At 32.4% G+C, this 70235-nt stretch overlaps 3 protein-coding genes across 10 annotated transcripts; 2 read left to right on the top strand and 1 right to left on the bottom strand.

Moving 5' to 3' along the window:
- Positions 1–27922: 27922 nt before the first annotated feature.
- LOC129942871 (ecdysone 20-monooxygenase) lies at positions 27923–38254 on the top strand. 4 transcript variants are annotated; one of them, XM_056051985.1, is made up of 8 exons: positions 27923–28123; positions 35595–36112; positions 36173–36371; positions 36435–36830; positions 36884–37055; positions 37115–37354; positions 37414–37623; positions 37757–38254. In XM_056051985.1, exons 2-8 carry the CDS (start codon positions 35878–35880, stop codon positions 37865–37867), a joined length of 1563 nt encoding a protein of 520 aa, XP_055907960.1. In that variant the 5' UTR covers positions 27923–28123; positions 35595–35877; the 3' UTR covers positions 37868–38254. The 4 variants fall into 4 exon arrangements, with proteins under 4 accessions (XP_055907960.1, XP_055907958.1, XP_055907959.1 ...); XM_056051983.1 differs by having other exon boundaries at positions 27923–28247; XM_056051984.1 differs by lacking the exon at positions 27923–28123 and adding an exon at positions 28877–29003.
- Positions 38255–38413: 159 nt separating this feature from the next.
- On the bottom strand, positions 38414–66748 carry LOC129942870 (kinesin-like protein KIF3A). Of its 3 annotated transcripts, XM_056051980.1 has the most exons (9): positions 66612–66748; positions 66341–66559; positions 44575–44780; positions 43988–44513; positions 43547–43926; positions 43302–43482; positions 38867–39103; positions 38674–38796; positions 38414–38608 (listed from the first exon to the last, which is right to left on the bottom strand). In XM_056051980.1, exons 1-9 carry the CDS (start codon positions 66615–66617, stop codon positions 38477–38479), a joined length of 2010 nt encoding a protein of 669 aa, XP_055907955.1. In that variant the 5' UTR covers positions 66618–66748; the 3' UTR covers positions 38414–38476. The 3 variants fall into 3 exon arrangements, with proteins under 3 accessions (XP_055907955.1, XP_055907957.1, XP_055907956.1); XM_056051982.1 differs by lacking the exons at positions 66341–66559; positions 66612–66748 and adding an exon at positions 45121–45400; XM_056051981.1 differs by lacking the exons at positions 66341–66559; positions 66612–66748 and adding an exon at positions 44871–45064.
- On the top strand, positions 50636–57749 carry LOC129942872 (uncharacterized). Of its 3 annotated transcripts, XM_056051987.1 has the most exons (5): positions 50636–51008; positions 54933–55019; positions 56731–56834; positions 56935–57095; positions 57168–57749. In XM_056051987.1, exons 2-5 carry the CDS (start codon positions 54998–55000, stop codon positions 57403–57405), a joined length of 525 nt encoding a protein of 174 aa, XP_055907962.1. In that variant the 5' UTR covers positions 50636–51008; positions 54933–54997; the 3' UTR covers positions 57406–57749. The 3 variants fall into 3 exon arrangements, with proteins under 3 accessions (XP_055907962.1, XP_055907964.1, XP_055907963.1); XM_056051989.1 differs by lacking the exon at positions 54933–55019 and having other exon boundaries at positions 50643–51003; XM_056051988.1 differs by lacking the exon at positions 54933–55019 and having other exon boundaries at positions 50646–51008.
- Positions 66749–70235: the final 3487 nt, after the last annotated feature.

Below are 70235 nucleotides of genomic sequence, written 5' to 3'. Positions count from 1 at the left end.
ATTGTTGCCGTATAATAGATCTCGGTTAGCTAGGTTTCTATTTGATTATATGTAAAGATAGGTTAGGCACCTACTAATACCTGAGTATTGTTATGTTTGATGAAGGGGAAAATATTTAAAATAATTTTTACTTGGACATTTGCGTTGCCTCTGGTGTCCGCAGCCACATTGACACTTTTTTATTGGGTATATTTAGATTGGTCTTTTAAAACATGTACCGATTTGTTCTCTACGTTATTATAGGAACCAGGCGTATAATAACAAATTTTAACTATTGAATTTAATTTGAAACTGAGACTTCAAAATTTGTAATTAGCAATTATTTTACATCGAAAAGTTTGCAATCCTTTAACTGCAATCATTTGAGGCTGCATGAATTCATTTTAAGTATTTGCATTCTTTGCACTCGTTTGTATTTTGTTACGTTAAACCATTTTGTTTCTTTTCAATTATTTTATTGATGAACAAGGATTTCAAAAGGTTTGAAAGATTAGATTGAATGGCTACTCATTAATGGTTCATTTAATTTATACTTGTAAGAACTTTCTTTGTGTTTGGGGCTCTAGTTTTTACCTTTTTTTTTTTTTTTGTAAATTTTTCATTTTCAATTTTTAATATCCAAAACGTCCCCCATACCTATGGGCCCGCAGTTCATGGCGGAATAAAAAAATGGTGATCTTAGAAATGTTATGAGAGAAATCATTTTTATTGCGGATATCGAAACTTAGTAGCCCCTATGGTTTTTGAGTACTTAAATGCATAGTCTTCGTTTAAATTATTTTGAAGTAACCCTAATAAGAACAAATATACAAAACTAAGCTTGGTTACAAAAACGTAGTTTTGAATTACAATTCCAAAATAATTTTGAATATTGAGCTACGAGATTAATTTATGCCCAAAAAATAAAGTTTTTCTAACTAAAAAGAGCAAACAAAAAGCTACTCATTTAATAATCATTTAAAATTGACGAAAAATTTAATTACTTATTTAGAGAATTTTTGGTTTTCACAAGAATTAGTATTTAAGCTTCAATTTCAGAGAAAAATTGTTTGTAATTCTTCCACATGAGCTTATTTCATTTTTCAGAGGCTACGGCCTCAACCTTGTTTTCGAAGGTTGATTTAAAAACCTATGGGTATCAAAAAACTCGTGTTTTGTTGGAAAATGTATCAATATCATAGTAGGATTTTACACTATTAACAAAAACAATATCTGCAGTATGAATACTACCGATAAAAGTAAAAGTAGATTCTTACTACGGATGGGTTTTTGACATTTATACGATTCTCGAATGGCTCTTAAGTGATTTCGTTCTCAAATGTTGGTACAATTGATATTTCATTTGTATCTCGATGGCTGTGTTCGTTGAGTAGTTGTGCATTTGGAATCATGTGTTTTCCATTACTGTTACTGTGGATACGATCGTATTATTTATTTTTGTTAATTAAAATAGACTAAATGGGCTAATTTTGCAAGAGAAAGCAATAGAGAAGATAGTTTAGTTTTGCTATGTTTCTACTAAAGGTTTATCTCAGATTAGATTTTGTATGGTGTTTCCACCACAAAAGAACATTTAAAAATGGTTAAGTTTCACAATGAAGACCTGAATAGTTCAGCACCATACATATGTATATGCTACCTACTCCATGTGCAATTTTTTTTTAATTTAATTAAAACAAAACAATATTTTTGCATATGCATTATCTGTAAAACCGAATCTTCCACACAGGTTTTTCTTCGCAAATTTTGAATCGATTCTGGTCGGGGAATCAAGCTCATTTCAACTCGATTCAAGTTTATAAACAGCTTGAACCTCGCCACAACACCACTTGTTAATGTAGTAGTACTGCGAACAAATCCGCTTCTTGAAGTTTTTATTTTATTTTAAATTGTTTGGTTAAAACTCTGAAATCGATCACCTTACATACAGACGTATTCTCTTGATATTGATAGTCAACTTTGAAAAATTAGCTTATACAATTTCACCCCAGGTCTGAATTTCGATATTTTTTTTGGAATTTTTTGATAAATTATTCTGGCAAATATTCAATTGTATCAACTTTTAAATATAAAAATTGGACTACTGCGTATCGTTTTTTTGGCAGTTTCCCACTGTTCTATTTATGGAATACCAAAAAAACATGGTTAATGTAAACAAAATACGTTTTATTACATATTCCTATAAGCCAAGTTACCTATGTGAACGGGTCGAAATAATATTTCTCAGATTTCTAAATGATCAAAGTTCTGTATGATACTGTTAGACAGTATGCTGTACAAGTTCTCAATTCTGCTATACTTTAAAACACTGTAAATTAAAAGTATTGTACACCAAACTGCTGTATCTTAAAAGTAATATTTTTGGTAGTTTTGTTTTTAAGAACCTGTTAGAAACTTACCCAGTACTTGGTCTAATCTCTTATTTTTTTGGGAAATCTGAACAAACATTAAACCAGAATTCAAGAGAAAGTCATATACAAGATGACATTAAAATCTTGTAACTTTATTTTTTACAAAAACACTTTTATTATTACTATGGTAGAAAATTGTTGTGGTATCTGATTCTCAAAAATATTTTGTTTTTCAAACTATGTTCACGCTTTTTGTGCAGCTTATTTATATCAGCATTTTGAAATACAGAATTTTGTTCTACAATATTATTAAACATGAAGTATTTTGATCTCCACCCGTTTATATTACTTTCCACTATAGAACTTTTATTTGTATACCTACCTGCCTAATGATTTCTTGAAAGTAAATTGGAAGACATTTTTGTTTTTAAAGCAGCTCGTTAATGGCTATTAGATTTTATACGACTATATCCTAAGCACCTAATGCAGGTTCTATGTAAGTAAATTATGTATTTATACTATATAAACCTCCATAAAACAGGAACTGTCTGCATTTAGAAGATCTGTTCGTCAATTCTTGTTTTTCAATTTAAATTATTCTCCGCTTCCAGATAGGGCAACACCGACATCCGTCACATCAGTCAAAAAAATAACTTCAAATCATTCAAAGATTTGTCATTAATTTATGGCATTTTTAATCGGCCATCATATACGAGAATATACCTAAACAGGATCGTTTATTGCCGGAGCCTTTTTTGAACAAATAAAAAACAAAACAAATGCATTGTAAATATATTTTTAAAAAGGTTTCCAAAAAAATTATTTGATATTATATGCAGATAAGATTGCTCATCACATCACATATTGGCTTTGGCTATAAAAAAATGTAAAAAATTAAAGGTTTAAAAAAATACATCCATTCCATCTCAAAGGGATATGGTTTTAGAATCCAGATATCCAGAATTACCAATACCAAAAGCATCTATAGTACAATAAAATGTTTTTTTTATATCCGAATAAACCTCTTGATTGGCTTGAATTGTATTTCCCCCAAATGATTTATTAATTTATTGTGGGGCTTAAAAATAAAGTTGATCCAAAAGACATGCCTATATATCCATACAAAAGCCAAACCTTTTTGAATATACTTAAATAAAATGGATATAATAAGGTCAGAAAGCAGATTAAACGATTTAGAGAACAGAGTGCAAGTTTGTTCCTAATTTTTACTTTCCGACGGAGATAAGAGCTAAATTATATATATAGTAACTTATTTATGAGCGTTTAACAAAATTTATTTTTATTGAATTTTAAGTGCATTTCTAAACTATAGCACTTCTAAACTTGTGTGTTTCTTTTATTTCATATGCTTTGAAGCTTGCCAAGTTAAGTTGCTTTTCCATTTGGTTTCCTTCTTTTATTTTTCAAAAACTAAAAAGGACACAAAAAATAAAGCAAAAGGCCCTGTTTCAGTTCGCCGGAATAGAAGTCTATATATTGCCACATGTATCTAAAGGTATTCCTTTATAGATATTATATCTAAATATAGTCATGTGGATATATGCCATGAGCCAAAACATTTCAAAACATTCTGCAGGCAATTTTAATTGCTCCCTTGTTGAAGATATTATTAAAAGAGTATATGGGTATTAAATACAGTTATTGTTATATCCTTTTTCTTATATTTGCACATAATTTTTCGCCCCGGGAGGTGATATATCCGCGTATAATGTTTCCTCTTTTTTTTATTTCTTTGTTTTGCTGCTGCAGGAGAATGGGCGACGAGGATGATGTTAAAAGACTTTTATTGCTTGATTTATTGTTATTGTATTTATACATTTGACTAGTTGTGCTAAATAAAGGCACACATATAGGTAGTTACATATTCATGTGTATAAACATAGATATCGATAAATTGAGAAAGGAAATTATAGGTTTGAAAGTTTGTTTTTAGAGATTCAAGTTTATAATTTTAAATTCATTGGTTAAACGCTTATATACCAAAATGTTTCATGACCTTCTTGTTTTGTTTTTCAATTTTTTTTTTATTTTACTTGGTTAACAAATATAAAAAGACCAATAATAATTGTTAAGCCTCTTCTACACCTATTCCTAGTAAAGGATTATTCACTTGGAACAGAAATAACTCGATGGCGGCCGCGTCGCGCCGCCGCCGTGGTGGCCATTTTGTTTTGGTGGCATCTGTCAAATCACTTGTTTGTTATTCACTTATAAAGGATGTGTTTTAAGACGTAGGTTATCTATATATTAATTTGAAATGGAAGGAAATAAAGACGATGGATCATATGCAAATAATGAGTTTAAGCTCTTTACTCACTTTTCTATTCAAAAAAATACAGAGACCGAGATCGATCTCAAGCTGTGAGTTCGAACTCAAAGTGTTGAGGTCGATCTCTCGAAGAGAGTTCTGTCTGAGAAAGTTCTAGTATTGATATGCAAAAATATAAGCAAGCGCTTGATTGCATGAGATCGATCTTACAAATTGTTGAGGGTGTGTTTTCTCTTACTCAGTTGATAAACAACTATCAAAATGGACGAGTTTCTGAAACAGTGAAACAAGTGTTTTTGATAAATGAGCTTTTGGGTCCAACCCTAGAAACACACGGTGGTGCTTTGACTTATCAAGAAAAAATAAGGATTTTTCTGCGTTATCTAGGAGACACAGGATCCTCAATAAATGTACAGGCTACGTGCAACGCGGATGAACAATTTAGAATCATCAAAATAAGCAATTCTTTTTCCCAGTCCTTAAGAATTATTTTCTTGTTTCCAGTTTTTTAAAAATCTATTTTGATTTTGCATACAAAGAGCTTTGAGATCGTTTTCATATCACTGATTCAGAACTGTAGAGAGTGAACTCGTTTTTTTTTTGCATATGAAACTGAGTCCAAGTCCCAGTCTGCTCGATCGATCTCACATGCGAGTTCAAGTTCGTCAACTCTGACTCTGTACACCCCAAAAATGTTTACAAAAATTATTATAGCATGGCAACTGCCGTCTGCCAGATTGACAACAAAACACAATTAAAAGCCTTCAATATAATTACTTTTAAATATTGAAAAAGGTATTGATGATTTTTAACTATAAACAGTTCATGAAAGGTTACAAATAATTTAAAAAACAGTGAATCACAATCAAAAATTTTCGTTAATTATAGCACTTCTATATCTAAGCGCAGTTTTGCAAAATTCGTAAAGATTGACAAAATTCATTTCATTCAATAAACTCATCACTTCATCTTCCGATAGAAAGTCTTTTCTGAATGCATTCCTTCTGATTTCTCTAAGAATGGGGCATTTCCCCAAGAAGCGGACAATATCCTCTCTTTTTGATGATAGGTTGCACATATTACACTATAGGGGTAAATCAGGTCTGTGTGGAATGAAATTTAAATCTATTAGTTCACTACGTAGTCTGACCATAATAGAAATCACACGGACATTATTGAAATCCTTAAAATAGTTGTTCTCTGCAAGGTTATGATTTAATCTGCTGTAAGTTGTTGTGTACAAGGAATTATACGCTTTAGCAATATATTCAGCTCTACATTTCTCATCAACCTTTAAAATGACTTCATACAAGATGTTTTAAACTATAGTTAAATCCTCGATGTTTAAATTAAAATAAATTTGACATTCCTTAGCAAGATCTTGCCACTCTCGATACCACTGTTTTGATCTTGTATGGCTTTTATGGCCACTTTTTGCACGACTCGTGAATCATTCATTTTAAAAACGTTAAGCAAGAAGTCCGCTTGCAACTTCTCATCTACTGCTTCATATACTTTAAACTTGCTACTATTTGCTATACACTAATTAATGAAGCATTGTTTCCAGGTCGTATGCATTACGTCCACCTTTTAACAAACTTTAGATTTATCTATATTTACTATTAAATTCCTTATCTGGCAATACTGGTAAACCCTATTAATCATGAGCTGTAGAGTTTCAGGTGATTGCGCAAACATGTTTCAAACCAGTCTGAGGGTTCTTCACTTATCCATACAGCCGCCCTTGCTGCTCAAGAACGTGACCAAACTTCAATGATATCCCAAGACTAAACAGCTTAGAATAGTGCACCCATATCAATTGTATCAAAAGCTGCTTTAAAATCGATAAAAAATACATACAGCTTTTTCCTTTGTTTCAAGAAATTCTCTGCCAAGCTTCTGAATATAAAAATATTATCTATTGCTGAATATCCTGCCTGGAACTCTCTCAGCAAGTTTCCAGTCTCAATCCAACTAACAAGACGCTTATGAATCATCGTTGTAAATATCTAGTAAGATGCAATTAAAAAATAATATCCCTCTGTAGTTAGCTGCATCAAATAACGATCCTTTTTTGTGGATTGGAAATATAATAGAATCTTGAAATTCATCTGGCGTCAATTCTCCCTCCAAAACTGTATTGAAAATTGTATAAGGTGCTCTTTGTGCATGACAGTCCCATATACCATTCGATCCGGCTGTTTTCCATCTTTAAGCGCCTTCAGCGTTTCTTCCAACTCGCTAAATGTAAATGCACAGTCCAAAAAGTCGACTCAGAATCCAGGTGCTGCGAATTTCCACTTTGTCGGCGTTATTACAGGATTTAAAAGATCCTTGAAAAAGGGAAAGCATTACATTTTGAAGACAGTTTTGTGGGGATAGTAAACCGTTTTCCATTCAGCTCCCTAGACAGTTTCCAAAAATCAGCGGAGTTTTTACAAGACGCTAATTGCCTTGCTTGGTTTTCAGCGTATAACTTTTTTAGTCTTACAAAGCTCTTTAAACTTCTTATTGGCCTCTATATAAAAACCCTTAAATAATCCTTGTTCAACCACGCAAATGATGTTTTACGAGCTTTTAGACATTCTTGGTCCAACCAGGGTTTATTTTTGTATTTTTTTTTTGCCTTTCACAATCTTTTCTAAGAGCGAAAAGTCCTCGATTTGAAGTAATTGGAGTTACAAGTCTAGAGATCGTCGATACCCCTGAGCCTAACAATTTCAGTATATATATCCTGAATTATAACAATTTCAGTATATTGTTTAAAACATGTATCGCAATATTTTTAGGAATGGCGTTTCTAGTCAAATGGCAAAAGATGACTGATTCGAAAGTAACAGTTGTCACAATTATGGCCAGGCTATTTAAAATAAAATGTCTTTCTGGGAAAACCCTTTTACATAAATGCAATGCCGTGGCACAGTGAATTTAAGATTAAAAAATCTAGCTTAATCTTGGAGATCTGCCAAATTTAACAAAGTACCTATATCCAAAACTTAACACCCTAATTTTATCAATCAGAAATCAATTGAATCGAATCTAACGAAGTGGCAGCACATGCATGTTTGTTCTTATTCTCATTGAGTATAACAAAACATGATGCCAAAATCATATTCCATAAAATAATATTATTAAAAAAATAACCTTTCCCCGTTCCACTATATCCACCACACAAATTCAATAAAAAAAGGGTGCAAATACTTTCCAACTGACATGCCGAGGCCTTAAAACTTGACCACAAAACGATTTGATTTAGACTTATTGGCTTGAACCCTTTTTTCAACTTTAAATCCTTTTACTTTGTGTACACTTAAACTCACCCTTTCAAAAGTGTATATACGGATACCTATACGTACCAGCGCCAGCAGCGCAGTGGTTTACGGCACTCAATATGACAACATTTGTTCCTGGCAGAAGCGGGAGGAGGCATAGAAAACAAATGGGTAAACAAAGGGTTTCAGCAAGGATTTTCTCTGGTCCATTTATAGATATTAAATTACGGATTTTCCTTGCACCATAGCTAAACGGAAATCGAAATAGCGAGGGCTATATACAGTTTACAAAGGCACTAGCTAGGAGTGGGGGTTGGTATTTGATTGTCTTACAAGCCAGAAAGGCACGGCACATCAATTCAATGGCTATTTAACCTGTTCTCCAATAGCTATGTATACCTACAGCTACGTATAGATAAGGTCCCTAGATTATGCTGTCCGAATTTCACCATCATTATGGAATCCTTTTTTATGTTGTTTTTTTCTTCTGTCATAGGTAGATGGCGGGCGTATGCTTAATACTGGCATCAACTTTTCCACCCCAGCATCACGTCGACGACGGAACGCAAAAGGAAGGCTTGTTGGGTTGGAAATGGGAATGCTGAAAATTTAAATTGAATAAATGCAAAGTTATTGGCAGATTAGGCTTCCAAAAGGGGTTCAGTTCAGCATATGAATGGACATGTTATGGCCATATAGACATTTGCTGTATCGACACATATTGATGAGATTTTATGTGGCGTCATCATTGTCATAATATCTGGGTTTTTGTTTCTTTGGGTTTCCTTGCAAGGAAGTGTGAACTATAGTGGCAGCGGGTCTCAGGTGCTCTGTATTGGGATTGTGTGGATGGAATATATAAGTTCTTATTTTGAAACATGTCTTCGGCTATTTATTTTGTAAATATTTTCAAGCTTAATCCCGAATATGATTGAATCAAATATCGGAAGTTTTTTCAGTAAAGGTAATAGATCTTGTTTGGTTTGTGGAATAATTTGGGGAATTAGCTTCAGTGAATTCCGAAATATGAAATGAATTCTTTATGAAACCGTTTGGTGAACATCTATCGGTTCATTTTTGAAAACATTCAAATATTCGATTTTTAACCAAAATCTTAAAAAGCGCCTAACGATAATCAGTTTAAAACCTTATTTTTCAATCGACACACTGGTTTCGATTGTAGAACCAGGACAGACAGACGGACGGACGAAGCGGGAGGCCAACTTTTTTCCACTTTTCTACCACCGTACCTATGTTTGATCAAAAGCTCGAGTTCGAATTCAAGTATGAAAGCAATACTTGCCATATAGTTTCTATAGGAACCTGAATATTTAGTCTTTTTCTTATAAACAAATTTTATGAAAATAATTTAAAGGATTACTAAAGTTTTTCCAAATTCTTGATTGCGTGAAAACAAAAATTTTGTTGCTTTTGACAACAAACTACTTTTTGGTAAACGTCGTTAAATTACTAACAAATCTTTATTCTTATACAACTTAACTGTATTAACTTTATGGCTCTATATGACCCCCCCCCCCTTTGTCAAAAGTTGATGAATTTGAGCTGCATTTGTCATAGGGCTTAATTTCCGATTCATATTATGTTCTTGATCCAGTCCTCATATAGTTAAAAGTAGTACTTTAGAAACAGCGTTTAGGGAAGTATAATACAAATTTTGTCTTCATATACATAAAAATAATTCAAAATATAATGGGGTTCATCTCCATTAACGCAAAAAAATTATCTCCCAGAGGGGGTCATGACGAACCTCTATACAATTGCAAGATTTCACTTGTTTTCCTCAGTATTAAGTTCGAATAGATTTTGTAAACTTCGAAAGAAAGCCGCAAGATAGATATATAATTATGATTTTTCCAACAATTCTTCTTAAAAACAAAACGATGACTATACATTTCCTCACATTAACGTTTATTAATAATTTATCAACTCAAAAAACTACTCCGGACACTTTAAGAAACGCGAATAAAATGAATTAAAGGTTGTTACTCATTAAGTTTAGTTTTTCAGATAAGTAAATTCAATTATGTCAATCAGAAACTGTCATAATATATTATTTAGTACTTTGTAGGCCAAGCTTTAAATACTAATTATTCCAAAACTTGTTTGAAAACCTCTTAAGACGAGTCAGGTTCCCGAAAGAAATCTAAATATAAATTGAGAATGGATTGAAATTGTTTCCAATGTTTTATGCTCCGATCGATTTCTAACTTTGAAAACGTTTTAAATAACTTCAAGGGAAATGGAAGTGACAATTTTTGAAATGAGTCACTAAATAATTTTGTTGATTGTCATAACTTGTATTGTTTATTATTGTTTGATTTGTTCTGTCTTTACAATAAAATAAATTTAAAATTATAGAGTTTTTAATTGCGATTGTTCCTTGCTTCTACGCAGAAAAAAGTTTTCAAATTTTTTAAAGAACATTGTCTTAGGGAAACATTTGGCAGGCTACAGAAATTGTATACATATACATATTTTGCAAAATGTTTATATTTGTTTTCCTGTTACAAAAATAAATTATTTATAAACATTAAAAACCAGTCCTAAATATTTATTTTTGATAAGATATGTATTTGTTTTTCCACCGTCACTGAAAGAATAGGTCAATTTCTGACATTATTGTTTTCTTTAATTACTGCCAATTTATGTTTGCATTTATGGACACTCATTATGGATACTTAAGCATTCAATAGACATTGAGGGCATGACATGTGCAAAAATGTTGCAATTCTAAAAGTCCAGGTTTAATACAAAAATAAGTAAAGCTTCATTTCATATAATTAAAATTAGTTCTGTTTGAAACAATTTACTCTTGTCGAACTCAAATCATTTGAAAATAACAAAAATCGAAAAGTTGAACACAGAAATTAGCTTTATTTTATTTCCGAAAGAAAATAAATGTGAATTATAGAACTCCAATTTTTATTTTAAAAATATTTTAATTTCATTTTGAATGAAAGTAAAATGCAGAATCAAACTACATAAAATAATAAAATCTTTGTGAAAACTTAAATTAAATTTGTTTGTTAGTATACTTTGCTTCAGCGTTCGAAAATTGACCTGTTGGTTCTCAGAATGATTCATTATAGAAGCTGCTAAAAAACTAAGCAAATCATTATACATAAGTATGTACAAAATTTTACACTTCATTTATTAAAAACCAACTTTGTCAAATGGTAAACTTATTTAATGTTTAACGACGTGACATAAAAAGCTTTATTACATGAATTCATAGATAAAGTGTGTAACCATGGGCCATGGTGGTGAGAAAGATTTTATTTATTTAAAGTCGGAGGTGTAACATACATTTTTCTTCGTTTTCAATTCCTCCTTAAACTTCTAGATAATGTTTTTTTAATAGTTCTAGAACCTAAAAAAGACATGTACATATAAACATTCAACAAATGTGGCTGTTTTTAAGAATCCGAAAGAAAACAAAAGAAGACACATTTCATTACAAATTAATGCAGATGGTTAATACGAAAGCGTCAACTCTAAAAACATAAAAATCTCAAAAGTGTAACAAATACATGGATATAAATAAATTTACAAACGGCTGCATAATATATCCTTAAATAAACATCCCTCCCCTAAAAATCCAACGTCCCACCAATAAATGTATAAAATTGTAAAAATCACAAACAATTTTCATTAATTTTATTGCTTTCATAATTTGTTACCGCGCATTTTATATCACTCCATTTTGTAGGCTTATAAAAATCCCTGCTTAACAAAATTATTATCGTTTGCTGCCGCTTCCTTCCTGTGCACCCCTCTTTATGGTCCTGTACATTTGAGTATAGTGTAGGTACATATCCTAGATTGAAAGTATTTTTGCGTCGGAAACAACATATCTGCCACCTCAAAATGCGTGTTTATTAATTAAGAGCATTTATTTTCATTAAAACAGCTTAATGGTGAGAGATAGATGTGATGCGGGAGTTTTTGGGATGGGGGAGGAATTGTTTGGCGCCAATTCGTTGCCAAAAGGGTATAAACGCGCCACTCGCTCTGGCACTCGCTCTCGCAACGCTTACATCAGAATCTATACCGTCCCGTGTATATAATTATTTAGCTTCATCAACAAGCGGCAATTCTGAGAGTGCATAAAAGTGGGTTGTATTCCTGTCGTACATAACTGTATACAAGTTTTAAAACATGGCAAATAATGTTTTAGCAAAACTTGGTTCGGCAGCAATACAACCCTTCCGTCGCCGTCGCATCGCGTGGTTAAGTCGTGCTTTTTCGTTATTATTAATAGCCCAGCGTTTTGTATAAATAGTAATTAATTTTCCGAGTCCCCCGTTCTGTAACTGTTGTATACCCTCCTCTGCACTTCCGCCCTCTCTTGCTCTGCGCCACTCATCATGATGAATATTACCGAATTAATGGAATTTGTTATTATGGCTGACACGTCATTATGAATAAAATAGAAACAATGAATCCCAACAAGGATACTAAATTTAGCAGTGAATTCACTTGTTGTATCTTTTAAAAGTATATTCCAAACTGTCTCACAGGAACGAACCCCAAAAGCCCAAACCCAACCCTACAAGAGAAAGTTTTATATCGAATTCAAATTCAAATTTAAATCATTTTTCACTATGAATTAAAGCACGACGACGACGGGGATGGGGGTTTTTGAACAGGACTAGGAGAATGTTTTGTATAACTTTTAAATATCGTGTATTTTTAATCTATATTATGGTTGTTTAGAGATTGTTTATGAAAAGATAGCTTGGAAAATAAACAACTATGCAGAGCACTTCCATTATTTTTATAATGGTGGATAATTTGAATTTCTTATAATAAAATATAGATTTTTTTCGAATAATGTACTTGTTTTTTGAATGTTTTCTTTAAAAATATGTCAGAAACTATTAAAACGACAGACATGGTAAATTGTTTGAACTGTAAATGAATCGCTTGAAAAAATATTCCACGTTTTGTTGTTAATAAATGCAAATATTGAACATGAACTTGAACTTGCCATTGTCATTCTTACCTTTGTATGCATCAATTCTTCTTAAAGAAGCATAGACAATTCCAGCAATACATGACAAATTTGCGCAACTCCTGAAACATTGTGGTCCAAAAATTATATATTCTGGCCAGCGAATTTCTTCTTCCAAAAGTTATTCTACCATTAAATTACAAACACTTCTGAGACACTGATGAATTGATGATTTTGATACACCCTGTTCATCGAAAATTACATTGTACTGAGTTCCACTTCAAAGCCAATGTAATTCACATAGTAGTTGCGTTTTAGCATCCAAAGATTAATTTGGGAATTCTGTTAATGTGAACTTATTCTCCAAAAAAATAAATTCCGCTATTGTTTTTCCGAAACAAAATATTTCTTTAAATTGTAAGCCATTTAAGGATTAAAAATCATTATTTATTCTTTGTCTAAAATTCTGAGAGCACCGGCGACGTTTTACACAGCGATACAACTGAGAATCGTTATCATTTTCACTTGAAAATATCTCGTGTATCATTTTAAGTCTTTTCACTGCCAACCGCAACTTAGTTTTAAGTCGCAATTGTCAATTAAATACTGACAAATATGTATATTGCATTTTTTTTTCATTTCATAAAAGAATTGGCGTTACACATTTGTTGGAAAACTCCTAAAAATTGTCAATTCATTGTCATGACAATTTCTTTATGAAACGAAAACATCACAGCTGTCGAGTATTTTCCTTCAATTCTACAAAATTGTCAGATTTTGACAATTGTCAAGTTGTACAAGTGGTCACTAAGCTAATTTCCAGAAGTTTCCTTGTTATCTGGCCCCTTCGTTCGTGCTACTTAACCTCTCTCTACAACAGTTATGGAACTTTATTAAGTCATTAGCTTATGCGAACAAATATGCAACTCTTGAAGCATTTAAAGCCAATATTCAAGCTAACATTAACACCAACTGCTAAATTTATTGGAAAAATAATCCTTAATTGGACAAATGTGTAGCATGAAATTGTCTGATCATATTAATAAAAAATTCATTCATTGCTATCTTGTATTATTAACTTCTCATAGAAAGTTATTGTAATGGGTCCGATTTGTCAAATTGAAAATATTGACATTTCTCGACGTTTCAAGGTCCCTAGAGTCGGAATAAAAGATTTTTAGAAAGATGTCTGTGCGTGCGTGTGTACGTACGTTCGTACGTCCGTAGGTTCGTACGTCCGTAGGTTCGCGAAGTTTTTTTTGTCGTCCATAGCTCAAGAACCAGAAGAGATATCGACTTCAAATAAATTTTGTTATAATGATAATAAGGCAGAAAAATGCAGAAAGAGCTCTCAAGAAAATTGCGTTTGTGGTTGGCAACAGACTTGAATTAAATTTTATATAATATATTGTTACGTGATACCAACCAAGTATATTTTTTGAAAATAATCCAATTAACGTTTTTCTTATAAATCAAAAAAACTGAAAAAAAAAATTGTCACCTCGAAAATTTTACGAAAAATAACGTTTTTAGCATCTGGTAAGATTTTGAGAAAAATCGAATTGACAGTTTTTTTATAAAAAATAAAAACCTGAACAAAAAAATTAATAAAAGTTGGGAAACATTGATTTTCGATTTAAAGCTTTGAGATATTAGCTTTAAACTACTTTTATCTTTTAAAAATTATTGTTGTCAACATTAATTATATTTTTGAGAAAAATCGAATTGAGTGTTTTTCCTACAAAAAACAAAAACCTAATAAAAAACAATTTTAAAACTTGGTAAAAATTTGCTTTCGACTTCTAGGTTATAGTGGCAGTCCAAGATGGAAACGAACACACTTAGGCCAGTTTAATGTACTTCTAGCTTTTCAAAAAATAAAAATATTGTCTTCAAACTTTTTCTTTCACAGAAAATGTTATTTTCGATATTTAGTAGTTTTTTTATAAAAATCCAACAGTCCGTTTTATCAACAAAAAAAATAAAATCTACAAAAAATAGTACGGAAATTTGATAAAAATTGATGTTCGGTTCTTGATATCTCTCAAATTAATTTCATTCATCCAATTTGTAAAAATTTAAGAAATGCTACTGAAATTGGTTAAAATTTGTTTTCAACTAAGAATCTATTTAACAAAACTAGATTTTTAAACTTAACTATTTCTTTATATTAAAAATTTTGTTAGTAATTTAAAAATTTTTAAGAATAATTCAACTCACAACTTTCTCAACCCAACACGAAAACCTCCAAACTTTTAAGCAAGACGAGTCGACAGATGGGATGGGAAGTTGTCAGTGTGGGTCGCACCCCAGCCTCTTTTTATTTTAATTATTCGAGATATTTATGTATTATGAAAAGCGGATGAAACACTTGTCTCAAAGCGTTTAAGATGAGTGAATATCGTTCAAATAGAGCAACTTCTCTTTTTCCTATACTAATGTTTCTATATCGTCCTTTCGTTCTTCAATCTGATGACATCTAATATAAATATCTTCGTTTTTCTGTCATGTTTTGCTCTTGATAATGGTTTTAGGACTTTCTGAAACTTCCTTAGACTCCTCAAAAGTTGAATACCCAAAAGTTGTTAGAGAACCAAGGCCCAGTGACTTACAACTCTCAACCATTCCTAAGTGGGAGTCATTTAAGGGATAGAGGGTCCTACAGTTGTATGCCGAATCCGCGAGAATTACTCTTGGACAATTTTTCAATTCATCGCAAACGACAATACCATTGAAAATTGGATTGAACACATGACCCTTTGCATGATAGTCCTACGCACTAACCATCACGCCACGGGTACTACTGTTTAAAAATCTACTTCTTAATAAATTAGAGAAGGGAATGGCGAAAGTTTATTGAAAGTTGGGGAAAATAAATATAGTTAATGAACTTATTTTTTGCATTAGAAGAACCTGTCAATATATGTATGTATGTAATTTTAAATTTTCAATAAAAGATCCTAAAAATATGCAATGAAATCAGTGATTTAGAATTCGAGGTGGATTCTGCTGAAAAATCATTTCGTGGTGAATTATATTCAACATCTTTTAAAAATTATTGTTGCCTAAATTAAAAACACAACCCAGACTGCATTACAATTTGAACATTTTACTTCACGTTTTGATGTTTTCACTTAAAGTTTAATACGTCTGCACTTCCTTAGGGTGATCATAACAGTAAATAAAATTGGTGGAAACTGTTGATTGAAATTTGACCATTTTTGCTTGCTCTTTTTTTTTAAATAAAAGGTTTAAAAAATAAGTAATGCAAATTAGGTATGGAAATTGTTTTGAAATAGCATTAAGTAAATGTATTCCCAAGTGTAATGAGTACCTTAATGCACAGTCTACACGGAACAACTCCAAAATTCAATATTCTAATGGCTTTAGCTTTAATTAATCAAAAAGAAAATCATGTACACAAGTAAGCAACAATAAAAAAAAATATATGTACTCAAACATGGTTAAAAAAGTTATCCGCACCAAGCAAACCTCAGCAGCTTCCAATATTGTCATAAAAGTATGCGGCATTTCTTCTTTATGAGACATTTTAAAAGTTTGCTTATTGCATTGCTTTCAAGAAACAATGATTCCAAATTTGCGTGTGAATTCACTTGTTGTATCTTTTAAAAGTATATTCCAAACTGTCTCACAGGAACGAACCCCAAAAGCCCAAACCCAACCCTACAAGAGAAAGTTTTATATCGAATTCAAATTCAAATTTAAATCATTTTTCACTATGAATTAAAGCACGACGACGACGGGGATGGGGGTTTTTGAACAGGACTAGGAGAATGTTTTGTATAACTTTTAAATATCGTGTATTTTTAATCTATATTATGGTTGTTTAGAGATTGTTTATGAAAAGATAGCTTGGAAAATAAACAACTATGCAGAGCACTTCCATTATTTTTATAATGGTGGATAATTTGAATTTCTTATAATAAAATATAGATTTTTTTCGAATAATGTACTTGTTTTTTGAATGTTTTCTTTAAAAATATGTCAGAAACTATTAAAACGACAGACATGGTAAATTGTTTGAACTGTAAATGAATCGCTTGAAAAAATATACCACGTTTTGTTGTTAATAAATGCAAATATTGAACATGAACTTGAACTTGCCATTGTCATTCTTACCTTTGTATGCATCAATTCTTCTTAAAGAAGCATAGACAATTCCAGCAATACATGACAAATTTGCGCAACTCCTGAAACATTGTGGTCCAAAAATTATATATTCTGGCCAGCGAATTTCTTCTTCCAAAAGTTATTCTACCATTAAATTACAAACACTTCTGAGACACTGATGAATTGATGATTTTGATACACCCTGTTCATCGAAAATTACATTGTACTGAGTTCCACTTCAAAGCCAATGTAATTCACATAGTAGTTGCGTTTTAGCATCCAAAGATTAATTTGGGAATTCTGTTAATGTGAACTTATTCTCCAAAAAAATAAATTCCGCTATTGTTTTTCCGAAACAAAATATTTCTTTAAATTGTAAGCCATTTAAGGATTAAAAATCATTATTTATTCTTTGTCTAAAATTCTGAGAGCACCGGCGACGTTTTACACAGCGATACAACTGAGAATCGTTATCATTTTCACTTGAAAATATCTCGTGTATCATTTTAAGTCTTTTCACTGCCAACCGCAACTTAGTTTTAAGTCGCAATTGTCAATTAAATACTGACAAATATGTATATTGCATTTTTTTTTCATTTCATAAAAGAATTGGCGTTACACATTTGTTGGAAAACTCCTAAAAATTGTCAATTCATTGTCATGACAATTTCTTTATGAAACGAAAACATCACAGCTGTCGAGTATTTTCCTTCAATTCTACAAAATTGTCAGATTTTGACAATTGTCAAGTTGTACAAGTGGTCACTAAGCTAATTTCCAGAAGTTTCCTTGTTATCTGGCCCCTTCGTTCGTGCTACTTAACCTCTCTCTACAACAGTTATGGAACTTTATTAAGTCATTAGCTTATGCGAACAAATATGCAACTCTTGAAGCATTTAAAGCCAATATTCAAGCTAACATTAACACCAACTGCTAAATTTATTGGAAAAATAATCCTTAATTGGACAAATGTGTAGCATGAAATTGTCTGATCATATTAATAAAAAATTCATTCATTGCTATCTTGTATTATTAACTTCTCATAGAAAGTTATTGTAATGGGTCCGATTTGTCAAATTGAAAATATTGACATTTCTCGACGTTTCAAGGTCCCTAGAGTCGGAATAAAAGATTTTTAGAAAGATGTCTGTGCGTGCGTGTGTACGTACGTTCGTACGTCCGTAGGTTCGTACGTCCGTAGGTTCGCGAAGTTTTTTTTGTCGTCCATAGCTCAAGAACCAGAAGAGATATCGACTTCAAATAAATTTTGTTATAATGATAATAAGGCAGAAAAATGCAGAAAGAGCTCTCAAGAAAATTGCGTTTGTGGTTGGCAACAGACTTGAATTAAATTTTATATAATATATTGTTACGTGATACCAACCAAGTATATTTTTTGAAAATAATCCAATTAACGTTTTTCTTATAAATCAAAAAAACTGAAAAAAAAAATTGTCACCTCGAAAATTTTACGAAAAATAACGTTTTTAGCATCTGGTAAGATTTTGAGAAAAATCGAATTGACAGTTTTTTTATAAAAAATAAAAACCTGAACAAAAAAATTAATAAAAGTTGGGAAACATTGATTTTCGATTTAAAGCTTTGAGATATTGGCTTTAAACTACTTTTATCTTTTAAAAATTATTGTTGTCAACATTAATTATATTTTTGAGAAAAATCGAATTGAGTGTTTTTCCTACAAAAAACAAAAACCTAATAAAAAACAATTTTAAAACTTGGTAAAAATTTGCTTTCGACTTCTAGGTTATAGTGGCAGTCCAAGATGGAAACGAACACACTTAGGCCAGTTTAATGTACTTCTAGCTTTTCAAAAAATAAAAATATTGTCTTCAAACTTTTTCTTTCACAGAAAATGTTATTTTCGATATTTAGTAGTTTTTTTATAAAAATCCAACAGTCCGTTTTATCAACAAAAAAAATAAAATCTACAAAAAATAGTACGGAAATTTGATAAAAATTGATGTTCGGTTCTTGATATCTCTCAAATTAATTTCATTCATCCAATTTGTAAAAATTTAAGAAATGCTACTGAAATTGGTTAAAATTTGTTTTCAACTAAGAATCTATTTAACAAAACTAGATTTTTAAACTTAACTATTTCTTTATATTAAAAATTTTGTTAGTAATTTAAAAATTTTTAAGAATAATTCAACTCACAACTTTCTCAACCCAACACGAAAACCTCCAAACTTTTAAGCAAGACGAGTCGACAGATGGGATGGGAAGTTGTCAGTGTGGGTCGCACCCCAGCCTCTTTTTATTTTAATTATTCGAGATATTTATGTATTATGAAAAGCGGATGAAACACTTGTCTCAAAGCGTTTAAGATGAGTGAATATCGTTCAAATAGAGCAACTTCTCTTTTTCCTATACTAATGTTTCTATATCGTCCTTTCGTTCTTCAATCTGATGACATCTAATATAAATATCTTCGTTTTTCTGTCATGTTTTGCTCTTGATAATGGTTTTAGGACTTTCTGAAACTTCCTTAGACTCCTCAAAAGTTGAATACCCAAAAGTTGTTAGAGAACCAAGGCCCAGTGACTTACAACTCTCAACCATTCCTAAGTGGGAGTCATTTAAGGGATAGAGGGTCCTACAGTTGTATGCCGAATCCGCGAGAATTACTCTTGGACAATTTTTCAATTCATCGCAAACGACAATACCATTGAAAATTGGATTGAACACATGACCCTTTGCATGATAGTCCTACGCACTAACCATCACGCCACGGGTACTACTGTTTAAAAATCTACTTCTTAATAAATTAGAGAAGGGAATGGCGAAAGTTTATTGAAAGTTGGGGAAAATAAATATAGTTAATGAACTTATTTTTTGCATTAGAAGAACCTGTCAATATATGTATGTATGTAATTTTAAATTTTCAATAAAAGATCCTAAAAATATGCAATGAAATCAGTGATTTAGAATTCGAGGTGGATTCTGCTGAAAAATCATTTCGTGGTGAATTATATTCAACATCTTTTAAAAATTATTGTTGCCTAAATTAAAAACACAAACCAGACTGCATTACAATTTGAACATTTTACTTCACGTTTTGATGTTTTCACTTAAAGTTTAATACGTCTGCACTTCCTTAGGGTGATCATAACAGTAAATAAAATTGGTGGAAACTGTTGATTGAAATTTGACCATTTTTGCTTGCTCTTTTTTTTTAAATAAAAGGTTTAAAAAATAAGTAATGCAAATTAGGTATGGAAATTGTTTTGAAATAGCATTAAGTAAATGTATTCCCAAGTGTAATGAGTACCTTAATGCACAGTCTACACGGAACAACTCCAAAATTCAATATTCTAATGGCTTTAGCTTTAATTAATCAAAAAGAAAATCATGTACACAAGTAAGCAACAATAAAAAAAAATATATGTACTCAAACATGGTTAAAAAAGTTATCCGCACCAAGCAAACCTCAGCAGCTTCCAATATTGTCATAAAAGTATGCGGCATTTCTTCTTTATGAGACATTTTAAAAGTTTGCTTATTGCATTGCTTTCAAGAAACAATGATTCCAAATTTGCGTCAACAAAAAATGCAGTAACCAATTTGGGCGGCTATATATATATAGAAGCTATTTACCTAACGCTCGCAGAAATCAAAAAGGCCACCATCATGAGGCTGAGGAAGAAGGCAAAGTCAAGTCCTGTCGGCTATATCAAACCCCAATAGAACGGGCGGAAATGTATTTTGGATTATAAACGATTATAGGGTTCCCCATATTTGAACCACCCTTCAGACGAAGTGGGGTGCTCGCCAAGAATCGAGAACGAACACGGATTGCTTAATTCAAAGGGAAACCAAAATAAATAAACCAAGTCGCGAAGCAAGAAAGAAACATTCTTGCTAATAATTCCCCCTGCCATAACATTCTTCGTCTTCCAGAAAAATCCAACTGCAGCCACCTCGTGATGTAAACTGGCTATTGAAGAAAAATGCCAATATCGCCAATATGCTGAAGGGGACAAAATATTTTACAGGATTGTTTTATACTTTGTGCCAGTCCACTGGCACGCGGAATCGACACCAACATCGACATCGACACGTCCTCCTGATGCCAAGTGAAGGGTCGAAGTCACACAATTTTATAATTTTTATATTTCCTTATTTTTTTCTTAAAGATTTTATTTTACTTGTTTTATATTAATATTTCCTATGAGAGAGTCTTTGATACGCGCAAGGTGGATAAAGTTTTTCAAATCGATTTATTAACGTCTTCAATAAAATTTATGACTATGAAGACTTTTTTCGATTCTTTTTTTTATTTCTTTTTGCTCCAGAATTTGATTCTTTTTGTTTTCCAATTCGATTTCATTTTAACATTTAATTAAATTGTAATTCGTGAAATATTGCCCTGCAATAAACGTTATAGCTAATTTCCTTTAATTTAAAAGTTGCGCTAAGAGTTTTTTTTCTGTCGCATTCGATTGTGTCAGGTTATGACAATTCATTTGGATTTGAGAAAATGTTATTAATTTTACTTTGTCATTAGTTATTTAGATTTAAGGGCTCTATTACATAACGAAATGTCTTTCTTTATGTTGACTGCTGTAATCATTTTCTGAAAAGTTTTTATAATACATATTTTGTAATTTTATGCAGACTTGCCTGTTTGCTTAAAAACATGTGTTTGTTAAAATAAAAGAAACAAAATTCGGCTCGGGATAATGTTGTTTCCTATTGCTTAAATGAAACTTAAATACTGGGATATTGGTAAGATGTTTTATTGCTACGCACGAGTTTACATTTGATTAAAAATGGGATCGAATTCAAGTGTTTGAAGCTTAGGAATCATATGGAGTAATATAGTTCATTCTCACAGAAGTTCGTTTAATTTGTACAGCTAGTGTCACAAATGTAAAGCTATTTTATTCACCACGTTTGTGTTCAAAAACAAAATGGCAAAATATAAGCAAAATAGTAATTTTATTGTTAAGTTGAAACAAATTGTCATTTTAGTTAAGGTTAAGCAGGGCAATTCCAGCTTCTACAACTGCAAAGCTCCAAAAAACAAACATTTTAAGGCTTATAAAAATTTGGAAGTGCCTGAAGAAAAGTTTTAAACATTAAATTTGACCACTTTAGTTTAAGATCCAGTGGATACTTGCGATGTTTTAACGTTGCAGCGCTGCAAATGTCCAAAGATCACATTAGGGTTTCACTTTCAGGATACAGGAATTAAATGATGCAGTTCAAGGTTTATATAAACAAATTGGTATTTTTGCACGTACCTTGTGTATTAAAGATTTGTTCTTAAAAATAAACAACACAATTAACAAACTAATTAATTTAATTTATTTTATTGAAGTATTAAACACTTTATTTTTGCTATTTAGCAATTTTAGAAGTGCTCCATTTTTAATTTACTTTTGATAACTATTCATGGAATAAACAAACCTAAATCCGGGAAAATAACCCATTAGTTTAAAATTTAAAATCATAAGTCATTATCGATTTAGAAAATGCCTAAAATCTAAAGTAGCTATTTTTCAGCTTAATTAAAACGTTAGCTTCCGCTGCTTCTTTGCACTCAGACGGAAACTGAAATTTGTAATTGTAAACTACAATTACAAATTTGTAAACTGATTTTCAGTGACACAAACTACAAAATTTAATCCAACAAATTTGTAAGAAAAGAGACACAAAATAGGGAAAATTGTAATTTCTAATTACAAAAAAAAAACCGTTTCACCGTTTGATTTCCAGACTTGTAAACTACAATTTGTTTTCACAAATTTGTAAGTCGGCGGACGGAGAAGTTAGCTATGAAGAAACAACATAAAATTTTTCTTGGAAGCTTAATACGTGAGAAAAAAGATGTGTTATTCGGTAAATCTTGAAACGTTTGACACACAATGCCAAGATTATGTAGTGGCAAACATTTTTTTTTTTTGAAAATATAAGATCCCATGTCTTATTATTTGCTCCGAATTAACACGTTTGAAGCGAAACTTTTCATTGAATGTAAAAGTATCAGAAATTTCATAATTTATACGCGGTCGATAAATTTTTCTTCGTCCACGTATATGTTCCACGAAATGGTCACTTAAATCACTACTGCTACTATGCCTGCGAAGACGTAACGACATTCTTAAATTGGAGACAATGTTCTTATTGCAAATTACAAATTGTAATGAAATCTACACATCATCTTCCTATTTTAAGAAATTTTTAATAAATTCAGCAAAATTGTAAATATATTTGATTTGATGGAACACAAACTTACAGAAAAAAATTTATTTTACAAATTTGTATTAGTAAACTACAATAAAAAAAACGTTTTGGTGAAACGCAAATAATGAAATTTCTACAAATTTCCCTTTGTAATCTACAACTACAATTTTGTAACACAATTATCTCGTGAAACACTTGTAATTTACAATTTTTAATTTGGTGAAATAGACCACAGGTTGATGCTATTTATACAAATTTCATCACGATATACAGCTAAGGAAACTGAAATGCTTAGGTTTTCACTCCAACCTTCGTAAGTGGTTCAAAAATTACTTGACTATTCGTAAGCAAATTGTAAAAATTGCAACATTTGTATCAAAGGAGATTCTTAATCATTCTGGTGTTTCTCAGGGCAGCCATTTTGGACCTCTCCTCTTCATACTTTTATTAATGATCTACCACCTAGATCAATTCTGACTGTTTGCTTTTTGCAGATGATCTGAATGAATAAGATTGTTATAGACTTTAGTATGATTTAGATTCAGTGTCAGCTTGGTGTTGTGGAAATCGCTTGTTTTCAAATACAACTTAATGTAAAAGCATTACTTTTAAGAAGTCACCAAATGCTATTAATCGTTTATACGTCATTTGCGATTTACCGCTTGAATCTGTGATCAGCCAAAGAACCTGGGTGTTATTTTTTATTTAAAGTTAACTTTTGATTTGCAATATGTAATTTGTAAAGCTAATAAATTATAATTCGAAACTAGAAACAATTTTCCGATCCCTACACTATCAAATCTTTGTATATTTCACTTATAAGATCAATCCTAGAGTATGCATGTTGTATGTGGAGTCCATTTTAAAAAATTGCTATTAATCGTATTGGAATCAGTTCAGAAAAAACTATCGAGGTATGCGTTGAGAAAACTCAGGTTGACAAAATCTTACCTAGGTATAGTGATATATGCCTCTTAATAGACTTGAAGTCTCATGAAGTTAGAAGGAGGTATGATTTAATTATGCTTGCTAGAGGTACTTTCTGCAATCGTATTGATGGCCCAAAACTTCTTTCTCTTTTAATAATAATAAAATATTATCCCAGTTCTTACTTATGCTATGAAAAAAAGTTTTATAGGAAAATTATCTGAGAAATTTTTGGTCGCATCTTTGTATATAAAAACAGTTTTCATATACAAAGGTCCCATCCTCATAGAGTTAAGAAAAAGATATAACCACGTAATTTATAGGCTTTATAGCGATACTGACTTGGTAATAAGAGTCAAAAACCAAAGAGATTCTACGAATCTACCCCTAGAGACAGTGACTTAGGCGCTTAGGTGGCGTACGTAACTATAGGAAATGACTGGAGACGCATGATTGATTAGACCCAGATCCGTCCTGCTATAGCACCAGCTTAACCCTAGAATCCTACCCATATTTGGGTGGACATTTCCTACCATGGCCCATGGTTGCCACGGCACCCTGATTTTTATTTCAAGGTATTTTGTTAAGTAAAAGTTCTTTTACATTTTTAATATTTTTTTTTTTAATATTTAAATAGAATATCAGAAAACTTCTATTAAAACTTCTGTTTAACACATTTAGTACACATTTTAATTTGATGGCCTCCACAAATATTATATCAATCAAATAAGGTACAGGGTGATGCAGCACCTCGAGGATTTAAGGAAGTACGTAGGTAAAATTTTAAGCCATAGTTGTAGGTGTCAAATTGTTTGAACTTGAAAAATTTTCATTTTTTTTTATAAAATAATTGGGGCCTGTCGTTAATCTCCACGAAATTTTGTTTCCCTTGAAATGTTTTTCTCAATTGTGTGTGAATTCCGTCAAATAAGTTTCAATCAAGCATTGACAACTCAATTTCCCTGCCAATTTTGTTCCCGATAGCAAATAACTCTTCGAGGGAATCTTTTGACCATCATTAAAGTTTCCGATGTTTAAGAGGGGGAAACATTTTGGTTAAAATTTATGCACGATAGGTCCCATTTAAATTTTGTGCAAATACTTATATTATGAAACAAAAAGAATTCCCATTTTCAAAGCTATGTCAAGTTTTTAAATTTATCCCCATTGAACAACAAAGTTCCTTTTATTTTAAGACTTTCGATTAATATCAAGAAAACTTGTTTAAAATATAACATATGATTGCCTTATATTCATCTAGTTAACTTCTTTCCCCTTCCCCCCCCCCCCCTATTCTTACAATCTTTTCCCATCCATATTTCCACAAATAACTCCAAAGATTAAAATATTTTCATAAAAAATCACAACAAAACAAAATGCAATTATTATGTATTATTGTGCCAGAAATAGCACAGTCAGCGTCAGCATCGTAAAAGGAAGCAACAAGAAGTAATTTTATAAAATGTAATCTTATACCCGTCCCCTCTTTATACAAAATTTACTCGTAACTTTAGTACACAATTCACGCGTTGATAAAAACCAATCTAAGCGCGTACGCTAGTTAATGTCAGTTATTGTTGTTGTTGCTGTTGTAAATATTATTAGTGCGATCGCCGCACCGCACCGCCCAGCCACTGCGTTGTTGCTTAAAGCCAAAGCCAACTATCATCTTACAGCTTTAGCTCTTGATCTTCTTTCATACCGTCCATCCTTCCGTTCCGTCATTCATTACCCCATCATGGTCTGGGACGGGAGTCATTATCAACTCAAGCTAAATTATGAAGTGTGAATTTGTAATCATATTTTCATACATAAATGAATTTTGCAAGCCAAGTGCAGCAACAACTGCAGCTCCAGTGGCAGCAGGGGCAATAACAGCAGCGCAGCGTGTCAAACAAAGTGAAGAAAACATCTTAAAAAAACAGATTGGATTAATGAACGTAATTCAATCAAATCAAATTGATACTGAAGGGCGACGCAACCGTATACAACGTCGACGACTACGACGAAGACGGCTTTTGTGGTCCTGAGCTGAGATGACTGCTGATGCAAGTATAATAAAAGCCAACTTCTCACTTCTCACGACATTAACACTGAACTTCATTCGAAGATCAAAGAATAAAGAAAAGTCAAGTAAGGAAGAAGAAAATGTTACATAACCGAGAATCTATCGAACGTCGTTGTCGTCGTAGTCTTCGTCTATTAGTTTAGAACCTGTTTTCCAATCTTAGATGCTCTGAGCTCTTATGTTGCTAACTTATACCTTTCTGGCTTAGCCTTTGTTGCCTTTGCCTTTTACTTACCTCCCAAGAGCGTCTAATTTTAAGAATAACCTATGCACCACACGTTAGATCGGATACACAAACCAGAACCAGATTTATCTTCATCCATCCTCGCCCGCATATCTATCAATAGGTATCTTTCTTCCGCACTCTCACTGTCCATTTACCATGGTGATCGTCGTTTCGTTTTGTGGTTGCCAACATTGTTTTACTTTTTTAATGTCTTTTTTTCAAAACACACCTATGCATTCGTATATTCAGCGACCTTAGGAATATTTCAGGCTATTTCCGAATTCCTTAGCTTTGAGATTAATCATTACTTGAATACTACATTTATGTTAAGTATCTATTACTGTACAAGGGCAGGTCTGTAAACTGCCAGCTGTCAAATCTTCTAGCTGTCAAATGTGATGTTGCTAGAAACTTAAGAACTGCTTTGGGATGCAATGGCTTGAGAGAACCATTGTGTTTAATGTCAACTGTCAGCTGTTAAAATTACTGCCGCTTGAAGTATGATATTTGCTTTGGGTTGCAATTGTTTGTGAAAAATATTGCATTAACTGCTTTGACACCAGTCAATTCAATTTTACTGTCGCTGGAAACCACGTTTACTCCTTTATCAACTCCTAGCTGTTGAAAATGTTTTAGCTGTCAAATTGGATGCAGCTAAAAACTTGAGAATTGCTTTGGTATGAAATAGTTTGAATATAATATTGTATTTACTGCTCTGTCAACTGTCAATTTTCAAAATTACTGACGCTAGAACTTTAGAAATCACTTTGGGTAACAATCGCTTGAGAAATACTGTAATAACTATAATTTGATTCCTGCTTAGGTTCAGTTTTTCAGTACGGGCTAACAACATATTTGAGGTAAGACCGCATTGTTCATCTACTCAAATCAGAAAATTTGGAAGACTGTAACCATATTTTTTCTGATGAACACGACCCTTAAAATATTCCAACACAATTTGTAGGCATTTATTGTAAATAGTGATTGAATGACCAGGCTCCAGAGAGCGAGGGCCTATCCTAATCTCTCCTTGTAACGCGATCGTAAATTCGCTTTTTAACATCAAAGAAAGCTGATAAAAAATTGACAGAATACAAAAACAAATTCTGCACAATCATTAAAGTCGTTAGTGCCGATGTTGACTCTAAGTATTGTGTATCGTCGTCGCCGTTTTTGTTGTTGTTGTCGTAGTCTTTCTACAACTAAACACAATAATTAAGCGGATAGTTGGTGTCCATTCGGCACGCCAATAGAGGCGGAAAAGCCTACGTTACGATTACTATGATTATTCCTCGTAGTCGTACTCGTAATCTGTTGTTTCTTTCGAATATTTTGTTTGTTGAATCGAAGGCTCTACTTTCGGTCGCTTCTGGTATTGCCTGGCTCTGAGCTGCGCTGGGTAGGTGACGTCTGGGATGACGATGACGACGACGAACGCGAGAAATAACAATTGCGAGTTGTGGACTTGTAGGGTGGCGGCAGCGGCGGCGCTCGCATCGCTATTGACATTCAACTTGAAAAGTGATCGCAGTTTGGTTGGGTTTGTTTGTTCATCAAATTTTTATTGTTGTTCGTTTGTCCGGCGCAACGCAGCGGCATCGGTGGCGGCGTTCTATTATACCGAGTGCCGAAGGCAATTTTTAGCAACAAAAAAATGTGACAAAAGTGCAACGGTTCGTGTTTGACATGTGTCTATTATTTGTTTACACTACGATTATTTTAGGGATTAACTTTTTGAAGTGATAGAAGGTGTGCTTTAGACTTTGAAGAATTGCGTGGTGTAGATCGTTTAAAGAGGTTGGTTACCTACTTCTTTTTTTTTGTGAATTCCCAACTGTGAATCTTTTAGTGATGACTCTTGATTTAAATATGCTTCTTATTATTGTTATTAAAAAATTTATATCGCTCGAGGTCTTTCGAGATGTTGTCATTTTGAATACAAAAAAGAAGCAAGTTCAACGCACCTACCTAATTAATAATAATAATATAGAATCGTTAGAGAAGAGATGTTTGCTAAGTTAGGCTCCTAACTCAGACGAATGGTGGTACTTATCTATAAAGAATAAAGACCAAGCAGGTTTGTATCTGGACGGTTTTTGCACAGTTCTTCTCATTCAAAGTTGTTATATTGTTGAATAGATCTGATTTTAGTTTTGCTTAAGGAAGAGCAATAGAAAGGCACAAGTTTGAAGAATAACTCGATTTATCATTTTCATTTTCTCTTGGTTGGGTTTTAATTAGATTTTTATATTAAAGTGTTCGCTGTATGTTCTAAACCTTCGGTTGAAAAGGTTCTTTTTTTAGCAGCTTCTCGTACATTTTTTGAAATTATAATTTTAATTATTTCGTTTTTTAAAAAATAATTTTTTGTTCCATTTGTGTGTGTTATTAAAAGAGTGAATTTTAATATGAATTTCTTAACTGATCAGTTAATTTTTAGACAAAGTGGTCATAAACTAGACGTTTAATTTTTTAACAAATGAGACTTAAATGTTGTGCAATACCGGAAAGAGAATATTTAACCATTTTTAATTAGGACATAAAGACTAAAACGTATGTTTGTTTTAATTTAGTTCCATAATCATAAGAATTCAACTTTAGTGCTTAAGTTTCCGTTTAGGTACAATAAGAATATGCTAAGGAGTTTAAAATAAAATTAGCTGTATGGTAAAGAACCGAGAATTCTAATAATATATTTAATTTAATTGTTGTTTAATAAAAAAATATACCCAGTGTGTACCTTACTCAATAATAACCCTTGTGGTTTTTAAATTATCAACATTTAATTGACCTGACTAACTAGATTTAAAAAAAAAACTAGTCCGCGATCATTATTCTGTTTTGTATTTTAATTTTTGGTCAAGAAAAATATAATCGATTAGATTTACCGGTAGATATTGTAGTGCAATTTCCGATAAGTGGTGAGTTTACTGAGAGTGGTTCGAAATGCTATATTTTAAAATACTGTATGGTCAAAATGTATACTGTATGATATTGTATGGTCATAATACTGTATGGTTAATAATCTGTATTTAAAAATATTGTACATTTAAAGAACTTTCTCGCAAAATGCTGTATTTCATAATACTGTGTAATACTGGAAGTTTTGACGAATCAATTAGTTTTGTGCAATTGCTTATGCAGTTTTTTATTATGATAGGAAAAATCCATGTACATATGTTAGAGAGGTATAAAACAATTAAGAAGAAGAAAATAAGAAAGAAAAAATAAGAAGAAGCTACCATTTTTTAACTTCCCATAGGAAGTTATTATAATGGGTCCGATTTGTCAAATTGAAAATTTTGACAACTCTCCACGTTTCAAGGTCCCTAGAGTCCGTACGTCCGTACGTCTGTACGTTCGCAACGTTTTTTTCGTTGTCCATAGCTCAAGAAATAGAATAGATATCGACTTCAAATAAATTTTGTTATACAGATAATAAGGCAGAAAGATGCAGAAAGGACTCTCAAGAAAATCGCTTGGCTGGTTTTTTTGCCATAGCATTTTAAAAAAAGGTGAACATTTTGGTTAACCCTAAATATCTTACAAACCAATAACGCTAAAGACTTGAATTAAATTTTATATAATATATTGTAACGTGATACTAATCAAATATATTTTTTGAAAAAAAAATCCAATTAACGGTTTCTTTATAAATCAAAAAAAAAATGTGTCAGCTCGAAAACTTTACGAATACAAAATTATTTTATCACGAAAATAATTTTGTGCAACGAAGAATAACCTTTTCAAAATTTGGTAAAACTTTGAGAAAAATCGAATTGACAATTTTTTTATAAAAAAATAAAAATCTAAAAAAAAACATTACTCAAAGTTGGTAAAAACTGAATTTCGGCTCAAATATCTTTTCAAAAACTTAAGATTATGGCTTCAAACTTATTTTATCTTATAAGAAATATTGTTTTCAACACTAGCAAAAAATTTGAGCAAAATCGAATTGACAGTTTTTTTCCAAAAATTAAAACCTAAACAAAAAAATTAATAAAGGTTGGTCAAAATTGATTTTCGACTCAAATATCTTTTCAAAACTTTGAGATATTCGCTTTAAACTACTTTTATCTTTTAAAAAATATTGTTTTCAACATTCAATCAAATTTTGCGAAAATCAAATTGACAGTTTAAAAACAAAAATAAAAACTTAAAAGAAAATTTAACAGAAGTTGGTGAAAATTGATTTTCGACCCAAATATATTTTAAAAAATTTGAGATATGGCTTCCAACTAATTTTCGCCTATAAGAAATATTGTTTTCAATATTCGGAAAAAATTTGAGAAAAATCGAATTAACAAAAAAAAAAAAAAACTTGGTAAAAATTTACTTTCGACTCAAATACTTTTTAAAAATTGAAAATATTTTCTTCAAACGTTACTTATTTCACAGAAAGCATTATTTCCGATATTCATTAGTTTTTTTTTATAAAAATCCAACATTACTTTTTTTCATACAAAAAATAAAATCTTCCAGATATAGTACGCAAATTCGAAAAAATTGATGTTCGGTTCTTAATATTTATCAAATTAATTTCATTCATCCATTTTGTAAAAAAATTTGCTTTCGACTAAAAATCTACTTAACAGAACTAGATTCTAAAACTGAAGTAGCTCTTTATATGAAAATTATTGTTGGTAATTTTTAAGTTTTAAAGAATAAACTCACAACTTTTTTAACTCAACAAGAAAACCTACAAACTTTTAAGTAAGACAAATCGACAGAAGGGATGGAAAGTTATCAGTGTGGGTCGCATCCCAGCCTCTTTTTTTGTTTTAGTTATTATAAACTCATAGACTTATGAATTATCATAAGGAAATATGTTATTGCCCATTAGAACATTATGCTAATAAACAATTTATTATTATGATGTTGAAAACGTGTGCACGTCTTTACATTATGAAATTTGAAATACAGAATTTTGATGCACAGAATTTTGCAATACAGAATTTTGTGATACAGTATTTTGATCATATAGCATTTTTTATATGCAATATTTTGAAATAAAGTATTTTGAGATACAGTTTTTTAATTATAGAATTATGATCCATAGAATCTTTTGACCAAAACCCTAGTCAAAAATCTGTATTTTAAATACAGAATAACTTTGAAATACTGAAAAGCTGTTGTTTTTTTTTGTGTAAAGTGACTTTTTTATGAAAGTATCGATATTGTAACGTTTTGTATTGTTTTATAGTGTTTTGGTATTTGATAAAAGATAAGCTACATGCGTTAAGTAGTGCTATTATAATCTGGCACAACATTTGTTCTAGTTTTCAAAAAAAAAAATGAAGACTGTAAGTTTGCAGCGTCTACAAACATTAAATATAATATACCGTTATGACAAACAATATCCTTTTGAATTATTCATATCATACAGATTTTTGGAAAACAGAATTTCAACTTGCTCTCAAATTTATGACGAAAAATTATATTTTGCTGAATAAAGCAAATATATTGTTCCAAATGATAACTTCGGAAAGGAAGTTGTTTTCTATTGGTATTTGAGACATTAAACCAATTCAATAGTTTTCATACAAAATATGATTTGGATTTTTCAAAAAAAAAATCCAAAGGATCAGTTATTTAATTATTCTTCAGGTAATATAATTTTTTTGTGAAACATTCGAGCTGATCATTTTTTGTAGGCTTTTTTGATTATTTTTCATATTTGAATTCATTTTTAGTTCATAACAAATGCATACCTTGTAAAAAATGTAATCGATTGAAAACATAGTTGGTTAATAAGGTTGGTATTTTGGGCCCATCTTAAATATCACTTTTTTTTAATAAATTTGGAAAAAAACTTACTTTTCAGAGCATCTTGAACGTTTTATCTATGATTTCAAGTCGATATGTCTTTAAAAAAAAGTGTTAAAAATGACTACAATAAACAAATAGTGAGATCTAATATCAATTTATTTTTGGAAGTGTAATATTGAACCAATTCTTTAATAATCGATAATTCTTTCAAGATTCCTTTCTTGTACTTATGTATCTGATATTTAATTTATTTAGCGTAAGAATAATAATTAAATTAAGGTTTCTGAGTAAAATATATAAATTATAGCAAATATATAAAAAGTGGGTAGATACTACGCCCACTGAGTGCATAGTTTCAGATTTTCATTTTTGTCTCTATCTATACCTATCAAAACCTTTCACTATGCCAAATCTCATTATTCGACAAGCATCAAAAATATTTAATACACACCATTTAAAATTCATTAAAAGTAGGTGTACATATATCACGCCTCTTATGAGTGCACAATTTTAGTGCCTAGATTTGTGTTGTTGTGAACAAATATAAGCCTACCACTCTACTAAATTTCATTATTCTGCAAAACTGTGAAGTGGTAATTTAGTATTAATTTTAATTTATACCTATGTTTAAGGAAGCAGATGGATACGCCCGCCGCCACCGCGCCTTCTAAATCAAGACCCACATTTTAATTTTTTTCCTTAAATTGCACGAACAGACATATCTTATTTTGAAATACAAATTTTTAGCTACTTTGAAGTGCTGGTTACTAGAAACTCTTTTAAGTTTCTAACTTTATAGCTCAATAAGCAGAAGCGGTATCGAAAATCGGCTAAGTCTATTTCTGTAAAAAAAGTAATGCCAAAACTTTCTAGGCACTACCCTTAGATGTTTAATCCGGAACACATACTCGTAGAAAATTCTCTAAAATGAGGATTCTAGGGATGTTTAAGTGTCGACCCGCTGTTTTCGAAAGTGGTATATGAGTAAGTCTTTTTTTTACACATTTCGAGACATTTAACTGTTTGTATAAGTGCTCAAAAATATACGTACATATTTACCCAATTCAACTGATGAATTTCACATTATTAACATGTTATGTTTGTTTATTAAAAATTTAAAAGAATGTTAAGAGTTTTTTAGCCCAAAAAGAATATAAAAATTAAATACCGAGAAAAAATAAGACCATATTTTTATATAGATACCTGCTGTACATAAGCTAGATTTTTTGTGTGTAAAATGAAAAAATAAACTTATTACAAGTTATAACAAATATCACCCAAGTTAAAATAGCTACAATATCTTTTCATTGCAATTGACACCCTAAAAATATCTTTATCTTATCTATGATGTTCTAAAAAATACCAACTGATGCCTATATTTCCTTATATATTGCTAAAAAGAAAGCTGGACTTAATTTTATGCTCTGGCCACACTGTCAGATCTTTGCGCATATCTCACGACCACTAAACAACATTACAAATATTTTCTTCAAAAAGTGGACTTATACTACTTTTTTAAAAAATGATCTATCAAAACTTTTATTTCAACAAATTGGTCATATTACAACAACTACCAATTCTAAGGTAAAACACAAATTAGTTTTATTCCAATAATTACTCCTTTAAGTCGAAACAGTTTTTGCGTTCACTAAATTTCACAAAGCAAACAACGTCTTCTTAAAAAATCCAACGAAATTTGAGTTTCAGATCAAATTATTTAACTTATAAATTAATTGCACATACGCCCTATTGTACCACTAGATTGAAAGACAAAAAAACTTCAAATATTTATCGAACTATTTGATAATTTTATTAATCAATCTTACATTAGTTTAGCATATCTGTCATAATTAATAACTGCATGCATAAGCTCCCAGTTAAAAAAGATCTATTTAAAAATCTCGTGATCTGATTCAAGACTTGTCAAATTATCGAAACAAATTATTATAAATAATCATCGTATAAAAACCAGTGTTATCTTCTGCAATAAATTTCGTTCACACCAACTGAGCGATAAAACAAATTTAAAAATGTTAATTACATATATGTTTATAATTAATTAAATTTTATATCACCAAAATTTCCAAACAGCTTTGTTTAGGTAGTCTTATCATCTTGTCCCATGTATGATCTCAGTCAAGGCCCGTGACATGCGAAATTATTGTTATCTTTATTTAAAGAAAGAAACATGTGTATGTACATATCCACTCGCGATCATTGTTTGATACATGATAATAATTTGATTAACAAGTACTGCCTACTCCTGACTGAGATGTTTATTAAGTGTACAACTAAGTCGTAAGAAAGCAAGTTCTCAATTCAAGTTATTAAGTTTATAAGTATTTAAAAAATAAAAGAATACTGGGAACATCAGGTGAAGCTTAAGCAACTATAGAAAAATAAATTTGAAAACCCCACCCTAGTTATATCTCCTTAAAAAAAGATCACAAAAGTCAATCTTCTTTATCTATCATTACTATTTCAAATTGTTCCTGAATTATCCACTCAGAACTTATTGAGACCTTGCTTATTTTTCTTGATGGTCATTAAATCATAGAAATGTCGTGCTTCATTAAATTGTATTTATTGGATATTTAAGTGAGGGCATAACTTGCCCCTAAATCGCAAGTTTAAACCGTCTCTTTATCTCAAATTACTTCCCAGCGCACGCTGCCACTACCAGCTACGGAGTCTTATCAAAGACCTTGACATTGAATTTCTTTATGTACCAAGCAAAGTATTCTTATCGTTGTCTAATGTTCCATAGAAATCATAAACCATTACTTGGCATTGCTGTAATTTAGATTGTGTCAAACATATCATCTTTCCTTCCTGATTGTCAAAACTCAAATTTATATTAAAGTGGATTATGCGTTGGAACCCTGAATGTTTATTTTTGTATTCTCTCAAACTTGATAGACACACATATTCCAAATATAATTTTTCAAGTTCAACTCAAATTTCAACGAACCAATAAAGTATTTTTTTTGTATTCAATTTTGTTTAAACCTTGTTTATGTTTATATGTAAAAAGTTTATATTGCGCCGCGCCGCGCCACGATGACTCCGTTTCTGCCTCTATGGCGTAGATCATATTACATCAAAACGCAAGTAATTTTATTAATAAGGCCAAGATCTATACTCACACAAAAAATCCTGTCTAGCAAACTTGAGTGGTTTGATAAAAAAATAATAAAAATTAAATAAAATGCTAACACTGCATGCGTTGAAACAGATTTAAACGCTTTTACCTAGTTCCAAGCCAAACAAGATTATCGGTCAAGTGTTAAAAAAGTTATTATTTATTAATTATAGAATACAGATATTTTATAGTGCAATAATGGAACTGATAAATTTGAATTTGATTTGTTATAGAAAAGCCAAGGGACATAATTACATTCAGTAATCTATGGCAGTCAAGGCAGCAAGGTGGATAAGTACGACTTTTGAATACTGTGCCAAATTTTGCGAAACGCTTGCTATCGCAAAAGCTAGAACAACACACAATTCACCAGAGTGAAAGCTGCTCCAATAAATACACTTCTCACTGTCACTCTGTCATTGGCAACTGATAAGCTAGTCTATAACTAAATCAATTTCTCAGCCAGTGGTGTTTAGAATGTGACCGGTTGTTGGACTTCGAGCGCTCATATCGATCATGGCGTTTATATTACTTATTTCATTGGCAATTTTGCTGGTCATCTATTTGAACTACAATTTCCAGAAGCTACAATCGAGTTTATTTTCCCTCGGCAAGCGATGTGACAAGCTGACAGTGACTAAAAAAGGAATATGGGATATACCAGGTCCTTATCCAGTTCCATTTCTCGGAACCAAATGGACGTTTCTCTTGGGACACTATAAATTATCTCAACTACATGAAGCTTATAAATGTAAGTACTACCACCTTTTTTCGACTATTTTAAAATGGAATCCTTATACAATAAAATTAGGTATGAACGAGAAGTATGGCCCGATTGTCCTGGAAGTGACGCCTGGTGGAGTTCCTATTGCCCACTTGTTTGATAAATCCGATATCGAAAAAATCCTGAAATATCCCAGCAAATATCCATTCAGACCACCCACAGAAATAGTTGTTTACTATCGCAATTCAAGGCCAGATCGTTACGCAAGTGTTGGAATAACAAATGAGTGAGATGAAAAAAATATATTCTTGGTTATCTGCTTCTGAAGCTTGTTTTTCTTTTCTGGAAGGCAAGGCCCAACATGGCAACGACTACGCTCAGCACTCACTTCACACATAACTTCGCCAAAAATCCTACAAAATTTTCTCCCCTCCTTGAATTCGGTGTGTGATGATTTTATCGAACTTATTCGTCATCGAAGGAACCCTAATACCTGGGAGGTCAAGAACTTTGAAGATATTGCCAATTTAATGGGCCTGGAGGCAGTTTGTACTCTAATGCTTGGTCGAAGAATGGGTTTTTTATCAACCGAATCCGAGCAGCCTGAAAAAGTAAAATTACTTGCGAAAGCCGTTAAGCAACTTTTTGTTTCACAACGAGATTCCTACTATGGATACGGCCTGTGGAAGTACATACCCACTAAAACCTACTCGCAGTTTTCAAAAAGCGAGGATTATGTCTATGAGTGAGTTTTGTCAATGAGACTGACTGTCGTCAGTAATTTTAATCATTCTTCAGTATGATTTCAGAGATGGTGGAACAAGCTCTGCGAGACGAAGAATTCGAAGTTACCAATTTCGATGATGATGATTTGAAAAGCATCTTTATAAGTATCTTACAATTGAAAGATATTGACATTCGTGATAAAAAGTCTGCAATAATCGACTTTGTAGCCGCTGGCATAGAAACGGTATACAGTTTTCAGTTTGTGATCTGAAATACTTATTTTCTAGATTGAATTTATTGCAGTTGGCCAACACGCTCATATTTGTTCTCAATTTTGTGACTAGTAGCGGGAATGCAACAGAACAAATTCTTGACGAATTCCGAGCTTATTCTGGAAGTGTGATTCTGCAAGATACGATAACAAATGCAAAATTCACAAAAGCTTGCCTGCAAGAGACTTATCGTCTTCAACCGACTGCCTTTTGTTTAGCTCGAATTCTCGAAGAGGATACAATTTTGTCGGGATATGAACTTAAATCAGGGGTAAGATTATTAAACGTTTAAAGGGTTTTTGTTTTATTTATATTTTCTTTTTTTCCCAGACAGTGGTTCTGTGTCAAAACATGATTGCTTGCCATAAAAATACCAATTTCAAAAACGCAATGAGCTTCATTCCGGAAAGATGGATTGAAAAAGGCGCTTTTAATGTAAACATTGAAAGCTCATCGATAGTCGTTCCATTTGGTATTGGAAAACGTACTTGCCCGGGAAAACGCTTCGTGGAAATGGAAGTTATTTTACTATTAGCAAAGGTATGTTTAATAATTTAACTTGGCATTGAAGGGCAAAGCTTCTTGAACGAAAATAAAAAGTTTGTCAGAAAATTATTGAATTTTTATTGACTTTCTATAAATGATAATTCTCATTTCTGTATTTTCCTTTCAGATGATATTAGCTTTTGATATAAGCTTTCCCAAACCCTTAGAAACTGAATTTGAATTTTTACTCGTGCCGAAAACTCCAGTGAGTTTAATATTAAGAGATCGTAGTCTTTAGTTCAATTCAATATAAAGTTTTAACTCCCATAATTATGTGCAGAGTAAAGACTTATTTTTCCATTTTTTAATTTTATTTTTTAAAATGTTAAGTAAAATATTAATATATATGTTTGTTATATGTAAATTAAATAATATCATAATAAGTGCAATAAATAAATACCTTAAGGTTGAGAAATGCGAAAACAAATAATTTAAGATAAAACAAATGATTAGATAAAATGTGTTAAATTTTCTACTAGAAGAATAAAATGCATAATTTAATATTTCAAAAATGCTTTCATCATAAAATTTGTAAAAAAAAGAAAATATAAGCCATTTTTTAAATAAACATTCCGAAGTTGTTTAAGATTTGTTAAAGGAACTAAATTAATTTAAAAATGTGTAAATTCAGCCTCTAGGACTGTGATTAAACAATTATCAACAAATTTCTTTAAAACGTTGCGTTAAATAATTTTGTAACGTCTTTTCTTATGGAAATTATGATTGCACACTAAAAAAACTTATCACAATTTAAATCAATAATATCTTGTGCGTTTTGTTTAAAAAAATTTAAATTAAAATTAAAAACAAGAAAAAACGCATTCTTTTTTTGAATCCTTAGTTTGAATTAATAACGTCTCGCTGTAGTTGGTCTTGGTACACCGGAAGTTCTTGGTCTGGCTGACTTAGCACGAACGGGATTTACAACAGCTTCGGTGTTATAACTCAAATAGACATGTGACAGATCAACAAAGTCCAACTAAATAGATACAAATTTCATTAATTAATTTCAAATGAAATCACATAATAAACCTTAAAACAAACCTCTTTGGCATTTTGTTCATTATCAGCGATATGTTTTCGCATATTATTTCCCGTGTAAGCAACACATTTTAATTGCCATTCGCCAATGTCCTCATTCCAATGGGTATATTGGCCAATCATCATCTGAAATATTATATTATATTAGTTGTTTTTTCTTAACGGGTCCCACTTCAGTTATAGAAATGGTACTCACCTGATATTCCTGAGGAATATATGAATTCAAAACAAGTTCACATAAGGCTAATTCCCTGGACAAACTACGGATGTTTTCATAGATTCCTTCTTTTTCACGTTGATGTTCCTGCTGTTGATCGGCCAGTTCCGCTTTGACACTCATCAACATTTGCATCACACGATGAATTTTTTTAGTTATTCCAGTGCTAGCATCTTGGAGACTTGAATAGCGTTCTTCGATGTCTATACGTTCAGTCTATAAAACAAAATAAATATTATTTTCATTTAAAAGTTTTCAAGAGTTCAAAAAATCTAAACGACGATTACGTGAAGCACCTCATCATTTGTTGGCTTGCTGTACAAACATATTTTACTTAGTAGCAATTTTCCAAATTTTTAACAATTTATCAAGCGACTCCAAAATTTTAAACATTTATTTTCGTTGTGATAGATACAAATTGTTAATTCCTTTTTTATTAAAAAATGGGCACACGACCATATCTAAATAGTGGCAGTTCGTGAAAATAAATAAAGAAAACACGTTTAAGCAGATCTATTAATTGGAGTTTAAAACTGTGCAGGCTGCACTATTAACAACCTCTTCTCTCAGATATATAATATCGTACTATTCTGACCATAGTCGAATTTTCAAATATTCCGAATTGTTTCTTTTCTTAAAGTAGAGCACATATTTTTATGATTTGATGCACATCTTGTAGCGGAGTCAGGCAGAGCTGTATTCTGTCGCCAATATTGTTTTTGTTGATGATAAGCGTGTACCGCGTAGCTGGTTTGTAAGGTGGCGGAGGGACCCAATGGACTTTGCCATCCTATTTAAAGTACTTGGATTACGCGGACGATGTTTGTTTACTCTCTCATAGAATCAGGGATCTCCATCAAATAACAACAAGTGTGGAGAGAGATGTAGAAGTCATGGGACTAAAAATTGATTCCGGAAAAACAAATATGATCAACCCAACATCCTCTCAAATAAAATCAAATAAATACGCTTCGAAAAGGTGACGATTGCATTGCAGGAATCACTGTCACTAGGCAAGAGTTGGAGGGAGCTGAAACACATCCTCCGAAACTGAACACGATTAAGCGTAGGCGTAGTAGAACCTCTATGCCCCTTCAGGGGTTTGCAACGGCCTTAACAGGTCTGAGGTCCTAATAGAGATTTTGAAAAAAATACAAATACAAGTGAGCATTTCGATTTTCTTTACACGCATTAAATTCGCATTTTTTTTGTTTTTTTATAATAAACACACAGTCAAAGGGATATTACTACCCTTATTATGCAGAGGCACAGTGTGAGCACTAGGAAGAGGAGAGAGGGTTTAAAAGGAGATGTCGGTGCACATTGGTTTTGAATTCCTGAATATTGCAATGACTAGGAAAGTAAGAGTGTGGTAAGGCATTCCACATTCGCGTAGTACGGCTAAAGAACGAATCTCTGTATTTGACAGTACGACCGAAGTTGGGCTGATGAGCATTCCTAGAAGCGTGAATATTACGGTTGAACTGTTTAAGGGGAGGGATGCAACTGGCTATTTCACTAGAGCATAAGCCGTTAAAATAACGGTAAAAAAGGGTCAGACAAGAGACCTTACGACGATGTTTAAGCGAAGTAAATGAACTTATGATGATATTATCTATCAATTTAAATGCTCTACGTTCAATACTATCCAAGAGGCTTAAGTAAGTTGCAGGAGCACCAGCCCAGAGATTGGAGTTATACTCAAGCTTTGGACGTATGTAAGTCCTGTAAATAACAGCCAGATCAGAAGGGGTGAAATATTTCTTGCAATGCCTAAGGAAACCCAAACACCAGGCGGCATTTTTGGCGACATCGCGTATGTGATCATTCCACAAGAGGTGGTTGGTGACACACATACCGAGAATATCGAGGTGTTCAGTCTCATTGATGCAAGTGCCTTCCATGGATAATGGCAATGGGGTATATCTCGCTTTAACGATACAAGACAGCATTGGTTTTCGAAGCATTAAATTCCACGCGGTTTTTTAATCCCCATTAGATTAGATTAGATTAGATGTTGCAGACAGAACATCATTAATAAAAATGAGAAAGTGTTGGAGATAAAACAGAGCCCTGGGGCACACCAGCATTTATTTTATGGTTTTCAGACTTGAATCCATCCAATACTACTTGTATTAAACGATCCGAAAGGTAATTACTAATCATTGGATTAGCGTTTCCATGACCTTGGAAAGAAGGGACGTAAGTGCAATCGGCCGGTAGTTAGAGGGTGAGGAAGATTCTTCATTTTTACTTCATTGCAATGTCTGAAACTCATCCTTAGCTTAATTTCGGTTTTTTGGGGTATACTAAATAACTGCGCCTTTTTCCAAAAATGAAGAAATATCAAGCTGTTAAAAACTTAAGGTGCCATACCAACTAAAATTTTATACAGTGTATAGCTTACAAATATTCTCTAAAAATTTTAACGCCGTATTTGTAACACTCCAAATGGAAGAATTTTCAGAAGATACATTTCGAAGGTATGATATGTCCTGTTTGGCAATATAGAGCAATTAAACGATAGGCTTGAAATTTATATTTATGATATATTCAACAAATTCTATGTATGAAAATTCAATTTAGCATTCAAAATACGACCATTGAAATTAAATTAAATTAAATTAACTTTTCTTAACAAAGCCATTTAGTTATGTTTATATTGGTAATCGTACAGGAAATACCTTTCACTTTATAAATGTTTAGCTGCTCTACCGTCCAGAATCGTGGTCACATTAGAGAAAATAGTTTTTGGTCAGTCTGAAGACTATGCATAAGTCCTTTGCGTATCGGTAATTTTACTTGAACGTTGAAAGCATGGAACACAGGTTTCATATAGGAAAATAGATTCTTAATTTAAAAAAAAAATAATTAACAAATTAATAACCGACAATCACAGGGTTTATTAGCATTCACATCTTTTAAAAATCTAACACAATTTATTTTGAAGTGAATTTTCTTCGGATGCGGCGTTCAAGATCTACAACTGAGGATGTGAGTGCAATAGTGGCCTATCTTAGTTAAATTGTTCATAACTTTCAGTACAGCAAAGTACTTGTGGTTTTTAACAAAGAACAATAGCTTTGATTTTCTATTGGAAATGAGCTGAAAAAACATAAGGGTTATAACAAGTTTAAAAGTCAGATAGGCAATTTTAGTTTACCGTCTTTATACGAGCGGAAGGGACTCAACAAGTTTTTGGAATTTACTTTGCTTTTCTACATAAAGTTATAGTTGGTGTTTGAGTTTTCAGATCCAGTTACAAATTCTTAGTCGGGTTGAGTTCAGGGAATTTTTGATGACTAGGGTACCACACCAATTTTGAACAGTGCTGGGGATCATTATCTTGCTAAAAACTCAATTTAAATGACACATTTTACTTAGCACAGGGAAGCAATACCTCTTTTAAAATATCACATCAAAAATGTGAAACGCTAAACCAAGAAAAGCAACTGCACACTATTATGCAATTGCTTTGTATTCTGAAGTGAAACTTCTTTCCTTGAGGACGAAATTTACTTCTGCAACCATGTTTATTTTTGCTTCATCATTCCAAAGAATGTGGCGAATCATCGTTTGCCTTGTCAAAATAATTCTTCTTTTGTTTGTTGTTAATCAAGTTGGATTTGTTGATTTTATTCACTTTTAGAATTGTTAAAATCTAAAAGATCTTTTTTATATTCACGTTTTTTGTGTTTGGCATAAGTGTAAAAGGCTTAAACTTATGGCATTAAACGGAGCATTAAAAAAATATATGCTTGCAAGATACAGATTCAATATTCGTAATAAACTCAATTTTGATTAAGCCACTATTGCCACTAGCACCCTAAATTTTGTTGTTAAAATCTTTGGATCTCTTAAGGAGCTTCGTTTGTTTGTATTTAATTTGAATCTTTCGAGGTTATTGCGAGCAATATTTATGTTCACTTTAAATTGATAATGTCCAAATTTAAAGAAAAAAATCATAAAACGTAATTTTTTGGGTTCTTAGTTTCTTAAATCTGGATGTTTCTTTTTTTATCAAAATAGATTAACTACTACTACTCAAATCAAAATAGAGCAGAAAAGTAGTGGTAATAATATAAAATATATACAAACTTGTAACTTATTCCAAGCAGTTGATTTCAAAAAGTGATAAGATATCTTAAAATTAATTTGCATTGAACGTACCCGAAATTCATCTAAGTTGTTGGATGGTAGCACTTAAATGGGGCATAAAACTTGAAACTAGTAGACATGCACAAGGTTAAGATGGATATTTAGTCCTATTTCCTTCTGCTAAATAAATTTTAAGCTCTTACGTACAAAAATCCGAATAAATGAAAAGTGTGTGACCCCAACCGTGATTAAATGTATGGATCCGCTCTTGACTGAGAGAAGGAAACAAATGGAACTACTTTAAAATAAAACTTACTTCTTTCTTCTGCAGTGACTTTCTTAATTCTTCTTCGGTTTTTTCCCGCATTTCCAACTCTGCAAGTGAATTTTCCAAAAGCTTTTCCTGTGTCTGGGCCTTTTCAAGGAAATTCTCACCACCAACCAAAATCTTTGTCTCCAGGGACATAAGCTTGGATTTCAAATGCTCTTGTTCCGATCTAAAATAAAAGATATCCTCTTGAGCCATGTTTTGTTTATAGAGATGATATTTTGTAAACTTACTTTGCTCTATCCAATTCACGCTCACGTTCCTTGGCTTTTTTCTCCAAGGCTTCTTTTTCAGCATCTGACTTCTCTGCATTTTTCTTCTTTTTGGGTTTTTTTGTCTGTCCGTTGGTAACATCGTTTTCTATTTCGATTTCAATTTCTTCCTCTTCGTTCTCTTCACCACTTTCAGACACCTCTGATTCCGATGGTTCGAAGCAACCCTCTTCCAGTTGCTTCCGTAAACGTGCAATTTCCTCTTGGAAATGACGAAGTAAAGCGTCCTTGGGTTCCTCGTTAATATGCATTTTGTTCTGAATGCTCTTGGCTCGACTGGCATATCTCAACGTCGATATAGTCTCAACATAATTCGAATGAGCTGGACTTATTGTTGCACACTAAAACAATTTTTTATTTCAATGAAAAGATTCTTTTATAAATAGTAAGACAAAAATTTACCATGACGGTTTTAGAGTTTCCACCCAAAGAATCCTGCAACAATCGTGTAAGTTTCGAGTTTCTGTACGGGATATGTGTACTCTTTCCATCGACCAGTGCACTTATGACATTTCCCAGCACCGAAAGCGATAAATTGATTTTAGTAGCCTCTTTCAATCGAATGCCAGTTGCTTGGGTCTTGCTTTGCCTCTCGGATCCTGCCAAATCAACCAATTGCAGTTTACCCATCTTCACGTGCTGTGTTCCATCAGCCAATTCACTCGACTCTACAGTGATGGAGAAAATTGCATGCGATCGAGATGACTCAAGATTCATTTTGGTTGCACCGACAGCACGGTTTTTATTTCCCAATTTCATTATGTTCTCCAAATCGTCAGCATTGTGAACCACATAACCACTGAGATCCTTTACAAACACCCCAATATCAGCACGTTCCTTGACTTCAAGGCTTTTGTTTACGTCTTTCCCTAAGAGATCTCGGACTTCTTCATTGTAAATTTCCATGTAACTCACACGAACCAAAAACCTAGCAAAAGAGTGTGAAACAGAAATTAGTAGGGACCTATGTAATTCTTGGACAAACTTACTTTTGGTTATCTTTGGCCTTGGCAATGTGTCCGAAAATGTGTGCAAATGCATTTGGAATAATGCCTTTTGTCTGTGGGGAATCGGGGTTTCCAGACATGGTGTAAGTCTTCCCTGTTCCAGTTTGTCCATAGGCAAGAATTGTGCCATTGTAACCCTCAAGGACTTTTTCCACAATGGGGCGAGCTGTGTCTACATAAAGATCAATCTGTAAAAATAAAAAGTAAATATGTTAACTTAGATTGGTCCACTGGAATATTTCATTTGCTGATAAAATTCGAAATGGGATAGAATTAACCTGTTTGTTTGGTAGTATCAGCAGAGTGTTTGATTGATAACTATATAAATCGATTCGACTCAAATGCAAGTCTCTCAACATCTGTGATCTAAATTGTTATCAAATTTTCTCAATTCCAAAACAATCAAATTAATTGTTCTACAAATTTTTGAAACAGATAAAAATATGTTCGTTAGCGTGTGACCTAAATCCTCATCACAAGTACCAGGTTAGACAAAAAAAAAAAAACAATATAATTAAATAGGGCTACCTTCTACGACTCATTACCCAATGGAACGTTCGTAGTCAGGCGGTTGCTCGAGCGTGAAATTTGTCATTTAATGACGTTTAACTTCTGGAAGCAATTTTATCTTCTCACAACCAACAATTTTATAGATGTTTCCCAAACTCCATATTGTCAGCAGAACATAATTGAGAAAACAATGCCAAGGTTATTACAGTAGGTAGGTAGACAGAGAACCCAACTGTTTCGTTCGTAGTCAAACAATCTGCGGTTAATTTTGTAGTTTCCGTGGAATAAACTGAAACATTTTTCATTGAAATAATAATGACTCACCACAAAAGTGATGAAAGGAGAATATTATTATTTTACCAAACAAGTGATAACTCAACAAATCGTTCGAATTTTCCTCTGAATTTTAAATTCAATATCCATGTGGATTTGAAATTATTGTCTAAGCAGACTCACTAATTACCATAACATCGTTAAATTTAAATTAGATGTCTGTTCGCATCGAAAGCAGAAGTAATTGCAAAGAAATCCGTCATCCATATGGTTTTTGAAATCGTTGACTGCCAGGCCAGACCAGTGACTAACTGTATTGATTTTCTAGAAACCCCCCAAAGCATGTGCAAAGTATGAAGTATGAATAAAGAATGGCTTCTGTTGTTAACTTATGTTAAATACGGAAAAGTAAACAAATGCTTAATTACACTGTCTGTGAAAAATTTGCAACCACCACCGCTCGGCATTAAAAGAAATTGATAAAGTAGTCTAGTAACTTTCTCATTTGAATACCAGAACTTGTGTTGAATTCGGTAGTTCTGATTTGTTGATTACTTATTTATGGTATTGGCATAATTAATCATCCAAATTTCCGGCCTCGAGTTAACGAATGGCAAGTTGTACAAAAATCAGAAAAACCGCGAACATTTCGCGCTTTTTCCGCTTATTTTTATTTTTAACCTCAAGGAGAATTTGTTTAAATTAATAAGGCTCTACGATTTTTAAGGCGAATCAATTAACTACAGTATGAGACTTAATTATGTCGGTCATTGTAGCGGTTTTCAGAACACAGTCGTTCAAAAATTAGCTAAAATACGTGTTTTTTTACCAAAAATCCAAGTCTAAAAATATATGTTTGTTTTTGAGACAAATGGAAAAAATTACATCTACTAAACTATTTTTTTTGGCAAGTCTTTTTTTTAACAGAAAGAGCAGGTTTTCGATTTTAATGTCTGAACGCAACATAGCAACAAATCGACAAAAACACAAAAATCGTTTTTTCTTCCAGTTATTGTCGATTTTAACCCTGATGGGCTAGTTTCTTCACCTCAAGTAAACTCTAAGATTTCAAGCTAACTGAATTTTCTTCACTTTGAAGATCGCTTCTCTAATACTTTCCGAAATACATACAATACAAAGTTACTTTTGAAAGTTGTCAAGCTAGAAATATTAGAAGTATGTTCCCATATCCGAAACAGAAATGTACGACTTACTCTTCTTTCGGTATTAGCGAGAGAGTAATAAAAAATAACTTATGGAGCCTTAAAGCCTGAAGCTACACAGCAACATATTTATTTTAATTTAATTACATCAAACAACAAAACAATTTTAGTTGTTTGAGTTTTAGATACTTAATTTAGTTATTGTTATTTAGATTGTCTAAATTTCGAATTTTGTTTTTTTTTCTATAGTTGACGAGCACTCAAGGGGTTATTAATAACCTTAACATGTTTAAAGTTTAAACACACTGCGAGCTTTAGGAAAATAGGGAAGTATGAAAGAGGATATATCAATGCACATTGGTCTTAAAGTTTTGAATCTTAAAATGATAGGGAAAAACCAAGTTGGGTAAAGCATTCCACATTCTCGATGTGCGGTTAAAAAAATAATCTCTATACTTGACAGTACGTCCGAAACTAAGCTCAAGGGTAAACTGATGAGCATTCCAAGAAGTACGAGTATTACGGCTGAATTGTTTGAGGGGGGAATGCAACTGGCTTATTAGACAGAACACTGTTTATAAAAATATCAGTAGAACAACGAAAGGCATGAAAAATTGCGGCGATGTTCGAGTGACGTTATTGTTTCGGTTATAGTTCTATCGCCTATAATTTTCAAAGCTATTTTTTGGATCCTGTCCAAAATACTTAAACTTGTTTTAGGGGCACTATGGGAGTTATATTCGAGTTTTGGACGAATGAAGGCTAATGATTGATTCTTACAGCTGATTCGCCATGAAAAACCTTAAAATTTATTAATTCGGCCCCTAAACTTCAGAGATCGGCTCTCGTGAGTTCAGTTTTCCTCGTTTTGACCAAAATAAACAAACATCATAAACAATTACACAAAAAATATATTGTAGCACTTCCTTATTATTTATGTCTTCGTATTTACCTCATTACAAAAAGTTAAAAATAAACTATAACAACTTTCAAATGATTGATTTATTTGTTAATCGAAAACCTTAAAGCCGGTATCCTGGGTATAACCCGGGTACAAGGATACTGAATAAATCGTGATGTATTGAATAGCCAGGTTTTAAGAAATAAGGTTTAAATTACACATTTGCTTATATGAAACATCAGGTCTTGTATATTTTAGCGGTCATACAAGTTTGTGTTTACTTTTGTTTGCATTTCTTGTAGGACCTTGATTTAAGGATTCTTCCGATTATTTATGAAAGAATCATCCATTTTGCCAACAATATTTTTTTATTAGCAAATTTTATTAATTAGGGTTTCGTCATAAATATTAAATATATTTAAAATTATTCTCTTTTCTAGTTAGACTTCTAATTTTGTATTGCTAATAAAAAGAATTTAGGAGAATAGTAAAATCGCATTAAAAAGAAAAAAAATAAAGTATAATTTCCATTTTTGCAGGATAGCAAAATTAATACAAAATATCGTCTTCTAAGTTGGGCCCCCTCATTTATCAAAATATATTTACGTAGATATAATTACTATATTTCTGGGACAAAAAAAAAACAAATCAATTAACAATCTAAAAATACGTTTCTTATAAAATTGTTATTAAATTATCATTTTTTATGATCCTGCCTTTTATAACGTTTTTCAAATATGATCCGTAACTCCTGTTTTTTATAATCCCGCTTTTGCAGTCAAAACGAGTTGTTTTAGTTTAAAAATCTTATTAAAACATTTAAAATGTAGGTAATGAAATAAATATGACAAATTTGAATAAAATGATAAAAGTTACATTATCATATTTTGTAAAAAGGGAAAAATAACTTTAAGTCATTATTAAAATTTTGAGTTCGATATCTGGATTTTTAACTTCTTTTTTCGGGATTTTTGAAAAGTGAGATTTTAAAACCCGGAATTCCGATACGCCCCAACTTTTGTTTACAATACTTTTCGATGATCACTTCCACAATTGTTTTTGCTAAAACAAATTTACGTGTTACACTGACAGCAAAAATTTACATTTTTTTTAAGCCATTAACAATAACTGGTCGACAATGTTTTGTTTCTGCAAAACAAATTAGACTTTTCCTATGGGTTTTGATGGTCTTATTGGAAGCGGGTCGAAATGCTGCATTTTAAAATATTGTATGGTAAGAAGAAGAAAATGACAAAGAGAAATGTTTAAGGGAAGTAATTATAATCTTTATGCTAATGAAAAATTATAATGATGTTTTCTTAAAAAAAAAGTATCCTGTTTACAAAATTCTGTGTTTTAAAACTCTGTAAATAAGGCTAAAAAATAAAAATTGTCAAAACGATTTTTATTTTCAGTTTTATGAACAGCATTTTAAAGTAGATAATTTTGTTATATAGTATTTTCAAATACAGAATTTTGATCAAACAATATTTTGATCATACAGTATTTTGAAATACACCATTTTGAGGTACAGAATTTCAAATAAAGTATTTCGACCCCACATTCTTGCATAAATTGTTCCAATCGTAATCAAAAATTGCATAAACAATTGCACTAAACTAGTTGGTCTGTCAAAACTTCCAGTATTATACAGTATTTTGACAATACCAGCACTTTGAGATAGTATTTTAAGTTAAAAGTATTTTGAAATACAGAATTTTAAAATACAGCTTTTCGACCCGATCCCACAATTTTTTTTTTTTTTTTTGAACCAAATAAACAAAATCATACACAAAATAGTTTCTACTTTTTTATGTTAGATTTAATTTTGTAAAACAAAGAAGAGATTTAAAATGAAAACTTTGTTTTTGAAGCGATGAAATTTATAAGGCTTTTTGAGACTTTCCAAAATTCTTAAATTATTTTTGTATCCAACTTAAAGCCGTGGTTTTCCATTCAGTTTAAAACAAATTTTAAAAAAATCCCTATAAAAGGGTAAAACTGTTAAGAAGTAATTTTTGTTTTTGTAACATACCCGTCGTCTAAACCGTGCTTATCACATCAAATTTTTGAAATACGTTGAAGAACAATATAAATAATGTTGGAACGAGTGATTTTAAAATTTGAGGAGATGCAGTTCAAATTGAAGTTAGGATTCGAAATCAATACTTAAAATCAAAACTTCACAAAGAGTCAAAAGAAGATTCATGAATTAGCCTCAAAACACATTTTTTGGTTGTATTTAATATTTTTTAAAAGGGCATTTTTTTAAAAACCTATACAAAAAATATATTCTAATGAATTTTATAAATATGTTTCTTATCATCCTTTTATTTAAAACTTGGTGGTTGGTCTTACGTGCCATCCCCTATCCCATGAACAAGGTAATTTGAACAAGTTGATTTGTTTATTTATTTTAGAATACATACTCATCCATTTACATACTTTTCAAAACCACTGTCGCTCTTAAGCTTCCCTGGCATCTAATATAATATGTACATTTAATATTTTTTCAAGCAAATTAAATAATTCGTGACTAATAATAATTCACATTGTGATGTGACATAGCCAACAAAAACTAATTCATATTTTATAATTCAACCCATTGACTGTTGTTCACTTCACCAGCATAGCAAAAACCTACACGATGCATTTAGATGTCTCCAACCCCTCCACTAATTGCTCATCAAATTAGTTTTACTTATAAACTTATTGTATATCTAACATTAGAAACGTCTATAGACAAAACACACCCTGTACACGGTGCAGTAAAGAGTATGAAACTCTATATATGCGTGTACTTATAAAAAGAAGCCCAGAACAGAGGTCTTCCAAAGCCTAATCCTATTCTACTCTTTGTAAATTACAAAGCAAACTATTTAAGGTCTTGTCTTGGAATTCGGAATAACAAACGCCACAATTGTATGGTGTCTCTATAAAGGCTCATCTTGACTCGGTATCGTCGCGACGACGAACGGCGACGGACGAACGATGTAAAAAGTCTGATGAATCAAAGAGTTTCTCTTAGCTGCTTCAACTGAATGATGAGCTGCTTTGGAAAACAAAACAACACACACATTTCAGCTTGGGCCCAGAGCTACACCTAAAGCCAGAGCTAGAGCTATTGAAGTCGTGTGTATATGATTGGAAAAAATGCGCGAAGTTGTAGACTTGTAGAGTTATTGGTATGGGACCGACCCAACGGCCAACCGTCATCCATTCGTAGTTGAAACGTGGTGGAATTACGACGGATATCGAGTTTCTCTCTTGCGCGTCTACTTTTCGTCTTCGTCGTCGTTCGTTCATTCGCTTTGGTTTACTTTTTTTGGTTTTTCTTATTTTTAATTCTTGATATTTTCGAAATAAATTTAAATCGAATTAACGTTTTTGAAAGCGCGGCATTTAATTAAACCGTTAATTAACAAGAAAACAAAAGAAGTCATTATAGACTTTTGAAAAGTGATTCGTGTGTTTTTTGTTTGGGAAACGCCTTAAAAGCTAGAAAATAAGGAAAACACTCCTCACTAGAGACTTAGTCTATAACTCAATTAAGCACACAAGAGAGTGAAGTAAATTTCTATTAATTTTTCTTTTGTCTAACATCTTTATGTAGTTTAACAGTAGCTGATAATCTTGTAGTTTAAAAAAGTCGTACGTAGTTTCTTTTATTAAAACAAAACAACTTTCGTCTTAAACTTACTAACAAACTAAAATGAAAACGCATATACAAACAACTAATGGGTTGCAACTCTTAATGCATTCGACATGCCAACAGCCAGGATAGTGCAACAGACCGTAGACTATACTTAGATCAGAGTTCGGATTAATGTACAAGCGGAGTAGATTTACTACTTTGTTTTAAAAGCCTGTAAATCTTAAGGTTTTTAAAATAAGATGTGGATATAGAACATCATTAATCTACAAATCTTTAGTATCGACTTTTTTTGAGTGGTTTTGTAGCATTTTGACAATTGTGAAAAATCATTTAAACTGTCAAATGTCTCCCGAAATTGAAAATTCTACAAACCTTATGTAATTTTTTAACTCCTAAGTCAAATTGACAGGAAAATGATATGAACCTATGTTTTAGTTAGAAGTCAGAATGTTTTTTTAATCACATTATTTTTGAAATAAAGAAAACTTTAAAATCCGAACCCTGTTTATAATGCTTCATGCATTGTCTTCAAATTATGTCAAGTTGCATTGGTATGCAGCTAAGTTTGATGGGAGGAACTTTTTCGTCGAGCCCCATTATTATTATTATTATAATGCTTTAGAGACATAGAAGAAGACAAACTGACGCCAACAGAATATTGTTTTGCTAACTTAATCAAATGCTCTTCTTTGGGAATCTTAACACCTGATTCAATTTCGATAATCTTCTTATTTCCTCCGAAATGTAAGAAAAGGGGTCTAAGAGACGCTTTTTTCTTTTAAATAAATGTTAATTGCAAGTCAAAATACAGGTGTGGCATGACGCGCTAGTAAATAAACGATTCAAATACAAGGGAAAAATAAAGAAAAACAATCAAGTTTTAGACAATATTGCCAAATGAGGTAAAATTGAGAATTTTTTAACGATAGGTAATGGAAAGAAACATTGGAAAGTGATAGGCACAGAAACAGAAACAAACTGACATTTAAAAACAAATTGATTTACTTAGTTAGTGCTGAGCACTGTAAAGTTTGTCAGTAAGTTTCATAAATGTCGAAAAAAAAAATTGTTCAATTTTGTTCTTATTCAAATTGTTTAGAAGAAGAATAAAATAAGCTAAAAACTAAGTGTGCTAAAAAATCAGTGCCAGCAACAAACAGACATTTAAAAATAAATTAATATTTACTTAATTAGTGCCTAGAAGTTTTATAAATGTCGAAAAAGAAAACAATTTGTCCAATTTGGTTTTTATTCAAACTTCTTAAAGAAGACTAAAATAAGCTAAAAACTAAGTGTACTAAAAAATGTTTTGGACTTAACAATCAGTGACAGAAACAAACTAACATTAACAAATAAATTACCATTTACTTAGTTAGTGCTTTGAACCGTAATTTTTGTTAAGAAGGTGTTATAAATGTCGAAAAAGAACAATTTGTCAAATTTTAGATTTTGTTCTTATTGAAATTTCTAGAAGAATACTAAGAAAAAACTAACTGTACTAAAAAATCGATTTTTGGGATAAACAACCATTGACAGAAACAAACGGACACTACAAAAATCAAAACAATTGTATTAGTCTGGGATTGAGTGTTGAAAAATTAATGTGTTTTAGGTTCACTTTGGTCTGTTCTTTTTCTAATCATAGCTAATTATTTCTTGTTGTATCAAAATAATTTCTAAGTGCCATTTTTACGAATTCTTGTTATTTGATACAATAATTATATTGAAATGACTTTTGTCAAAAAGTATTGATCTGTCAAGCTACCAAAATAAAGTAATGCTCATGATTTTAATTTTAATAATTAACTTTTGTAGCTTTGAAAAATAGTCCAAATCAAATATTTAGGAACATCATTGGTTAATTGTTTTAACAAAGTGAAAATTAGTTGTCCAATTTAGATGACAAATTTCTTTGAGTTAATTGGCTGAATGAGTTCTTGTTAGGGCTTTACATATAAAAGAACACCTCATGAAAATCAGCTGGGCTATCAAAAAAGAGATCCAAAGTTATCTTAGAATTGCTGTCATATCTGACAGAACAGGATTCAACACAAAGTTGAATTTGGAGAAACCAATGTTTTCAAATTTGTACATTTTGTTGGTAAAAAAGATGTAAGTTGAAATTATAATTCGCCGATTTATTAAAATTATCTATTTTATTTTACAATAATCTTGGCCTTCGAAAATAAATGTTTGTCTGTTTTATAGTTGTTTTCATTTAACTATCTTAACTCGATCAATAATGAATTGACAAATTTACATATCCAGCCTAATAGCCTAATAAACAAGACATTGAAGGAAGCCATTGTTTTTTTCTAATCGAAAAATTATTTCTAGTTTGTAAACAGGTCATTCAGTTTGACAGCTCAATACTCTAAGCTTATCTCCTGAATTAAGTTGTAGATCGTAATTATTTGACAGTTCAACACTGAGTTTAGGAACGATGTCATGACGTTATATTGTTACAAATTTCAAATATCTTTAAGTTTAAGAACGACAGTCATAAACTAAGAATCGATATTTTCTATCTCAATAAAATGTTCCAAATGTCAAAAAAGTACAATTTTTGTAAAAATTAACAAATCAGGTTTTTCTAATTCTAATTTTCTAGAAGTAGACGCACGTTTTAACTATCGAACCCAGATACATGCGTCTAACCTGTTTGGCAACAACATTTTATAGTAGTTTTGTTTGTTCATTCAATCTTTTGAAGCTAAGCTATTCTCTTCTAACCCTCGCACGTTTGTACCTATACACGAATTGTTTGTTTACATTTTCCTGCACAACATCGCGTTCGTCGTCACATAGAAATCTCACCAGTCTCGGCCATATACCTTTAGGCTTTCAGTTAAATCAATATATACGACGACGACGTATTCAAGTTTACATGTTTTTTTAATTCGTTGTGTTTTTTACTTATTCAGCCGCCACCAGGCTAACGCAGTAAAACTGCTTTCTAGTTCGGTTCGGAGAAAGGGGATAGAATGAAAATTCCTTAACTTAACTTTACACATCACAGTTAGAACCGTGATGTTGTAGGTATATAGCGCTTGATACGAGATAGGGGGACCCTATGGATTTTGTTCATGATGAGTTTTCTTGGCCCTACCCTGATGTGGCCCAATTAAGCTTGAAGCGTTAATAGAACATATAATTCGTTAACAAAAAAAGTGGGGTTGGGTGAAACGACTGGAGCTAAAACATACCGCTATATACTTTTTGGATTGCGTGATTTGTTTTGATTATTTTCTGTAGCCATTTATAATTTTTTATTCGTGCGACTACACTCACTCGTTTATTATCTACAATACCTTCCTCTACAGAATAACTTGATTTTGAATCCAAAGGAAATTCGTCAATTGCATTGAGAGTGATAATTCGAAACTTACTTGCAGCGATTTATTAGATAATTTTTCTAACACTTCACACTTAAACAATTGCTCCTCTGTGAACAGAAAGTTGCTAACTAACAATTCATTAATAAAAACAAAACTATTTTGCACCTTTTATTTGACCAAAATATAAACATAAACATCTTTTTTCTGGCATAACTAACCTAGGAGTTAAATTGCTTGTCTATTCATATGAAAAAGTCGGTTGTTGATTTTACTAACCTTGGAATTTTTCTAAAATGTGTTGTTGGTATTTTATTAAATCCGTAGAAGTCAACAATTACCATCAAAATAATTGTTTGTAATTATTGTTGTTCTCTGATGCATAGAAACTGTGGTTAACAAAACATTTATTAAAATCGTTTTAGCAAAATGTGATTGGAGGCTTTTTAACTCTTCTATGAATTGCTTATTCTTAAAATTGCTATTTTTATATTTTTTTTTAGATTGGTGTCATTTTGGAATTTCATTAGATTTGGAAATACATTCATATTTAAAAAATTAGAATATCATGAATTATTTGCGAAGCATAGGTATATTCATTTGTTTGGTTTTGGTTTTATTTATGCAGCTGACAGCAAACAGAACAAGTTTTTTTTATTGTTTTTCTTTTTTAATCAATGTAATGATCAACAATATTCGATGTTTGATCTTGGAAGAGAAAACGTTATGTGATCGGTTTTTTTTCTATTATGAATTTATTAACTTTAGACAACATTAATAAAGAATCATTTAACGCGATCCATGGGAATACATTAAGGGAAATCATCACGAAGATAACATGTGAAAAGTTAATTAGACATGATTAATTTTACATAATATATTTTATTGATGTTGTTTTTATACAACTTATTCTTTGAACTGAGAATATCTTTGATATTGTATTCCTCATAATAACTTGTTACTTGATGAAGGAGAATGAAAGCATGCAGCGCCATCTATTGGGTACACTATAAATAATTAATTTGTGTCCATATTTTGACAACTTTATTGTCATCAGAAAACTAACATTATGTTTTCAATTTGAACATGTTTTCCAAAACATACGTTAGACTACTACAATTTGACTACAACGCCTCCTTTTGTTTTTATTTCGCATGAAAATTATTTTATTCTTCATTCCCATTGCAAAATTGATTTTTTTATATTTTGTAATAATATTAATTTGACAGTTTACATTTCTAAGGTTTCGGATGTTCAGTAGTCAATGTCTCTCAATATTCTGAGAATAGTTTTTCTTGAGATACGAAATCTTAAATTCATACTTACTTACTTACTAAGGTTCTCAGAACTGTTCAGTCTGTTGGGGACCTCTTAAGGGCATAAGGCCTCTTCTTTACGTACGCGCTATGGTGTGCGGTTTTAGGAGATATGTTTCAGCTCCCTCTATCTCTTGCCTAGTGATGCTAGGAAAGAGATAGGGCCCACCTATTGCTATCATTGAAATCAATACCGAAAAATTAATCTACAAACTGTGGATTGAAAAACCGTCAATGGAATTCCAAAAAAATAACTGATTAATGTTTTAATTTTATAAAATTACATTTCTGCCCGAAAAAAAACAACTGTTGGATTTCAATTAACCTATCTACAAAATTTCAATGATTGGTTTCAATGATCAAAATCAATAATAGCTTTAAGATCCTTACAAAGCTTATTTGAGTAGGTGAGAAAAAATAGTGAATTCTGTTTATATTTAATTTTCCTGGTCAGATGTTATTGTATATCCTTCATGTGTCATTATAACGAATTGTTCGATTTGTTAGAACCGTTTAGACAATAATATTGAACACTTGAATGAATCTCAAACCGTAACTAATATCTTGTTAAAGTAACGTAGTAATTCCCTGAGAGAATTTATTTATTTAACATTATTAAGTGCAATAAATCAATATTACAAAACCATATGAGATATAAGAGAATCAAGTCAAAACAAAGTTTTCAGCAGTCAAGCCCCGAGCTCCGAACTCATTCGAAGCAATAAGGAGTATATTATATACAATCGTATGTAAAACCTTTCTTAATACTCAGATTAACCCTCGGACCATTTCTTTTAAAAATCATTGCTTTGTGTGTCCTTTTATTCAAAACCAAATTTATAATTGAATCGAAGAAAAACTCTTATTACGAAAAATTAATTCTTTTGCTGTCAGGGTCTACTATACTTCCTGTTGTTTTCCTTTTTATCTTTTTTCTTTTGTGAAACCGTATTTTAATCTATTTTTTAAAAACTTATTTCTGAAGAAATATCAAGAGTTGAAATGTCGCCGGCCGATGATGCAATTTATCCGAGTCCAACATCGAAAAAAGCCACCTACACATTGGTCGCACTAAAATTTCTCGAACTGGTAAGCAGCCTGTTCTATTTTTGAGTATACTTCCCGAGAACTTATCATCAATTCGATTAAAGTCAATTAATTTCAATTGAATTCTTTTTTCTTTTTTTAGTGTTTGATTATCTGTTGCATCGGACTGATAGATGATCCCGCCACACATTCCCATTTTCGAATTTTCATTACACCACGCGTAGTTGCGCTCAGTTATGTGACCTTTGGCTGTCTGCTAATTTATACGTCAATTTATTTAATAATGGCCATGTTTGGAGATGCGTAAGTTGAATGTTCGATGTGTGTTGTAAAATCAATTACAAAACTTTTATTTGTTTCATTCCCTTTAAACAGAACTCCATGGAAAACAGCAACCGTATGGTCATTTGTGGGATTCTTTTTGGTATTGTCTTGTACGGCACTCTTGTTCAGAGATTGGTCGAATACCAAGGAACGCAACTACTGGGAACCGAACACACAACGCTTGGACTTGGTGATGGCTACAGCTTGGGTTTCATTACTGGCATCGCTCGTTTATTTGGCTGATTTACTTGTGACGATACGTTTTGGATCTCGTGGAGATTTGGATTAAATTTATAAGTCTAACAAGTCGAGCTTTAACTTTTATTGTTTGTATAGTTAAGAATTAATTTATAGGATATCTATTCTTTGTGCATTGTTATGTTAAGTTTAATATTTCTTATAATCTCACTTGTACATTTTTTTTATAAAACAAAAACAAAACAAAAAACTGACGATCATTATTAAAATAATTCGAAAAAAAGCCAAACTAAAACAATAATACGAATTAAAGATTTTTAAAGTATGTTTCATATTGCCATCCAATCATTTGTTAACAATTAATTGTTGTTTTAATAATAGTTAAAATTATGGAATTAGTTATTCTGTTTAAATAAAATATAAAATAGAAGTGTACTTATTTTAAGGTTGGCTACTGTCTGCAATGAAAATTAGACTAGTGAATATCGATCGTTTGCATGAAATAGGAGAAATTGTGTAGGAAAAAATTAAATTCTTTACCAAGAAAATAGGTATCAATAATCTAGAGGTGCATTCCAGAACTAGTAATGTAGAGTAAGTGATTTCACATAGTCTAGATCTTAAATAAAATCCAGACAGCTTTATAAAACAAATCTGCCCAATATTTGAATATAAACGCTAACAGTTTTAAATTACCTCTGTTAAGTGGACACCGCTTAATAAGTAGATAAGCATTTTTATTTTTATCCTGAAAATGAAATTTGTACAGCTACTACTCTTCTAAGTATGTTGTTTTCTTCAGACAACAGCTACCTCAATCTAACCTAAACAGACAACATCCAAAGCCTTGTACAAGACATCAAATGTTAAAGGATTAAGTTCCAAACAAAAGCAAAGTAATTTCTCATTTTGCAAAGATATAAGTTTAGGTGCAGTTGTAATTACCTTTACCAAAGTTGCATAACAAGGTTTTTTTATTTAAACAAAAAAATCATTTTTTCCATAGAAGCGAGTATAAAAACACCTCTATTTTTCATTGTACTTCTAACGATCACTCTAATGGCAAAAGGATAATCAAAGTTCTCTTTTGAGCGACTCCACTTTATAGTACCAAAACCGGCAGCAAATTCACGAAAATAGGTGGACGTAGAGTTGTAAGGATTAGCGCCTTGATATGAAATTCTAAAGCCTGACAAGCTTTCTTCTCAGTAAAATGGCCTATAAAGTGTTGAAAATTGATTTTTGGCAACTGTGGAGGATTTCCATGAACAAAAATGTGCTATTCCAAAATATTTTTTAGTTCTGCTGTATAACCAAAAGTTTGGTGCACAAACATATCAGAAAACATATTAAATCATTCGACATCAGATGTTTAAAGATTTAAAGTAAGCCATGAAATTTTAATCATTTTCGGTATAAAAGGGTTAAAATGTGCAGGCCTATATTAAAAAGAAGTAATTTGTTAATCATTCCGTTCAATGTATCTTTTTGTTCCTGGATCAAACCCGACATCATATTTAAACATATGTTTAAACAATTACAGCTTATTTAATAAATAACGTTTTTATGTACAAAACACTAGCTTAGAAAACCTACGAAATTGTTTAACTCTACTAATAAACGCAAATAATCTGATATGTTATGAACGCTTTTGAGGGAACGTATCATTACTTTTTTGGATTTTTAATCGTAGTGTAAAATGTTAAATGTAATTCAAAATAAAATTCTATATTAAAGGACCTAAGAAGACCTGAACCTGAACATGCTCCTATTCAATATAACAAAAATTTAATCAGCTATTTTTATGTTTAGCGAATCCGTCGAACTTTGTCATGCGTCAATTTTAGATAAACCTCAGAGTGATTACAAAACACGAATGTATTCTATTTGAATGGAATCGATATCAATAGAGACCGATGTGATAAACGATTTTTTAAGGTTTGTCGACGAGCGAACAGGCAACTGTAGGTTAGCCGAGCAAAAGAAAAGATTAGCTCTGCAAATTCTTATCACAGAAGCTCATCCAATTTGGAACTCCATACGCTTCATATAAAATGTAAAATATCCATTATTGTTCAAAAGAAAAAAAAAACAGAAATGGTACAAAATTAATTTCCAACTCAAATTCTCAAACTATGTATGTTAAACAAAATTTGTTTTAAAATGAAAAGTTGAAAACAGAAAATGAACTTTTTGTACTCGTTTTTAAAACGATCTCATGGCCACTCATTACACATTTAAATATCAAAACATTGAAAAATTGTTCGGTTCATTTATGTTAGTTTTAACTGTTAATTAAAACAAAATCTTTCAACTTAACTTTTTCACTTCTTGAACTGTGGCACAAGAATATTTTAAAACAAAAATTGCAACCCTGTTTGCTTTGTCGCTTTTTTCCCTATTTTTCAAAAACAAGAAACAAATTAATTAAATTAAATTAATTACGTGTTGTCTCCTTAATTCGATATATTTAAACATTTGAATGCTTTTCTGCATTTAAACATACCTTAATGAAAAAAGAAACAAAACAATATGAGTTTTGAACTGGAGTCTAAATTTAACATATACGTTAGAAACAGCTGCTATTCATAAAGTGCCTTACCAATAATCAAATTTAGTGACGACTTAAATATTTAAGTGGACTCTAAATAATGAACCATACCAATAATCAATTTAATAGTCAGCTTAACGCTAAACGTCACTCTAAATTTTAGAGTAGAGAAACGCGTGTTTAACTTCGTGATTAAGGTTTAACGTCATGTTTGTGCTGTCATTCTGGCAGTTGGCAGGAAAAGAAATTTTTCGTATGTTTCTTTAATCTGCTGCAAATTTATTTTTGGCTGTGACCGTGAGCTCATAAAAATTAGCAATCAAAATAAACAAATAGATTAATTTCTTTTTATTTAAATATATAAGTTGTATTGTAAGTATTTAATATATATAAGCTTGACAGAGCATTCAGGAAATGTTAAATGCCACTGGCTATTGCCTTAAAAACGCAAGCCAGGAGCAAAATAAGTTTAGTCGGTTTCAGAAGGAAACTGGTGAACACCCCCCAAAGAACATTGAAATATCTGCAATGCTGTCAGTGGACTTCCAATTAGATAATGCGAGATTTGATACCGATGCAATTCACTCATATGTCTGTTTGGCAACAAATGTAGTAGATAATGTAATAGAGCAGAGTTTAGTTAAAGACGTGTTTAATTTGGTTATTGGTTAACACACAAATAAACTCGTCTCTAAAGTTTAACGTGGCGTTTATCTAAACGCTTGTTTAGGCAATAATTATTGGTAAGGCCCAAAGACAATTTGTATGAGAGGTATCGATTCGTTAAAAAAAACTGTCAAGCTTATGATTGACTTTCTAAATATTATAGATCATGCGTGCTTCCAAGTCTTAAAACCACCAGCCCGACTTCATAAAATGTCTCAACTAACAGCAAACAAATTAGTTTAAAGGGTTTCAAAGATTTTGGCTCTCCAGCTAACGCAATTTATTTTGTTAGCCTCCACAAGCCATTTTGTATAGGTTTCAGTGAATTTTTTTTAAATTGTAGTAGAATTTGCTTTAAACCTGTTTCTATCTAAACAGAGCTGGCAGATTCTTTGGGCCTTACCAATAATTATTGCCTAAACAAGCGTTTAGATAAACGCCACGTTAAACTTTAGAGACGAGTTTATTTGTGTGTTAACCAATAACCAAATTAAACACGTCTTTAACTAAACTCTGCTCTATTACATTATCTACTACATTTGTTGCCAAACAGACATATGAGTGAATTGCATCGGTATCAAATCTCGCATTATCTAATTGGAAGTCCACTGACAGCATTGCAGATATTTCAATGTTCTTTGGGGGGTGTTCACCAGTTTCCTTCTGAAACCGACTAAACTTATTTTGCTCCTGGCTTGCGTTTTTAAGGCAATAGCCAGTGGCATTTAACATTTCCTGAATGCTCTGTCAAGCTTATATATATTAAATACTTACAATACAACTTATATATTTAAATAAAAAGAAATTAATCTATTTGTTTATTTTGATTGCTAATTTTTATGAGCTCACGGTCACAGCCAAAAATAAATTTGCAGCAGATTAAAGAAACATACGAAAAATTTCTTTTCCTGCCAACTGCCAGAATGACAGCACAAACATGACGTTAAACCTTAATCACGAAGTTAAACACGCGTTTCTCTACTCTAAAATTTAGAGTGACGTTTAGCGTTAAGCTGACTATTAAATTGATTATTGGTATGGTTCATTATTTAGAGTCCACTTAAATATTTAAGTCGTCACTAAATTTGATTATTGGTAAGGCACTTTATCTATTTCAGAGGGGTCCAATCGGGTAAAGTTGAGCTTTAGTTTTTTTTGTTAGTTAGTAGGATTCCAACAACCAACAAAATATCAAAGTACTGATATATGCTTTACTCAATTAGTTTGTTTATTTTTGACGTTTAATAGATTCAGAAACAGCTTAAACAAAGGATCCGTCGTGTTTATTTGTAGACTCCAGATTATCGTTTTAAAATCGATTTAAATTCTCTATGAATATATAAACTGAAGTTTAATTTAGCAAAGACAAAATCAGAACTTGGCCCTCCAGGTTGGGGGTTGTGCCGTCGGGGTGACTTCCTGGCCACGTAAAAAATACCTTTAGTTGCGAAGCACCAACAAGCCTCGGATACGGACGGATTCACTGTTGACAACCCACGCAAACGAAATAAGGACACGAACTTCGGATATGTACATGGAATGTTAGGTCCCTTAACAGACCACGTGCAACCGAACAATTAGCGGAAGCCCTAAACTGATGCAATGCAGATATTACCGCCATCCAAGAAGTGCGATGGGATGGACCGGCCAAACACAAACTAAAAGACTGCGATATATACTACGGCGACTGCTACCGAGAACAAAGACAGCGTCTATTTGGGTGTGGATTTGTTGTTGGAACTAGACTCAGGCAAAAAGTCTTGAGTTTCAACAGTGTGAGTGAGTGCATCCCGACAATCCGCATCAAGGCTAAATTCGCCAACATAAGCCTACTATGCGCGCATGCCCCAACAGAGGAGAAAGATGAAGACACCAAAGACATATTCTTCGAGCTCTTGGACAAGACATATGAGCAGTGCCCTGGCTATGACATTAAAATTGTCTTAGGAGATTTTAATGCCAAGCATCTCCCACAACGGATTCAGGCTGGTCGATTTCGCTGCGGGGCGAGACGTTCTGGTTGCTAGTACGCAGTTCACGCATCTTAATATCCACAAGGGGACATGGAAATCCCCTGATCAATCAACCGTCAACCAGATTGACCACATTGAGATCGACGCACGACACTTCTCCAGTATACAGGATATCTGAACATTCCGAGAGGCCAACATTGACTCGGACCACTACCTCGTTGTAGCCAAGGTACGGCTACGGATATCCCGATCCAAGCCAAAACAAGGAAGTACTGTGAGAAGATTCTACGTTAGACGGCTACAAACGCAAGAGACTACCATGTCCTTTTCAGATCGAGTCTCTAATAACCTCTTAAGGAGTCCTATGCTGCCTGCATTAAGCATTGGAAACCAGTGGCAACATTGCCATGCAGCCATCAGAGATGCCGAGTCTGAAGTGCTAGGTTTCACACGGCCACCACATCGAAACCCCTGGTTTGACGACGAATGCCGGCAAGAGCACGCAGCGAAACAAGAGGCACACAAAACGGCGCTGCACAAAAGGACTACAGCTAATCGCGAGCTCTACGAGCAGAAGACGAGAGAGGAACACCGGCTTCTTAGATAGAAAAAAAGAGAGCATGGGAAGCGCCAAAAGGTAAAAAAAACCTCCCAAGGGTACCAGCTCCGAACCGAAGCCTGTAAAGACGATCAGGGGAACATCGTAGTAGAACCGCAGTCGATATTGAGAATATGGAAAGATCACTTCTCCAAATTATATAACGGCGATGACGAACCGAACCGCTGTAAGGGAGATAGAACCACTCAACCTCGGCAACGCAGATCAACAATTCCGCCTACACGACCTTGACGAAGTGAAGATAGCTATATCTAAACTTAAGTCAAACAAAGCTGCTGGAGCTGACGGCATCGCTGCCGAACTATTCAAAGCAGCAGGCGATGACTTGGTACGTAGCATGCACAAACTCATCTGCAAAATATGGTCGGAAGAAAGCATGCCCGATGAGTGGAATCTCAGCATAGTGTGCCCGATACATAAGAAAGGAGACCCTCTAAATTGCACCAACTACAGAGGCACCAGTCTCCTTAACATGGCATATAAGATCCTCTCTGCCGTATTATGTGAACGCCTGAAGCCGTTCGTCAACAACCTGATTGGTCCTTATCAGTGTGGCTTCAGACCAGGAAAGTCCACTATCGACCAAACATTTACACTACGGCAGATATTAGAAAAAACGCAGGAGCTTCAAATCGATACCCAACATCTCTTTATCTATTTTAAAGCCGCATATGACAGCATCTATAGGAAAGAGCTCTACCGAGCAATATCTAGTTTTGGAATCACTGTCAAACTTATCCGTTTGTGCAGAATAACGATGGAGGATGCACGCTGCTCTATCAAGGTTTGACAAGATCTCACCGAATGCATTTGATGTCAAAGGTTTTAGGAAACGCGATGCGCTGTCATGCGACTTTTTCTATATCTTCTGGAAAGAATTGTGCAAAAATCAACTGTCAACACTACAGGCTCAATCTTCCAAAGGTCCATCCAATTACTCGGATACGCAGATGATATTGACATAATTGGATGATCAATGTGTGATGTCAGTGGAGCGTTTTTGAGCATTGCGACGGAAGCGAAGAAGATGGGTTTAGTGGTCAATGAGGGCAAGACCAAGTATATGCTTTCATCGGAAAAGGACACTGTACGACGACGTCTTGGACAAAACGTCACCATGGACAGCTATAACTTTAAGCCAAGGACTTTGACTACCTAGGCACCGCTATTAATACAGACAACGACACCAGCCCTGAAATCAAACGAAGAATAACTCTTGCAAAACACTGCTTCTTTGGACTTAGAAGGCAATTGAGAAGTAAAGTCCTCTATCGAGCATCAAAAATCACCATCTATAAGACACTCATCATCCCGGTTCTCATTTATGGCGCTAAGGCCCGGACCCTGTCAAAGAAAGATGAGAGCGTCTTAGGATGCTTCGAAAGAAAAATTCTTCGGGTGATTTTTGGTCCCGTACGCATAGATGGAGAATGGAGAAGAAGATATAACGACGAACTGTACGGGCTGTACAGCGACACTGACCTAGTTAGCAGAATTAAAGTCCAACGGCTTAGATGGCTAGGTCATGTAGAGCGGATGGACATCAACGCTCCAGCCCGGAAGGTCTTCGAATTCAATCCCGAGGGACGGCGCAGTAGAGGAAGACCGCGACTCAGGTGGGCACCCAGGTGGGAGAGGACCTCAACCAACTTGGCGTGAGAAACTGGAGACAGCTAGCTCATAAGATAAGGACTAAAGACTTTCTCTCCATAAAATTTGCCCTTGCGAAAAGGACACTTGTCAAATTGTACACAACCTAAACTATAGAGTTGTGGCATTGATAGCAGTACAGCAGTCTTTTATTTATCTCATTAACTTTTGATGGGTTACTATACATTTTATACACTATTTTTGTATACATAATATGTGCTGTGGTGTAATTTTGGACCTTCAGTTCAGAAATGGGAAGGTTACCAAATAGGAGTTCGCAAGATAATGATGCGAAGCATTCCTAAAAGTTGTAGAAGTATTATGTCCATATTTCAAAACACTTAATGGTGGTTTCATCAAAGAAATACCATGTTAAGAATATCTTATGGTTAAAAATGAATTATTCAACTCTTAAAAGACATGTTTCAAGGCGCTTCATTCTATGATACAAGATACGATCATGTATTTAAGGATTATTAACGATTTTAACCTTAAACCAATAAAAAATACAATACCATTCTTTTTTATTTGTATGGTTACTTCCTTTTGTTTTAGCTTATCAATTTAATATGGAATTTTTGCGGCACTTATGGAGAGTTATTGTTACTTTTATTTGTTTATTCTCTTCCCAACACACCTTGAAATGCAGGAGAAGTTGCAGGCAAAAATTGTTCCTTTTATTTTGTCCACAATGTAAAAGAAGTGGAACAAGTACCCTAACCATATGATTTCGCGAGGTATGTATACAATACAGTTGTAAATCTATAAACTAGTACAGAAAGAAGTCTGTTTTGTTTTTATTTTAATAGAGGAGCAGATATTTTTTCCGTCTAGAGAAAATTGGTGAACTGTTTAGGGACTAAATTATTATGTTACGATATTTTTTTCTTTTATTAGAACCTTCTCCTGACAATACTAAACAAAACAAAAAGAAGTGTGATGCGATAACCAATTTGTATGTATCAATAGAATATTATATGAGGAGTAAACCTATGATATCTAGGTATCCCTTGTTTCCTAAACAACCATTAAAGTTTACTCAAGAAATTCTGTTTAAATTTCTCTGTTCTTTATTTTTTCGTGAATATAGTGCTTTAAATAGTTGGCAAAATCACCTCAGTGCAGCTTGTAGAATGAAATAAACAAAATTTTCCTGAATTAAAATTCAATCGATTTAAATTGAAAACCTAATAAAATGGGATAAGCACTATGTGTCTAGTCCTGATTGTATGATTTGATACATTTTGGTTTGGTTTGATTCATTTATATGTTAATTAGTTCATGGCCGCTAAAAGAATTCAATGAAACCAACCTATTTTATAAGGTGGGAAGTGAAGAAAACAACAACTTTTAAAAGGCATTGTGCATTTACATGTAAAGTAACTGCAGCCTAGCCATTACAAATCAAATCCCAATGAAATTACATCTTTCAGTCTACTTTCAATTATGATTCTACTTGATCCACACTAGCTGATAAATTATTCTTAAACCACAAGGATACTACACTTCCCGTTGCATGGAGAAATAAATAGTGAAAACAAAAAATGACTCATAACTTTTCACTTACCTGACTCGAATCGTCGCCAAAAACATTATCGAAGAAATAAGTCTTTGGAGGTTCATTTGGTGTTGCATTTGGCTTGATAACAGTTATTGATCTATTGATTTTATCAACTTTAACAACATTTAAAGAAGTATTCTGGATTTCCGACTTGTCCATGGGACGAGAACGAACCACCACTCGAACATTTTCGATTTCTTCCAGATCCACTGGATGCTGTTCGTACTACAAGGAAGATTATATAATTAATTTATTAAAAGAAAGTGCATTTACTTACCGGCATTTTTATAACAATTTTCTTTTAACTTATTTAATAACAAATTATCGATTTAATTAAATTTTAACTTGCGCTCTGCTTTTGTTTTGCAATTATATTCTATCAACTAGAGATGTCAGTTTAGTTGTTGACAGATGTCATTGTGTAGTGACAGCTGTTTTGTTCGAATTCGAAATTAGAGTTGCCATTCACGATGTGATTCGAAGTATCAATTTTTAAAGATGTTTGTTTATTTGCAGAAATAAAATGTTTTTTCTTTTGAAATATATGTAAGAAACCAAAACCAAAACAAATTTAACATTTATTTAGACATATTAGATACATCAAATTTTGTTGGCCTCAATTAATTCGTAAATACAAACTAAACTTCCAGTTATTTTCTTAAATCATAAAAATTGGTATTTTCAGAAAGATTTTTCAAACAAATTCTTAAGCTTATAAGGGGGAAAATAAAGTTTGTTGAGTTCTTGGAAATGGCAGACTCTTTGAAATGTGCCTTGGAAAATCTATAATAGTCTAACCCAGAGTTAAAATTTGATTTTCGTTTTAAACACAAAGCAGGAAACGGAGCTGTCAAAAAAGATCTGTTTCTTATTTTACTTAGAAAGCATCAGAGCGCTCATTTTATCTTTCATCTTTCAAACGTAGCGTGGTCTATGAGTTAAGAAAAATAATAAAATCAAAATAGACGAAACTAATGTGACAAGAAGAGATTATTTCCATGCTCAGTGGAAGGAAACACGTGAGTAGGGGAACACCCCAGGGTGGTGTCCTTTCGCCTCTTCTATGGCTTCTGGTCATGGATACAATTCTCGTTAAATTAGAGAGATGTGGAAGGCGGTAGCCTATGCGGATGATTTAATGCTATTGGTGTCAGGAAAGTAAACCTCTGTGATTAGTGAAATCACGGAGTCAGTTTTGAAGAAAGTTAGCAACTGGGCCACGAGTTGTGGACTAGGAGTTAACCAATGTAAAACTGAACTGTTGCTCTTTACCACCAAAACTAAAGTACCGCCCTTCACGCTACCTCGACTCAACGGTCAAATTCTATCATTGTCTTCCAGTACATATTTGGGAGTTATACTCGACCCTAAACTAAACTGGAAACTAAATATTGAAGTACGGGTTAAGAAGGCCTGTGTTGCCTTCTACGCCTGCAGCAAAACTTTCTGCAAAAATTGGGGGCTTCAGTCGAATATGATTTTATGGACGTACACAGCCGTAGTACGTCCAATCTTAACATATGGTTCGATTGTGTGGTGGCCTGCTCTTAGCAAAGCCTATAATATTGATAAGCTAAAGAAGGTTCAGAGAACAGCTTGCGTGGGCACCACAGGGGCCATGCGTACTTGCCCAACGGACGCCTTAAACTTAATTTTGGATCTTCTACCAATCGACCTTTTTATTTAATACATAGTTTCCTGCAGCGCTATTAGGCTGAAGGAATTAAACAGCTGGTTGTCAAAACCTTATGGTCACAGCAACACAACGAAATTGATTCCCCCAGATATTATCTCGGTAAAGACTGACTACTGGACTCCTACTTTGAGCCTTAGTAAGGGTTTTAAGGTTATTTTCAAATCGAGAGAAGATTGGGAGGATGACATCGTGTCGATAGGTTTTGACACAACAATCTTTACTGACGGCTCAAAGATGGAGTGCGGAGTTGGTTCTGGGATCTTTTCTGAGTCCCTTAATCCTTTAGGCTTCCTGACTTTGCTAGCGTTTTTCAGGCTGAACTACTGGCAATAAGGAAGGCATGTAAGATACTTAAACAAAGCCCAAACCAAAACCGAAATGCGGCTATCTTTACAGACAGTCAGGCAGCTGTCAAAGCCATTAACTCATATCCTCATCTTAATTGGTCCAGCAATGTCGCGATGAGCTTGCGAGCCTATAAAGGGTAAAATCTTTTCTATCTACCAAACAGAATCAAACAGAAGGTGGAGCAATTTACCCAACTGCATTATATCTAGGAAGATATGACCCACGTATAATAAAACCCGTAGAAACGATCTTCTATGCAGGCCAAGGCAAGACATAGCCAGGATTTTTGCGGTTTGTACCGGACATTGGCCTATAGGAGTTCATGCAGAGAAGTTGGGTATAACACCTTTTGCCGTAGTTGTAGTGACCAAAGAGAAAGTGAAACGATAATCCATTTCCTCTGCAAATGTCCTGCTTTGGCAAACACTAGAATGAAATATTTTGGAAAAGAATTCTTTCACGAACTTGATGAGCTATCTGACACAAAGATTAGAGACCTAATCTTTTTTCTCAATGCGACAAAATGGTGCTAACATAATCGCTATGAAGCTTCTCTATCAATCTATCCCTTTCAATCAAAGGTCAAACGAGTATCAAAACGGCGCACTACAGCGCTAGTTGGATCTCAGGCTAGGTTGCCTTGAGATCGCCATTTCTACCTACCTAATGTGACAAAAAGCTGAGCACTGCTAACTTTACTCTTTTCGTGTGATACAAACAAAACAAACGATATTTTCTATTGGCAGACAAATTAATAACCAAGAACCGAGTTTTTGAAAAAAAAGTTTCTGAAAATGTTCTCACACTGATCATTTACACGTTTTCCTTTGACTTTTCAATGTTTGAAACCCCGACTATCAAATTTTGCATTGTATAAGAAACAACAAAAATTCTTACTGTAAGAAATCTGTATATAGGTAAATAATAATAATTGAAAATACTGCAATATTCAACAATTTCAACGTAAAATATTTCTTCTGACAGCAGCCAACAGCTGGTTTGTTTACATTTAGTTGATCACTGAATGTTTCGAAAGCTTTGTTTGTTTAGTTCATCTTTGAAATGCTACTAGTTTAGGACAGTTTTTTTGGAAACTTGTGGTTTACGAGTAATAAATGGGAAAATAGAGTTTTCGATGTAGGTTTTTGGTTGGGATTGATGTAAAAAAAACCTTTAAGAGCCAGTTTGTTCATAGTAGGTTATCTTAAATTCATCGTTATTGGACTCGGTCAATCATCAGATATAGTTTTCAATCAAAATTGTACTTAATTATTTATGTTTTTAATTGAAGATAGGTATTCCTATAATCTACCCTTAATTATATTTGTTACTAAGAGTATCTGCTATGCATGAATCAAATCTGATTAGTATTAGAATATTATTCGCTAATGGTAAAATCAATAAATTATGCTTATCTGTTTTTTGGCAGTTTTGTTCTCATTTTGAAAAAAATAACAATAAAAAGTAGACCAGTCTCTCAAAAAATAAACATTGTTTATCATTTTTCATTTTGACTATCAAGAAAGAAGCTTTAAAGTAAGCTTTAGTGAGTTCTTATCGTATTTAATGGATATGATAAATCGAACGAAAGGGAAATTTGTATACAAGTACTATTATCACATCGAACAGACGTAACTTTTATCACTTGAACTATTTGTATTATTAAAATAAAAACCCTAGAACATGACGACTTTAACTGATACGGATTAAAAAACTAAAAATAGAAACCAAAATAGAACTGAATGTGCATCTGATGAAAAGTATAGGTATAATAAAATAACTAATTTATATAATTGGTTGTTATAGTGAACTCTAAAGATCCCGAAGGCTGTTGTCTAGTCATTTTATATTATTATT

This window comes from Eupeodes corollae, chromosome 1 (assembly GCF_945859685.1).
Source record: "Eupeodes corollae chromosome 1, idEupCoro1.1, whole genome shotgun sequence".
Taxonomy (NCBI): Eukaryota; Metazoa; Arthropoda; class Insecta; order Diptera; family Syrphidae; genus Eupeodes; species Eupeodes corollae.
Note: the sequence above shows the minus strand (reverse complement) of the source record. Positions and strands in the feature narration are given on the sequence as shown.

Excerpts from the sequence above, each read along its gene's own strand:
- LOC129942871 (XM_056051985.1), top strand. The coding sequence starts at position 35,878 with ATGGCGTTTATATTACTTATTTCATTGGCAATTTTGCTGGTCATCTAT. Across the intron at positions 37,355-37,413 it reads GATATGAACTTAAATCAGGG|ACAGTGGTTCTGTGTCAAAA; the intron begins GTAAGATTATTA and ends TTTTTTTCCCAG. Across the intron at positions 37,624-37,756 it reads TTATTTTACTATTAGCAAAG|ATGATATTAGCTTTTGATAT; the intron begins GTATGTTTAATA and ends TTTTCCTTTCAG.
- LOC129942872 (XM_056051987.1), top strand. The coding sequence starts at position 54,998 with ATGAATTATTTGCGAAGCATAG. Across the intron at positions 56,835-56,934 it reads CACTAAAATTTCTCGAACTG|TGTTTGATTATCTGTTGCAT; the intron begins GTAAGCAGCCTG and ends TTCTTTTTTTAG. Across the intron at positions 57,096-57,167 it reads ATGGCCATGTTTGGAGATGC|AACTCCATGGAAAACAGCAA; the intron begins GTAAGTTGAATG and ends CCCTTTAAACAG.
- LOC129942870 (XM_056051980.1), bottom strand. Across the intron at positions 44,514-44,574 it reads AAGGCCAAAGATAACCAAAA|GTTTTTGGTTCGTGTGAGTT; the intron begins GTAAGTTTGTCC and ends CTCTTTTGCTAG. Across the intron at positions 43,927-43,987 it reads GAAACTCTAAAACCGTCATG|TGTGCAACAATAAGTCCAGC; the intron begins GTAAATTTTTGT and ends AAATTGTTTTAG.